At 44.0% G+C, this 72089-nt stretch overlaps 1 protein-coding gene across 1 annotated transcript; it reads left to right on the top strand.

Moving 5' to 3' along the window:
• The first annotated feature begins 31933 nt into the window (after positions 1-31933).
• ARGLU1 (arginine and glutamate rich 1) lies at positions 31934-52795 on the top strand. The gene is made up of 4 exons (XM_073664237.1): positions 31934-32410; positions 46375-46600; positions 50656-50739; positions 51980-52795. The coding sequence occupies exons 1-4, from the start codon at positions 32088-32090 to the stop codon at positions 52142-52144; spliced, it is 798 nt and encodes a 265-aa protein (XP_073520338.1). The 5' UTR covers positions 31934-32087; the 3' UTR covers positions 52145-52795.
• The last annotated feature ends 19294 nt before the right edge of the window (positions 52796-72089 follow it).

The raw sequence follows: 72089 nt of genomic DNA, 5'->3' as shown, positions 1-72089 counted from the left end.
CCTGACAGGAGCCTATACATTCTCCTGCCTCCAATAATATATACCTGACAGGAGCCCATACATTCTGCTGCCTCCAATAATATATACCTGACAGGAGCCCATAGATTCTGCTGCCTCCAATAATATATACCTGACAGGAGCCCATACATTCTCCTGCCTCCAATAATATATACCTGACAGGAGCTCATACATTTTGCTGCCTCCAATAATATATACCTGACAGGAGCCCATAGATTCTGCTGCCTCCAATAATATATACCTGACAGGAGCCCATACATTCTGCTGCCTCCAATAATATATACCTGACAGGAGCCCATAGATTCTGCTGCCTCCAATAATATATACCTGACAGGAGCCCATAGATTCTGCTGCCTCCAATAATAAATACCTGACAGGAGCCCATACATTCTGCTGCCTCCAATAATATATACCTGACAGGAGCCCATAGATTCTGCTGCCTCCAATAATATATACCTGACAGGAGCCCATACATTCTGCTGCCTCCAATAATATATACCTGACAGGAGCCCATAGATTCTGCTGCCTCCAATAATAAATACCTGACAGGAGCCCATAGATTCTGCTGTCTCCAATAATATATACCTGACAGGAGCCCATACATTCTGCTGCCTCCAATAATATATACCTGACAGGAGCCCATAGATTCTGCTGCCTCCAATAATATATACCTGACAGGAGCCCATACATTCTCCTGCCTCCAATAATATATACCTGACAGGACCCCATAGATTCTGCTGCCTCCAATAATATATACCTGACAGGAGCTCATACATTCTGCTGCCTCCAATAATATATACCTGACAGGAGCCCATAGATTCTGCTGCCTCCAATAATATATACCTGACAGGAGCCCATACATTCTGCTGCCTCCAATAATATATACCTGACAGGAGCCCATAGATTCTGCTGCCTCCAATAATATATACCTGATAGGAGCCCATACATTCTGCTGCCTCCAATAATATATACCTGACAGGAGCCCATAGATTCTGCTGCCTCCAATAATATATACCTGAGAGGAGCCCATAGATTCTGCTGCCTCCAATAATATATACCTGACAGGAGCCCATAGATTCTGCTGCCTCCAATAATATATACCTGACAGGAGCCCATACATTCTCCTGCCTCCAATAATATATACCTGACAGGAGCCCATAGATTCTGCTGCCTCCAATAATATATACCTGACAGGAGCCCATATATTCTGCAGCCTCCAATAATACATACCTGACAGGAGCCCATACATTCTCCTGCCTCCAATAATATATACCTGACAGGAGTCCATATATTCTGCAGCCTCCAATAATATATACCTGACAGGAGCCCATACATTCTCCTGCCTCCAATAATATATACCTGACAGGAGCCCATAGATTCTGCTGCCTCCAATAATATATACCTGACAGGAGCCCATATATTCTGCAGCCTCCAATAATATATACCTGAGAGGAGCCCATACATTCTCCATCCTCCAATAATATATACCTGACAGGAGCCCATAGATTCTGCTGCCTCCAATAATATATACCTGACAGGATCCCATACATTCTCCTGCCTCCAATAATATATACCTGACAGGAGCCCATAGATTCTGCTGCCTCCAATAATATATACCTGACAGGAGCCCATAGATTCTGCTGCCTCCAATAATATATACCTGACAGGAGCCCATAGATTCTGCTGCCTCCAATAATATATACCTGACAGGAGCCCATACATGCTGCTGCCTCCAATAATATATACCTGACAGGAGCCCATAGATTCTGCTGCCTCCAATAATATATACCTGACAGGAGCCCATAGATTCTGCTGCCTCCAATAATATATATCTGACAGGAGCCCATACATTCTCCTGCCTCCAATAATATATGCCTGACAGGACCCATAGATTCTCCTGCCTCCAATAATATATACCTGACAGGCGCTCATACATTCTGCTGCCTCCAATAATATATACCTGACAGGAGCCCATACATTCTGCTGCCTCCAATAATATATACCTGACAGGAGCCCATACATTCTGCTGCCTCCAATAATATATACCTCACAGGAGGCCATAGATTCTGCTACCTCCAATAATATATATCTGACAGGAGCCCATAGATTCTGCTGCCTCCAATAATATATACCTGACAGGAGCCCATACATTCTCCTGCCTCCAATAATATATGCCTGACAGGACCCATAGATTCTCCTGCCTCCAATAATATATACCTGACAGGAGCCCATACATTCTGCTGCCTCCAATAATATATACCTGACAGGAGCCCATATATTCTGCTGCCTCCAATAATATATACCTGACAGGAGCCCATACATTCTGCTGCCTCCAATAATATATACCTGACAGGAGCCCATACATTCTGCTGCCTCCAATAATATATACCTGACAGGAGCCCATACATTCTGCTGCCTCCAATACTATATACCTGACAGGAGCCCATACATTCTGCTGCCTCCAATAATATATACCTGACAGGAGTCCATACATTCTGCTGCCTCCAATAATATATACCTGACAGGAGCCCATACATTCTGCTGCCTCCAATAATATATACCTGATAGGAGCCCATAGATTCTGCTGCCTTCAATAATATATACCTGACAGGATCCCATATATTCTCCTGCCTCCAATAATATATACCTGACAGGACCCATACATTCTCCAGCCTCCAATAATATATACCTGAGAGGAGCCCATACATTCTCCAGCCTCCAATAATATATACCTGACAGGAGCCCATACATTCTCCTGCCTCCAATAATATATACCTGACAGGAGCCCATAGATTCTGCTGGCTCCAATAATATATACCTGACAGGAGCCCATAGATTCTGCTGCCTCCAATAATATATACCTGACAGGAGCCCATACATTCTGGTGCCCAACAATAATATATACCTGACAGGACCCCATATATTCTCCTGCCTCCAATAATATATACCTGACAGGATCCCATATATTCTCCTGCCTCCAATAATATATACCTGACAGGACCCATACATTCTGCTGCCTCCAATAATATATACCTGACAGGAGCCCATACATTCTCCTGCCTCCAATAATATATACCTGACAGGAGCCCATACATTCTCCAGTCTCCAATAATATATATCTGACAGGAGCCCATACATTCTGCTGCCTCCAATAATATATACATGACAGGAGCCCATACATTCTCCTGCCTCCAATAATATATACCTGACAGGAGCCCATACATTCTGCTGCCTCCAATAATATATACCTGACAGGAGCCCATACATTCTGCTGCCTCCAATAATATATACCTGACAGGAGCCCATACATTCTGCTGCCTCCAATAATATATACCTGACAGGAGCCCATACATTCTGCTGCCTCCAATAATATATACCTGACAGGAGCCCATAGATTCTGCTGCCTCCAATAATATATACCTGACAGGAGCCCATAGATTCTGCTGCCTCCAATAATATATACCTGACAGGAGCCCACACATTCTGCTGCCTACAATAATATATATCTGACAGGAGCCCATACATTCTGCTGCCTCCAATAATATATACCTGACAGGAGCCCATAGATTCTGCTGCCTCCAATAATATATACCTGACAGGAGCCCATACATTCTCCAGCCTCCAATAATATATACCTGACAGGAGCCCATAGATTCTGCTGCCTCCAATAATATACCTGACAGGAGCCCATACATTCTCCTGCCTCCAATAATATATACCTGACAGGAGCCCATACATTCTGCTGCCTCCAATAATATATACCTGACAGGAGCCCATACATTCTGCTGCCTCCAATAATATATACCTGACAGGAGCCCATACATTCTGCTGCCTCCAATAATATATACCTGAGAGGAGCCCATAAATTCTGCTGCCTCCAATAATATATACCTGACAGGAGCCCATAGATTCTGCTGCCTCCAATAATATATACCTGACAGGAGCCCATAGATTCTGCTGCCTCCAATAATATATACCTGACAGGAGCCCACACATTCTGCTGCCTCCAATAATATATACCTGACAGGAGCCCATAGATTCTGCTGCCTCCAATAATATATACCTGACAGGAGCCCACACATTCTGCTGCCTCCAATAATATATACCTGACAGGAGCCCATAGATTCTGCTGCCTCCAATAATATATACCTGACAGGAGACCATAGATTCTGCTGCCTCCAATAATATATACCTGACAGGAGCCCATACATTCTCCAGCCTCCAATAATATATTCCTGAGAGGAGCCCATACATTCTCCAGCCTCCAATAATATATACCTGACAGGAGCCCATACATTCTCCTGCCTCCAATAATATATACCTGACAGGAGCCCATACATTCTCCTGCCTCCAATAATATATACCTGACAGGAGCCCATACATTCTCCTGCCTCCAATAATATATACCTGACAGGAGCCCATAGATTCTGCTGCCTTCAATAATATATACCTGATAGGAGCCCATAGATTCTGCTGCCTCCAATAATATATACCTGACAGGAGCCCATAGATTCTGCTGCCTCCAATAATATATACCTGATAGGAGCCCATAGATTCTGCTGCCTCCAATAATATATACCTGACAGGATCCCATATATTCTCCTGCCTCCAATAATATATACCTGACAGGACCCATACATTCTCCTGACTCCAATAATATATACCTGAGAGGAGCCCATACATTCTCCAGCCTCCAATAATATATACCTGACAGGAGCCCATACATTCTCCTGCCTCCAATAATATATACCTGACAGGAGCCCATAGATTCTGCTGGCTCCAATAATATATACCTGACAGGAGCCCATAGATTCTGCTGCCTCCAATAATATATACCTGACAGGAGCCTATACATTCTGGTGCCCCCAATAATATATACCTGACAGGACCCCATATATTCTCCTGCCTCCAAAAATATATACCTGACAGGATCCCATATATTCTCCTGCCTCCAATAATATATACCTGACAGGACCCATACATTCTGCTGCCTCCAATAATATATACCTGAGAGGAGCCCATACATTCTCCTGCCTCCAATAATATATACCTGACAGGAGCCCATAGATTCTCCAGTCTCCAATAATATATATCTGACAGGAGACCATACATTCTGCTGCCTCCAATAATATATACCTGACAGGAGCCCATACATTCTCCTGCCTCCAATAATATATACCTGACAGGAGCCCATACATTCTGCTGCCTCCAATAATATATACCTGCCAGGAGCCCATACATTCTGCTGCCTCCAATAATATATACCTGACAGGAGCCCATACATTCTGCTGCCTCCAATAATATATACCTGACAGGAGCCCATACATTCTGCTGCCTCCAATAATATATACCCGACAGGAGCCCATACATTCTGCTGCCTCCAATAATATATACCTGACAGGAGCCCATAGATTCTGCTGCCTCCAATAATATATACCTGACAGGAGCCCACACATTCTGCTGCCTCCAATAATATATACCTGACAGGAGCCAACACATTCTGCTGCCTCCAATAATATATACCTGACAGGAGCCCATACATTCTGCTGCCTCCAATAATATATACCTGACAGGAGTCCATAGATTCTGCTGCCTCCAATAATATATACCTGACAGGAGCCCATAGATTCTGCTGCCTCCAATAATATATACCTGACAGGAGCCCATAGATTCTGCTGCCTCCAATAATATATACCTGACAGGAGCCCATACATTCTGCTGCCTCCAATAATATATACCTGACAGGAGCCCATACATTCTGCTGCCTCCAATAATATATACCTGACAGGAGCCCATAGATTCTGCTGCCTCCAATAATATATACCTGACAGGAGCCCATAGATTCTGCTGCCTCCAATAATATATACCTGACAGGATCCCATATATTCTCCTGCCTCCAATAATATATACCTGACAGGAGCCCATACATTCTGCTGCCTCCAATAATATATACCTGACAGGAGCCTATACATTCTGCTGCCTCCAATAATATATACCTGACAGGAGCCCATACATTCTCCTGCCTCCAATAATATATACCTGACAGGAGCCCATACATTCTCCTGCCTCCAATAATATATACCTGACAGGAGCCCATACATTCTGCTGCCTCCAATAATATATACCTGACAGGAGCCCATACATTCTCCTGCCTCCAATAATATATACCTGACAGGAGCCCATACATTCTCCTGCCTCCAATAATATATACCTGACAGGAGCCTATAGATTCTGCTGCCTCCAATAATATATACCTGAAAGGAGCCCATAGATTCTACTGCCTCCAATAATATATACCTGACAGGAGCCCAAACATTCTGCTGCCTCCAATAATATATACATGACAGGAGCCCATAGATTCTGCTGCCTCCAATAATATATACCTGACAGGAGCCTATACATTCTGCTGCCTCCAATAATATATACCTGACAGGAGCCCACACATTCTGCTGCCTCCAATAATATATACCTGACAGGAGCCCATAGATTCTGCTGCCTCCAATAATATATACCTGACAGGAGCCCATACATTCTCCAGCCTCCAATAATATATACCTGACAGGAGCCCATAGATTCTGCTGCCTCCAATAATATATACCTGACAGGAGCCCATAGATTCTGCTGCCTCCAATAATATATACCTGACAGGAGCCCATAGATTCTGCTGCCTCCAATAATATATACCTGACAGGAGCCCATAGATTCTGCTGCCTCCAATAATATATACCTGACAGGAGCCCATACATTCTCCTGCCTCCAATAATATATACCTGACAGGAGCCTATACATTCTCCTGCCTCCAATAATATATACCTGACAGAAGCCCATACATTCTCCTGCCTCCAATAATATATACCTGACAGGAGCCCATAGATTCTGCTGCCTCCAATAATATATACCTGACAGGAGCCCATACATTCTCCTGCCTCCAATAATATATACCTGACAGGAGCCTATACATTCTCCTGCCTCCAATAATATATACCTGACAGGAGCCCATACATTCTGCTGCCTCCAATAATATATACCTGACAGGAGCCCATAGATTCTCCTGCCTCCAATAATATATACCTGACAGGAGCCCATACATTCTCCTGCCTCCAATAATATATACCTGACAGGAGCCCATACATTCTCCTGCCTCCAATAATATATACCTGACAGGAGCCCATACATTCTGCTGCCTCCAATAATATATACCTGACAGGAGCCCATACATTCTCCTGCCTCCAATAATATATACCTGACAGGAGCCCATACATTCTCCTGCCTCCAATAATATATACCTGACAGGAGCCCATACATTCTCCTGCCTCCAATAATATATACCTGACAGGAGCCCATACATTCTGCTGCCTCCAATAATATATACCTGACAGGAGCCCATACATTCTCCTGACTCCAATAATATATACCTGACAAGAGCCCATAGATTCTGCTGCCTCCAATAATATATACCTGACAAGAGCCCATACATTCTGCTGCCTCCAATAATATATACCTGACAGGAGCCCATAGATTCTGCTGCCTCCAATAATATATACCTGACAGGAGCCCATAGATTCTACTGCCTCCAATAATATATACCTGACAGGAGCCCATACATTCTGCTGCCTCCAATAATATATACCTGACAGGAGCCCATAGATTCTGCTGCCTCCAATAATATATACCTGACAGGAGCCTATACATTCTGCTGCCTCCAAAAATATATACCTGACAGGAGCCCATACATTCTGCTGCCTCCAATAATATATACCTGACGAGCCCATAGATTCTGCTGCCTCCAATAATATATACCTGACAGGAGCCTATACATTCTGCTGCCTCCAATAATATATACCTGACAGGAGCCCACACATTCTGCTGCCTCCAATAATATATACCTGACAGGAGCCCATAGATTCTGCTGCCTCCAATAATATATACCTGACAGGAGCCCATACATTCTGCTGCCTCCAATAATATATACCTGACAGGAGCCCATACATTCTGCTGCCTCCAATAATGTATACCTGACAGGAGCCCATAGATTCTCCTGCCTCCAATAATATATATCTGACAGGAGCCCATAGATTCTGCTGCCTCCAATAATATATACCTGACAGGAGCCCATACATTCTCCTGCCTCCAATAATATATACCTGACAGGAGCCCATACATTCTCCTGCCTCCAATAATATATACCTGACAGGAGCCCATACATTCTCCTGCCTCCAATAATATATACCTGACAGGAGCCCATACATTCTGCTGCCTCCAATAATATATACCTGACAGGAGCCCATACATTCTCCTGCCTCCAATAATATATACCTGACAGGAGCCCATACATTCTCCTGCCTCCAATAATATATACCTGACAGGAGCCCATACATTCTCCTGCCTCCAATAATATATACCTGACAGGAGCCCATACATTCTGCTGCCTCCAATAATATATACCTGACAGGAGCCCATACATTCTCCTGACTCCAATAATATATACCTGACAAGAGCCCATAGATTCTGCTGCCTCCAATAATATATACCTGACAAGAGCCCATACATTCTGCTGCCTCCAATAATATATACCTGACAGGAGCCCATAGATTCTGCTGCCTCCAATAATATATACCTGACAGGAGCCCATAGATTCTACTGCCTCCAATAATATATACCTGACAGGAGCCCATACATTCTGCTGCCTCCAATAATATATACCTGACAGGAGCCCATAGATTCTGCTGCCTCCAATAATATATACCTGACAGGAGCCTATACATTCTGCTGCCTCCAAAAATATATACCTGACAGGAGCCCATACATTCTGCTGCCTCCAATAATATATACCTGACAGGAGCCCATAGATTCTGCTGCCTCCAATAATATATACCTGACAGGAGCCTATACATTCTGCTGCCTCCAATAATATATACCTGACAGGAGCCCACACATTCTGCTGCCTCCAATAATATATACCTGACAGGAGCCCATAGATTCTGCTGCCTCCAATAATATATACCTGACAGGAGCTCATACATTCTGCTGCCTCCAATAATATATACCTGACAGGAGCCCATACATTCTGCTGCCTCCAATAATGTATACCTGACAGGAGCCCATAGATTCTCCTGCCTCCAATAATATATACCTGACAGGAGCCCATAGATTCTGCTGCCTCCAATAATATATACCTGACAGGAGCCCATACATTCTCCTGCCTCCAATAATATATACCTGACAGGAGCCCATACATTCTCCTGACTCCAATAATATATACCTGACAGGAGCCCATACATTCCGCTGCCTCCAATAATATATACCTGACAGGAGCCCATACATTCTGCTGCCTCCAATAATATATACCTGACAGGAGCCCATACATTCTCCTGCCTCCAATAATATATACCTGACAGGAGCCCATAGATTCTCCTGCCTCCAATAATATATACCTGACAGGAGCCCATAGATTCTCCTGCCTCCAATAATATATACCTGACAGGAGCCCATAGATTCTGCTGCCTCCAATAATATATACCTGACAGGAGCCCATACATTCTGCTGCCTCCAATAATATATACCTGACAGGAGCCCATACATTCTGCTGCCTCCAATACTATATACCTGACAGGAGCCCATACATTCTGCTGCCTCCAATAATATATACCTGACAGGAGTCCATACATTCTGCTGCCTCCAATAATATATACCTGACAGGAGCCCATACATTCTGCTGCCTCCAATAATATATACCTGATAGGAGCCCATAGATTCTGCTGCCTTCAATAATATATACCTGACAGGATCCCATATATTCTCCTGCCTCCAATAATATATACCTGACAGGACCCATACATTCTCCAGCCTCCAATAATATATACCTGAGAGGAGCCCATACATTCTCCAGCCTCCAATAATATATACCTGACAGGAGCCCATACATTCTCCTGCCTCCAATAATATATACCTGACAGGAGCCCATAGATTCTGCTGGCTCCAATAATATATACCTGACAGGAGCCCATAGATTCTGCTGCCTCCAATAATATATACCTGACAGGAGCCCATACATTCTGGTGCCCAACAATAATATATACCTGACAGGACCCCATATATTCTCCTGCCTCCAATAATATATACCTGACAGGATCCCATATATTCTCCTGCCTCCAATAATATATACCTGACAGGACCCATACATTCTGCTGCCTCCAATAATATATACCTGACAGGAGCCCATACATTCTCCTGCCTCCAATAATATATACCTGACAGGAGCCCATACATTCTCCAGTCTCCAATAATATATATCTGACAGGAGCCCATACATTCTGCTGCCTCCAATAATATATACATGACAGGAGCCCATACATTCTCCTGCCTCCAATAATATATACCTGACAGGAGCCCATAGATTCTGCTGCCTCCAATAATATATACCTGACAAGAGCCCATACATTCTGCTGCCTCCAATAATATATACCTGACAGGAGCCCATAGATTCTGCTGCCTCCAATAATATATACCTGACAGGAGCCCATAGATTCTACTGCCTCCAATAATATATACCTGACAGGAGCCCATACATTCTGCTGCCTCCAATAATATATACCTGACAGGAGCCCATAGATTCTGCTGCCTCCAATAATATATACCTGACAGGAGCCTATACATTCTGCTGCCTCCAAAAATATATACCTGACAGGAGCCCATAGATTCTGCTGCCTTCAATAATATATACCTGATAGGAGCCCATAGATTCTGCTGCCTCCAATAATATATACCTGACAGGAGCCCATAGATTCTGCTGCCTCCAATAATATATACCTGATAGGAGCCCATAGATTCTGCTGCCTCCAATAATATATACCTGACAGGATCCCATATATTCTCCTGCCTCCAATAATATATACCTGACAGGACCCATACATTCTCCTGACTCCAATAATATATACCTGAGAGGAGCCCATACATTCTCCAGCCTCCAATAATATATACCTGACAGGAGCCCATACATTCTCCTGCCTCCAATAATATATACCTGACAGGAGCCCATAGATTCTGCTGGCTCCAATAATATATACCTGACAGGAGCCCATAGATTCTGCTGCCTCCAATAATATATACCTGACAGGAGCCTATACATTCTGGTGCCCCCAATAATATATACCTGACAGGACCCCATATATTCTCCTGCCTCCAAAAATATATACCTGACAGGATCCCATATATTCTCCTGCCTCCAATAATATATACCTGACAGGACCCATACATTCTGCTGCCTCCAATAATATATACCTGAGAGGAGCCCATACATTCTCCTGCCTCCAATAATATATACCTGACAGGAGCCCATAGATTCTCCAGTCTCCAATAATATATATCTGACAGGAGACCATACATTCTGCTGCCTCCAATAATATATACCTGACAGGAGCCCATACATTCTCCTGCCTCCAATAATATATACCTGACAGGAGCCCATACATTCTGCTGCCTCCAATAATATATACCTGCCAGGAGCCCATACATTCTGCTGCCTCCAATAATATATACCTGACAGGAGCCCATACATTCTGCTGCCTCCAATAATATATACCTGACAGGAGCCCATACATTCTGCTGCCTCCAATAATATATACCCGACAGGAGCCCATACATTCTGCTGCCTCCAATAATATATACCTGACAGGAGCCCATAGATTCTGCTGCCTCCAATAATATATACCTGACAGGAGCCCACACATTCTGCTGCCTCCAATAATATATACCTGACAGGAGCCAACACATTCTGCTGCCTCCAATAATATATACCTGACAGGAGCCCATACATTCTGCTGCCTCCAATAATATATACCTGACAGGAGTCCATAGATTCTGCTGCCTCCAATAATATATACCTGACAGGAGCCCATAGATTCTGCTGCCTCCAATAATATATACCTGACAGGAGCCCATAGATTCTGCTGCCTCCAATAATATATACCTGACAGGAGCCCATACATTCTGCTGCCTCCAATAATATATACCTGACAGGAGCCCATACATTCTGCTGCCTCCAATAATATATACCTGACAGGAGCCCATAGATTCTGCTGCCTCCAATAATATATACCTGACAGGAGCCCATAGATTCTGCTGCCTCCAATAATATATACCTGACAGGATCCCATATATTCTCCTGCCTCCAATAATATATACCTGACAGGAGCCCATACATTCTGCTGCCTCCAATAATATATACCTGACAGGAGCCTATACATTCTGCTGCCTCCAATAATATATACCTGACAGGAGCCCATACATTCTCCTGCCTCCAATAATATATACCTGACAGGAGCCCATACATTCTCCTGCCTCCAATAATATATACCTGACAGGAGCCCATACATTCTGCTGCCTCCAATAATATATACCTGACAGGAGCCCATACATTCTCCTGCCTCCAATAATATATACCTGACAGGAGCCCATACATTCTCCTGCCTCCAATAATATATACCTGACAGGAGCCCATACATTCTGCTGCCTCCAATAATATATACCTGACAGGAGCCCATACATTCTCCTGCCTCCAATAATATATACCTGACAGGAGCCCATACATTCTCCTGCCTCCAATAATATATACCTGACAGGAGCCTATAGATTCTGCTGCCTCCAATAATATATACCTGAAAGGAGCCCATAGATTCTACTGCCTCCAATAATATATACCTGACAGGAGCCCAAACATTCTGCTGCCTCCAATAATATATACATGACAGGAGCCCATAGATTCTGCTGCCTCCAATAATATATACCTGACAGGAGCCTATACATTCTGCTGCCTCCAATAATATATACCTGACAGGAGCCCACACATTCTGCTGCCTCCAATAATATATACCTGACAGGAGCCCATAGATTCTGCTGCCTCCAATAATATATACCTGACAGGAGCCCATACATTCTCCAGCCTCCAATAATATATACCTGACAGGAGCCCATAGATTCTGCTGCCTCCAATAATATATACCTGACAGGAGCCCATAGATTCTGCTGCCTCCAATAATATATACCTGACAGGAGCCCATAGATTCTGCTGCCTCCAATAATATATACCTGACAGGAGCCCATAGATTCTGCTGCCTCCAATAATATATACCTGACAGGAGCCCATACATTCTCCTGCCTCCAATAATATATACCTGACAGGAGCCTATACATTCTCCTGCCTCCAATAATATATACCTGACAGAAGCCCATACATTCTCCTGCCTCCAATAATATATACCTGACAGGAGCCCATAGATTCTGCTGCCTCCAATAATATATACCTGACAGGAGCCCATACATTCTCCTGCCTCCAATAATATATACCTGACAGGAGCCTATACATTCTCCTGCCTCCAATAATATATACCTGACAGGAGCCCATACATTCTGCTGCCTCCAATAATATATACCTGACAGGAGCCCATAGATTCTCCTGCCTCCAATAATATATACCTGACAGGAGCCCATACATTCTCCTGCCTCCAATAATATATACCTGACAGGAGCCCATACATTCTCCTGCCTCCAATAATATATACCTGACAGGAGCCCATACATTCTGCTGCCTCCAATAATATATACCTGACAGGAGCCCATACATTCTCCTGCCTCCAATAATATATACCTGACAGGAGCCCATACATTCTCCTGCCTCCAATAATATATACCTGACAGGAGCCCATACATTCTCCTGCCTCCAATAATATATACCTGACAGGAGCCCATACATTCTGCTGCCTCCAATAATATATACCTGACAGGAGCCCATACATTCTCCTGACTCCAATAATATATACCTGACAAGAGCCCATAGATTCTGCTGCCTCCAATAATATATACCTGACAAGAGCCCATACATTCTGCTGCCTCCAATAATATATACCTGACAGGAGCCCATAGATTCTGCTGCCTCCAATAATATATACCTGACAGGAGCCCATAGATTCTACTGCCTCCAATAATATATACCTGACAGGAGCCCATACATTCTGCTGCCTCCAATAATATATACCTGACAGGAGCCCATAGATTCTGCTGCCTCCAATAATATATACCTGACAGGAGCCTATACATTCTGCTGCCTCCAAAAATATATACCTGACAGGAGCCCATACATTCTGCTGCCTCCAATAATATATACCTGACAGGAGCCCATAGATTCTGCTGCCTCCAATAATATATACCTGACAGGAGCCTATACATTCTGCTGCCTCCAATAATATATACCTGACAGGAGCCCACACATTCTGCTGCCTCCAATAATATATACCTGACAGGAGCCCATAGATTCTGCTGCCTCCAATAATATATACCTGACAGGAGCCCATACATTCTGCTGCCTCCAATAATATATACCTGACAGGAGCCCATACATTCTGCTGCCTCCAATAATGTATACCTGACAGGAGCCCATAGATTCTCCTGCCTCCAATAATATATACCTGACAGGAGCCCATAGATTCTGCTGCCTCCAATAATATATACCTGACAGGAGCCCATACATTCTCCTGCCTCCAATAATATATACCTGACAGGAGCCCATACATTCTCCTGCCTCCAATAATATATACCTGACAGGAGCCCATACATTCTCCTGCCTCCAATAATATATACCTGACAGGAGCCCATACATTCTGCTGCCTCCAATAATATATACCTGACAGGAGCCCATACATTCTCCTGCCTCCAATAATATATACCTGACAGGAGCCCATACATTCTCCTGCCTCCAATAATATATACCTGACAGGAGCCCATACATTCTCCTGCCTCCAATAATATATACCTGACAGGAGCCCATACATTCTGCTGCCTCCAATAATATATACCTGACAGGAGCCCATACATTCTCCTGACTCCAATAATATATACCTGACAAGAGCCCATAGATTCTGCTGCCTCCAATAATATATACCTGACAAGAGCCCATACATTCTGCTGCCTCCAATAATATATACCTGACAGGAGCCCATAGATTCTGCTGCCTCCAATAATATATACCTGACAGGAGCCCATAGATTCTACTGCCTCCAATAATATATACCTGACAGGAGCCCATACATTCTGCTGCCTCCAATAATATATACCTGACAGGAGCCCATAGATTCTGCTGCCTCCAATAATATATACCTGACAGGAGCCTATACATTCTGCTGCCTCCAAAAATATATACCTGACAGGAGCCCATACATTCTGCTGCCTCCAATAATATATACCTGACAGGAGCCCATAGATTCTGCTGCCTCCAATAATATATACCTGACAGGAGCCTATACATTCTGCTGCCTCCAATAATATATACCTGACAGGAGCCCACACATTCTGCTGCCTCCAATAATATATACCTGACAGGAGCCCATAGATTCTGCTGCCTCCAATAATATATACCTGACAGGAGCCCATACATTCTGCTGCCTCCAATAATATATACCTGACAGGAGCCCATACATTCTGCTGCCTCCAATAATGTATACCTGACAGGAGCCCATAGATTCTCCTGCCTCCAATAATATATACCTGACAGGAGCCCATAGATTCTGCTGCCTCCAATAATATATACCTGACAGGAGCCCATACATTCTCCTGCCTCCAATAATATATACCTGACAGGAGCCCATACATTCTCCTGACTCCAATAATATATACCTGACAGGAGCCCATACATTCCGCTGCCTCCAATAATATATACCTGACAGGAGCCCATACATTCTGCTGCCTCCAATAATATATACCTGACAGGAGCCCATACATTCTCCTGCCTCCAATAATATATACCTGACAGGAGCCCATAGATTCTCCTGCCTCCAATAATATATACCTGACAGGAGCCCATAGATTCTCCTGCCTCCAATAATATATACCTGACAGGAGCCCATAGATTCTGCTGCCTCCAATAATATATACCTGACAGGAGCCCATACATTCTGCTGCCTCCAATAATATATACCTGACAGGAGCCCATACATTCTGCTGCCTCCAATACTATATACCTGACAGGAGCCCATACATTCTGCTGCCTCCAATAATATATACCTGACAGGAGTCCATACATTCTGCTGCCTCCAATAATATATACCTGACAGGAGCCCATACATTCTGCTGCCTCCAATAATATATACCTGATAGGAGCCCATAGATTCTGCTGCCTTCAATAATATATACCTGACAGGATCCCATATATTCTCCTGCCTCCAATAATATATACCTGACAGGACCCATACATTCTCCAGCCTCCAATAATATATACCTGAGAGGAGCCCATACATTCTCCAGCCTCCAATAATATATACCTGACAGGAGCCCATACATTCTCCTGCCTCCAATAATATATACCTGACAGGAGCCCATAGATTCTGCTGGCTCCAATAATATATACCTGACAGGAGCCCATAGATTCTGCTGCCTCCAATAATATATACCTGACAGGAGCCCATACATTCTGGTGCCCAACAATAATATATACCTGACAGGACCCCATATATTCTCCTGCCTCCAATAATATATACCTGACAGGATCCCATATATTCTCCTGCCTCCAATAATATATACCTGACAGGACCCATACATTCTGCTGCCTCCAATAATATATACCTGACAGGAGCCCATACATTCTCCTGCCTCCAATAATATATACCTGACAGGAGCCCATACATTCTCCAGTCTCCAATAATATATATCTGACAGGAGCCCATACATTCTGCTGCCTCCAATAATATATACATGACAGGAGCCCATACATTCTCCTGCCTCCAATAATATATACCTGACAGGAGCCCATAGATTCTGCTGCCTCCAATAATATATACCTGACAAGAGCCCATACATTCTGCTGCCTCCAATAATATATACCTGACAGGAGCCCATAGATTCTGCTGCCTCCAATAATATATACCTGACAGGAGCCCATAGATTCTACTGCCTCCAATAATATATACCTGACAGGAGCCCATACATTCTGCTGCCTCCAATAATATATACCTGACAGGAGCCCATAGATTCTGCTGCCTCCAATAATATATACCTGACAGGAGCCTATACATTCTGCTGCCTCCAAAAATATATACCTGACAGGAGCCCATACATTCTGCTGCCTCCAATAATATATACCTGACAGGAGCCCATAGATTCTGCTGCCTCCAATAATATATACCTGACAGGAGCCTATACATTCTGCTGCCTCCAATAATATATACCTGACAGGAGCCCACACATTCTGCTGCCTCCAATAATATATACCTGACAGGAGCCCATAGATTCTGCTGCCTCCAATAATATATACCTGACAGGAGCCCATACATTCTGCTGCCTCCAATAATATATACCTGACAGGAGCCCATACATTCTGCTGCCTCCAATAATGTATACCTGACAGGAGCCCATAGATTCTCCTGCCTCCAATAATATATACCTGACAGGAGCCCATAGATTCTGCTGCCTCCAATAATATATACCTGACAGGAGCCCATACATTCTCCTGCCTCCAATAATATATACCTGACAGGAGCCCATACATTCTCCTGACTCCAATAATATATACCTGACAGGAGCCCATACATTCCGCTGCCTCCAATAATATATACCTGACAGGAGCCCATACATTCTGCTGCCTCCAATAATATATACCTGACAGGAGCCCATACATTCTCCTGCCTCCAATAATATATACCTGACAGGAGCCCATAGATTCTCCTGCCTCCAATAATATATACCTGACAGGAGCCCATAGATTCTCCTGCCTCCAATAATATATACCTGACAGGAGCCCATAGATTCTGCTGCCTCCAATAATATATACCTGACAGGAGCCCATACATTCTGCTGCCTCCAATAATATATACCTGACAGGAGCCCATACATTCTGCTGCCTCCAATACTATATACCTGACAGGAGCCCATACATTCTGCTGCCTCCAATAATATATACCTGACAGGAGTCCATACATTCTGCTGCCTCCAATAATATATACCTGACAGGAGCCCATACATTCTGCTGCCTCCAATAATATATACCTGATAGGAGCCCATAGATTCTGCTGCCTTCAATAATATATACCTGACAGGATCCCATATATTCTCCTGCCTCCAATAATATATACCTGACAGGACCCATACATTCTCCAGCCTCCAATAATATATACCTGAGAGGAGCCCATACATTCTCCAGCCTCCAATAATATATACCTGACAGGAGCCCATACATTCTCCTGCCTCCAATAATATATACCTGACAGGAGCCCATAGATTCTGCTGGCTCCAATAATATATACCTGACAGGAGCCCATAGATTCTGCTGCCTCCAATAATATATACCTGACAGGAGCCCATACATTCTGGTGCCCAACAATAATATATACCTGACAGGACCCCATATATTCTCCTGCCTCCAATAATATATACCTGACAGGATCCCATATATTCTCCTGCCTCCAATAATATATACCTGACAGGACCCATACATTCTGCTGCCTCCAATAATATATACCTGACAGGAGCCCATACATTCTCCTGCCTCCAATAATATATACCTGACAGGAGCCCATACATTCTCCAGTCTCCAATAATATATATCTGACAGGAGCCCATACATTCTGCTGCCTCCAATAATATATACATGACAGGAGCCCATACATTCTCCTGCCTCCAATAATATATACCTGACAGGAGCCCATACATTCTGCTGCCTCCAATAATATATACCTGACAGGAGCCCATACATTCTGCTGCCTCCAATAATATATACCTGACAGGAGCCCATACATTCTGCTGCCTCCAATAATATATACCTGACAGGAGCCCATACATTCTGCTGCCTCCAATAATATATACCTGACAGGAGCCCATAGATTCTGCTGCCTCCAATAATATATACCTGACAGGAGCCCATAGATTCTGCTGCCTCCAATAATATATACCTGACAGGAGCCCACACATTCTGCTGCCTACAATAATATATATCTGACAGGAGCCCATACATTCTGCTGCCTCCAATAATATATACCTGACAGGAGCCCATAGATTCTGCTGCCTCCAATAATATATACCTGACAGGAGCCCATACATTCTCCAGCCTCCAATAATATATACCTGACAGGAGCCCATAGATTCTGCTGCCTCCAATAATATATACCTGACAGGAGCCCATACATTCTCCTGCCTCCAATAATATATACCTGACAGGAGCCCATACATTCTGCTGCCTCCAATAATATATACCTGACAGGAGCCCATACATTCTGCTGCCTCCAATAATATATACCTGACAGGAGCCCATACATTCTGCTGCCTCCAATAATATATACCTGAGAGGAGCCCATAAATTCTGCTGCCTCCAATAATATATACCTGACAGGAGCCCATAGATTCTGCTGCCTCCAATAATATATACCTGACAGGAGCCCATAGATTCTGCTGCCTCCAATAATATATACCTGACAGGAGCCCACACATTCTGCTGCCTCCAATAATATATACCTGACAGGAGCCCATAGATTCTGCTGCCTCCAATAATATATACCTGACAGGAGCCCACACATTCTGCTGCCTCCAATAATATATACCTGACAGGAGCCCATAGATTCTGCTGCCTCCAATAATATATACCTGACAGGAGACCATAGATTCTGCTGCCTCCAATAATATATACCTGACAGGAGCCCATACATTCTCCAGCCTCCAATAATATATTCCTGAGAGGAGCCCATACATTCTCCAGCCTCCAATAATATATACCTGACAGGAGCCCATACATTCTCCTGCCTCCAATAATATATACCTGACAGGAGCCCATACATTCTCCTGCCTCCAATAATATATACCTGACAGGAGCCCATACATTCTCCTGCCTCCAATAATATATACCTGACAGGAGCCCATAGATTCTGCTGCCTTCAATAATATATACCTGATAGGAGCCCATAGATTCTGCTGCCTCCAATAATATATACCTGACAGGAGCCCATAGATTCTGCTGCCTCCAATAATATATACCTGATAGGAGCCCATAGATTCTGCTGCCTCCAATAATATATACCTGACAGGATCCCATATATTCTCCTGCCTCCAATAATATATACCTGACAGGACCCATACATTCTCCTGACTCCAATAATATATACCTGAGAGGAGCCCATACATTCTCCAGCCTCCAATAATATATACCTGACAGGAGCCCATACATTCTCCTGCCTCCAATAATATATACCTGACAGGAGCCCATAGATTCTGCTGGCTCCAATAATATATACCTGACAGGAGCCCATAGATTCTGCTGCCTCCAATAATATATACCTGACAGGAGCCTATACATTCTGGTGCCCCCAATAATATATACCTGACAGGACCCCATATATTCTCCTGCCTCCAAAAATATATACCTGACAGGATCCCATATATTCTCCTGCCTCCAATAATATATACCTGACAGGACCCATACATTCTGCTGCCTCCAATAATATATACCTGAGAGGAGCCCATACATTCTGCTGCCTCCAATACTATATACCTGACAGGAGCCCATACATTCTGCTGCCTCCAATAATATATACCTGACAGGAGTCCATACATTCTGCTGCCTCCAATAATATATACCTGACAGGAGCCCATACATTCTGCTGCCTCCAATAATATATACCTGATAGGAGCCCATAGATTCTGCTGCCTTCAATAATATATACCTGACAGGATCCCATATATTCTCCTGCCTCCAATAATATATACCTGACAGGACCCATACATTCTCCAGCCTCCAATAATATATACCTGAGAGGAGCCCATACATTCTCCAGCCTCCAATAATATATACCTGACAGGAGCCCATACATTCTCCTGCCTCCAATAATATATACCTGACAGGAGCCCATAGATTCTGCTGGCTCCAATAATATATACCTGACAGGAGCCCATAGATTCTGCTGCCTCCAATAATATATACCTGACAGGAGCCCATACATTCTGGTGCCCAACAATAATATATACCTGACAGGACCCCATATATTCTCCTGCCTCCAATAATATATACCTGACAGGATCCCATATATTCTCCTGCCTCCAATAATATATACCTGACAGGACCCATACATTCTGCTGCCTCCAATAATATATACCTGACAGGAGCCCATACATTCTCCTGCCTCCAATAATATATACCTGACAGGAGCCCATACATTCTCCAGTCTCCAATAATATATATCTGACAGGAGCCCATACATTCTGCTGCCTCCAATAATATATACATGACAGGAGCCCATACATTCTCCTGCCTCCAATAATATATACCTGACAGGAGCCCATAGATTCTGCTGCCTCCAATAATATATACCTGACAAGAGCCCATACATTCTGCTGCCTCCAATAATATATACCTGACAGGAGCCCATAGATTCTGCTGCCTCCAATAATATATACCTGACAGGAGCCCATAGATTCTACTGCCTCCAATAATATATACCTGACAGGAGCCCATACATTCTGCTGCCTCCAATAATATATACCTGACAGGAGCCCATAGATTCTGCTGCCTCCAATAATATATACCTGACAGGAGCCTATACATTCTGCTGCCTCCAAAAATATATACCTGACAGGAGCCCATACATTCTGCTGCCTCCAATAATATATACCTGACAGGAGCCCATAGATTCTGCTGCCTCCAATAATATATACCTGACAGGAGCCTATACATTCTGCTGCCTCCAATAATATATACCTGACAGGAGCCCACACATTCTGCTGCCTCCAATAATATATACCTGACAGGAGCCCATAGATTCTGCTGCCTCCAATAATATATACCTGACAGGAGCCCATACATTCTGCTGCCTCCAATAATATATACCTGACAGGAGCCCATACATTCTGCTGCCTCCAATAATGTATACCTGACAGGAGCCCATAGATTCTCCTGCCTCCAATAATATATACCTGACAGGAGCCCATAGATTCTGCTGCCTCCAATAATATATACCTGACAGGAGCCCATACATTCTCCTGCCTCCAATAATATATACCTGACAGGAGCCCATACATTCTCCTGACTCCAATAATATATACCTGACAGGAGCCCATACATTCCGCTGCCTCCAATAATATATACCTGACAGGAGCCCATACATTCTGCTGCCTCCAATAATATATACCTGACAGGAGCCCATACATTCTCCTGCCTCCAATAATATATACCTGACAGGAGCCCATAGATTCTCCTGCCTCCAATAATATATACCTGACAGGAGCCCATAGATTCTCCTGCCTCCAATAATATATACCTGACAGGAGCCCATAGATTCTGCTGCCTCCAATAATATATACCTGACAGGAGCCCATACATTCTGCTGCCTCCAATAATATATACCTGACAGGAGCCCATACATTCTGCTGCCTCCAATACTATATACCTGACAGGAGCCCATACATTCTGCTGCCTCCAATAATATATACCTGACAGGAGTCCATACATTCTGCTGCCTCCAATAATATATACCTGACAGGAGCCCATACATTCTGCTGCCTCCAATAATATATACCTGATAGGAGCCCATAGATTCTGCTGCCTTCAATAATATATACCTGACAGGATCCCATATATTCTCCTGCCTCCAATAATATATACCTGACAGGACCCATACATTCTCCAGCCTCCAATAATATATACCTGAGAGGAGCCCATACATTCTCCAGCCTCCAATAATATATACCTGACAGGAGCCCATACATTCTCCTGCCTCCAATAATATATACCTGACAGGAGCCCATAGATTCTGCTGGCTCCAATAATATATACCTGACAGGAGCCCATAGATTCTGCTGCCTCCAATAATATATACCTGACAGGAGCCCATACATTCTGGTGCCCAACAATAATATATACCTGACAGGACCCCATATATTCTCCTGCCTCCAATAATATATACCTGACAGGATCCCATATATTCTCCTGCCTCCAATAATATATACCTGACAGGACCCATACATTCTGCTGCCTCCAATAATATATACCTGACAGGAGCCCATACATTCTCCTGCCTCCAATAATATATACCTGACAGGAGCCCATACATTCTCCAGTCTCCAATAATATATATCTGACAGGAGCCCATACATTCTGCTGCCTCCAATAATATATACATGACAGGAGCCCATACATTCTCCTGCCTCCAATAATATATACCTGACAGGAGCCCATACATTCTGCTGCCTCCAATAATATATACCTGACAGGAGCCCATACATTCTGCTGCCTCCAATAATATATACCTGACAGGAGCCCATACATTCTGCTGCCTCCAATAATATATACCTGACAGGAGCCCATACATTCTGCTGCCTCCAATAATATATACCTGACAGGAGCCCATAGATTCTGCTGCCTCCAATAATATATACCTGACAGGAGCCCATAGATTCTGCTGCCTCCAATAATATATACCTGACAGGAGCCCACACATTCTGCTGCCTACAATAATATATATCTGACAGGAGCCCATACATTCTGCTGCCTCCAATAATATATACCTGACAGGAGCCCATAGATTCTGCTGCCTCCAATAATATATACCTGACAGGAGCCCATACATTCTCCAGCCTCCAATAATATATACCTGACAGGAGCCCATAGATTCTGCTGCCTCCAATAATATATACCTGACAGGAGCCCATACATTCTCCTGCCTCCAATAATATATACCTGACAGGAGCCCATACATTCTGCTGCCTCCAATAATATATACCTGACAGGAGCCCATACATTCTGCTGCCTCCAATAATATATACCTGACAGGAGCCCATACATTCTGCTGCCTCCAATAATATATACCTGAGAGGAGCCCATAAATTCTGCTGCCTCCAATAATATATACCTGACAGGAGCCCATAGATTCTGCTGCCTCCAATAATATATACCTGACAGGAGCCCATAGATTCTGCTGCCTCCAATAATATATACCTGACAGGAGCCCACACATTCTGCTGCCTCCAATAATATATACCTGACAGGAGCCCATAGATTCTGCTGCCTCCAATAATATATACCTGACAGGAGCCCACACATTCTGCTGCCTCCAATAATATATACCTGACAGGAGCCCATAGATTCTGCTGCCTCCAATAATATATACCTGACAGGAGACCATAGATTCTGCTGCCTCCAATAATATATACCTGACAGGAGCCCATACATTCTCCAGCCTCCAATAATATATTCCTGAGAGGAGCCCATACATTCTCCAGCCTCCAATAATATATACCTGACAGGAGCCCATACATTCTCCTGCCTCCAATAATATATACCTGACAGGAGCCCATACATTCTCCTGCCTCCAATAATATATACCTGACAGGAGCCCATACATTCTCCTGCCTCCAATAATATATACCTGACAGGAGCCCATAGATTCTGCTGCCTTCAATAATATATACCTGATAGGAGCCCATAGATTCTGCTGCCTCCAATAATATATACCTGACAGGAGCCCATAGATTCTGCTGCCTCCAATAATATATACCTGATAGGAGCCCATAGATTCTGCTGCCTCCAATAATATATACCTGACAGGATCCCATATATTCTCCTGCCTCCAATAATATATACCTGACAGGACCCATACATTCTCCTGACTCCAATAATATATACCTGAGAGGAGCCCATACATTCTCCAGCCTCCAATAATATATACCTGACAGGAGCCCATACATTCTCCTGCCTCCAATAATATATACCTGACAGGAGCCCATAGATTCTGCTGGCTCCAATAATATATACCTGACAGGAGCCCATAGATTCTGCTGCCTCCAATAATATATACCTGACAGGAGCCTATACATTCTGGTGCCCCCAATAATATATACCTGACAGGACCCCATATATTCTCCTGCCTCCAAAAATATATACCTGACAGGATCCCATATATTCTCCTGCCTCCAATAATATATACCTGACAGGACCCATACATTCTGCTGCCTCCAATAATATATACCTGAGAGGAGCCCATACATTCTCCTGCCTCCAATAATATATACCTGACAGGAGCCCATAGATTCTCCAGTCTCCAATAATATATATCTGACAGGAGACCATACATTCTGATGCCTCCAATAATATATACCTGACAGGAGCCCATACATTCTCCTGCCTCCAATAATATATACCTGACAGGAGCCCATACATTCTGCTGCCTCCAATAATATATACCTGCCAGGAGCCCATACATTCTGCTGCCTCCAATAATATATACCTGACAGGAGCCCATACATTCTGCTGCCTCCAATAATATATACCTGACAGGAGCCCATACATTCTGCTGCCTCCAATAATATATACCCGACAGGAGCCCATACATTCTGCTGCCTCCAATAATATATACCTGACAGGAGCCCATAGATTCTGCTGCCTCCAATAATATATACCTGACAGGAGCCCACACATTCTGCTGCCTCCAATAATATATACCTGACAGGAGCCAACACATTCTGCTGCCTCCAATAATATATACCTGACAGGAGCCCATACATTCTGCTGCCTCCAATAATATATACCTGACAGGAGTCCATAGATTCTGCTGCCTCCAATAATATATACCTGACAGGAGCCCATAGATTCTGCTGCCTCCAATAATATATACCTGACAGGAGCCCATAGATTCTGCTGCCTCCAATAATATATACCTGACAGGAGCCCATACATTCTGCTGCCTCCAATAATATATACCTGACAGGAGCCCATACATTCTCCTGCCTCCAATAATATATACCTGACAGGAGCCTATAGATTCTGCTGCCTCCAATAATATATACCTGAAAGGAGCCCATAGATTCTACTGCCTCCAATAATATATACCTGACAGGAGCCCAAACATTCTGCTGCCTCCAATAATATATACATGACAGGAGCCCATAGATTCTGCTGCCTCCAATAATATATACCTGACAGGAGCCTATACATTCTGCTGCCTCCAATAATATATACCTGACAGGAGCCCACACATTCTGCTGCCTCCAATAATATATACCTGACAGGAGCCCATAGATTCTGCTGCCTCCAATAATATATACCTGACAGGAGCCCATACATTCTCCAGCCTCCAATAATATATACCTGACAGGAGCCCATAGATTCTGCTGCCTCCAATAATATATACCTGACAGGAGCCCATAGATTCTGCTGCCTCCAATAATATATACCTGACAGGAGCCCATAGATTCTGCTGCCTCCAATAATATATACCTGACAGGAGCCCATAGATTCTGCTGCCTCCAATAATATATACCTGACAGGAGCCCATACATTCTCCTGCCTCCAATAATATATACCTGACAGGAGCCTATACATTCTCCTGCCTCCAATAATATATACCTGACAGGAGCCCATACATTCTCCTGCCTCCAATAATATATACCTGACAGGAGCCCATAGATTCTGCTGCCTCCAATAATATATACCTGACAGGAGCCCATACATTCTCCTGCCTCCAATAATATATACCTGACAGGAGCCTATACATTCTCCTGCCTCCAATAATATATACCTGACAGGAGCCCATACATTCTGCTGCCTCCAATAATATATACCTGACAGGAGCCCATAGATTCTCCTGCCTCCAATAATATATACCTGACAGGAGCCCATACATTCTCCTGCCTCCAATAATATATACCTGACAGGAGCCCATACATTCTCCTGCCTCCAATAATATATACCTGACAGGAGCCCATACATTCTGCTGCCTCCAATAATATATACCTGACAGGAGCCCATACATTCTCCTGCCTCCAATAATATATACCTGACAGGAGCCCATACATTCTCCTGCCTCCAATAATATATACCTGACAGGAGCCCATACATTCTCCTGCCTCCAATAATATATACCTGACAGGAGCCCATACATTCTGCTGCCTCCAATAATATATACCTGACAGGAGCCCATACATTCTCCTGACTCCAATAATATATACCTGACAAGAGCCCATAGATTCTGCTGGCTCCAATAATATATACCTGACAGGAGCCCATAGATTCTGCTGCCTCCAATAATATATACCTGACAGGAGCCTATACATTCTGGTGCCCCCAATAATATATACCTGACAGGACCCCATATATTCTCCTGCCTCCAAAAATATATACCTGACAGGATCCCATATATTCTCCTGCCTCCAATAATATATACCTGACAGGACCCATACATTCTGCTGCCTCCAATAATATATACCTGAGAGGAGCCCATACATTCTCCTGCCTCCAATAATATATACCTGACAGGAGCCCATAGATTCTCCAGTCTCCAATAATATATATCTGACAGGAGACCATACATTCTGATGCCTCCAATAATATATACCTGACAGGAGCCCATACATTCTCCTGCCTCCAATAATATATACCTGACAGGAGCCCATACATTCTGCTGCCTCCAATAATATATACCTGCCAGGAGCCCATACATTCTGCTGCCTCCAATAATATATACCTGACAGGAGCCCATACATTCTGCTGCCTCCAATAATATATACCTGACAGGAGCCCATACATTCTGCTGCCTCCAATAATATATACCCGACAGGAGCCCATACATTCTGCTGCCTCCAATAATATATACCTGACAGGAGCCCATAGATTCTGCTGCCTCCAATAATATATACCTGACAGGAGCCCACACATTCTGCTGCCTCCAATAATATATACCTGACAGGAGCCAACACATTCTGCTGCCTCCAATAATATATACCTGACAGGAGCCCATACATTCTGCTGCCTCCAATAATATATACCTGACAGGAGTCCATAGATTCTGCTGCCTCCAATAATATATACCTGACAGGAGCCCATAGATTCTGCTGCCTCCAATAATATATACCTGACAGGAGCCCATAGATTCTGCTGCCTCCAATAATATATACCTGACAGGAGCCCATACATTCTGCTGCCTCCAATAATATATACCTGACAGGAGCCCATACATTCTCCTGCCTCCAATAATATATACCTGACAGGAGCCTATAGATTCTGCTGCCTCCAATAATATATACCTGAAAGGAGCCCATAGATTCTACTGCCTCCAATAATATATACCTGACAGGAGCCCAAACATTCTGCTGCCTCCAATAATATATACATGACAGGAGCCCATAGATTCTGCTGCCTCCAATAATATATACCTGACAGGAGCCTATACATTCTGCTGCCTCCAATAATATATACCTGACAGGAGCCCACACATTCTGCTGCCTCCAATAATATATACCTGACAGGAGCCCATAGATTCTGCTGCCTCCAATAATATATACCTGACAGGAGCCCATACATTCTCCAGCCTCCAATAATATATACCTGACAGGAGCCCATAGATTCTGCTGCCTCCAATAATATATACCTGACAGGAGCCCATAGATTCTGCTGCCTCCAATAATATATACCTGACAGGAGCCCATAGATTCTGCTGCCTCCAATAATATATACCTGACAGGAGCCCATAGATTCTGCTGCCTCCAATAATATATACCTGACAGGAGCCCATACATTCTCCTGCCTCCAATAATATATACCTGACAGGAGCCTATACATTCTCCTGCCTCCAATAATATATACCTGACAGGAGCCCATACATTCTCCTGCCTCCAATAATATATACCTGACAGGAGCCCATAGATTCTGCTGCCTCCAATAATATATACCTGACAGGAGCCCATACATTCTCCTGCCTCCAATAATATATACCTGACAGGAGCCTATACATTCTCCTGCCTCCAATAATATATACCTGACAGGAGCCCATACATTCTGCTGCCTCCAATAATATATACCTGACAGGAGCCCATAGATTCTCCTGCCTCCAATAATATATACCTGACAGGAGCCCATACATTCTCCTGCCTCCAATAATATATACCTGACAGGAGCCCATACATTCTCCTGCCTCCAATAATATATACCTGACAGGAGCCCATACATTCTGCTGCCTCCAATAATATATACCTGACAGGAGCCCATACATTCTCCTGCCTCCAATAATATATACCTGACAGGAGCCCATACATTCTCCTGCCTCCAATAATATATACCTGACAGGAGCCCATACATTCTCCTGCCTCCAATAATATATACCTGACAGGAGCCCATACATTCTGCTGCCTCCAATAATATATACCTGACAGGAGCCCATACATTCTCCTGACTCCAATAATATATACCTGACAAGAGCCCATAGATTCTGCTGCCTCCAATAATATATACCTGACAAGAGCCCATACATTCTGCTGCCTCCAATAATATATACCTGACAGGAGCCCATAGATTCTGCTGCCTCCAATAATATATACCTGACAGGAGCCCATAGATTCTACTGCCTCCAATAATATATACCTGACAGGAGCCCATACATTCTGCTGCCTCCAATAATATATACCTGACAGGAGCCCATAGATTCTGCTGCCTCCAATAATATATACCTGACAGGAGCCTATACAATCTGCTGCCTCCAAAAATATATACCTGACAGGAGCCCATACATTCTGCTGCCTCCAATAATATATACCTGACAGGAGCCCATAGATTCTGCTGCCTCCAATAATATATACCTGACAGGAGCCTATACATTCTGCTGCCTCCAATAATATATACCTGACAGGAGCCCACACATTCTGCTGCCTCCAATAATATATACCTGACAGGAGCCCATAGATTCTGCTGCCTCCAATAATATATACCTGACAGGAGCCCATACATTCTGCTGCCTCCAATAATATATACCTGACAGGAGCCCATACATTCTGCTGCCTCCAATAATGTATACCTGACAGGAGCCCATAGATTCTCCTGCCTCCAATAATATATACCTGACAGGAGCCCATAGATTCTGCTGCCTCCAATAATATATACCTGACAGGAGCCCATACATTCTCCTGCCTCCAATAATATATACCTGACAGGAGCCCATACATTCTCCTGCCTCCAATAATATATACCTGACAGGAGCCCATACATTCTCCTGCCTCCAATAATATATACCTGACAGGAGCCCATACATTCTGCTGCCTCCAATAATATATACCTGACAGGAGCCCATACATTCTCCTGCCTCCAATAATATATACCTGACAGGAGCCCATACATTCTCCTGCCTCCAATAATATATACCTGACAGGAGCCCATACATTCTCCTGCCTCCAATAATATATACCTGACAGGAGCCCATACATTCTGCTGCCTCCAATAATATATACCTGACAGGAGCCCATACATTCTCCTGACTCCAATAATATATACCTGACAAGAGCCCATAGATTCTGCTGCCTCCAATAATATATACCTGACAAGAGCCCATACATTCTGCTGCCTCCAATAATATATACCTGACAGGAGCCCATAGATTCTGCTGCCTCCAATAATATATACCTGACAGGAGCCCATAGATTCTACTGCCTCCAATAATATATACCTGACAGGAGCCCATACATTCTGCTGCCTCCAATAATATATACCTGACAGGAGCCCATAGATTCTGCTGCCTCCAATAATATATACCTGACAGGAGCCTATACATTCTGCTGCCTCCAAAAATATATACCTGACAGGAGCCCATACATTCTGCTGCCTCCAATAATATATACCTGACAGGAGCCCATAGATTCTGCTGCCTCCAATAATATATACCTGACAGGAGCCTATACATTCTGCTGCCTCCAATAATATATACCTGACAGGAGCCCACACATTCTGCTGCCTCCAATAATATATACCTGACAGGAGCCCATAGATTCTGCTGCCTCCAATAATATATACCTGACAGGAGCCCATAGATTCTGCTGCCTCCAATAATATATACCTGACAGGAGCCTATACATTCTGCTGCCTCCAATAATATATACCTGACAGGAGCCCACACATTCTGCTGCCTCCAATAATATATACCTGACAGGAGCCCATAGATTCTGCTGCCTCCAATAATATATACCTGACAGGAGCCCATAGATTCTCCTGCCTCCAATAATATATACCTGACAGGAGCCCATACATTCTGCTGCCTCCAATAATATATACCTGACAGGAGCCCATACATTCTGCTGCCTCCAATAATGTATACCTGACAGGAGCCCATAGATTCTCCTGCCTCCAATAATATATACCTGACAGGAGCCCATAGATTCTGCTGCCTCCAATAATATATACCTGACAGGAGCCCATACATTCTGCTGCCTCCAATAATATATACCTGACAGGAGCCCATACATTCTCCTGCCTCCAATAATATATACCTGACAGGAGCCCATACATTCTCCTGACTCCAATAATATATACCTGACAGGAGCCCATACATTCCGCTGCCTCCAATAATATATACCTGACAGGAGCCCATAGATTCTGCTGCCTCCAATAATATATACCTGACAGGAGCCCATACATTCTCCTGCCTCCAATAATATATACCTGACAGGAGCCCACACATTCTGCTGCCTCCAATAATATATACCTGACAGGAGCCCATAGATTCTCCTGCCTCCAATAATATATACCTGACAGGAGCCCATAGATTCTGCTGCCTCCAATAATATATACCTGACAGGAGCCCATACATTCTGCTGCCTCCAATAATATATACCTGACAGGAGCCCATACATTCTGCTATCTTCCAGAATGTATGGGCTCCTTCCAGGTCCTGATTGAAGCCTATACATTCTAGCTGGCTCATTAGTGAAGACGCTAGAATGTATGGGCTGCAGTCAGGACCTGGAAGGAGCCCATACATTCTAGGCTCAACGATAGGTGCACGGCCCGCCGGGAGACGGTCTAGACAGCGCCTCCCGTCTAAGCTCAGCCCGCACGTCGTACGAGCACTAGCAGTAGCAGCTTCCTCTTCCGGTCCACTGCTCAGCCTTCCATAGAGCTGTATTCAGCGCAAGCCCCCCTCCCCTTCCGGTAGGTCATGTGACCGCCTAGGAGCCCATACGTTGTAGCCCGTACAGTGGCGCAGGGTTGGAGTTGCCGCCATCTTGTCCTCGGCCATTTCTGTGTCCAGGCCTCTGGTTGCATAACCGTTCAGCTGCCGGTGCGCGGAGATATGGGGCGGTCACGTAGTCGAAGCTCATCCCGCTCTAAGCATGCCAAGAGCGGCAAGCACAACAAGAAGCGTAGCCGCTCCCGGGAGAAGGAGCGAGTGGGGAAGCGCTCCAAGTCCCGGGAGGGCAAGAGAAACCGGAGGCGGGAGTCCAGGTCCCGGTCCCGCTCCAACACTGCGGCTCGCAGAGAGCGGGAGAGACCGGCGTCTCCGCCTGACCGCATCGATATCTTCGGGCGCACGGTGAGCAAGAGGAGCAGCCTGGACGAGAAGCAGAAGCGGGAGGAGGAGGAGAAGAAGATGGAGTACGAGCGGCAGCGGCGGATGTGAGTGCAGCGGGGACACTGGGCGTACTGCCCTGCCGACCAGGCCTCACCCATGTATGCCTCCGCCAACCGGGCCTCACTGCACTGATACATACCATCCTACCAGGCCCCACCATGTATGCTCTCCAGCATAAGCCCCACTGACCGGGCCTCACTGCCCTGATGCATACCATCCTACCAGGCCCCACCATGTTTGCTCTCCAACATAAGCCCCACTGACCGGGCCTCACTGCCCTGATGCATACCATCCTACCAGGCCCCACCATGTATGCTCTCCAGCATAAGCCCCCATTGACCGGGCCTCACTGCCCTGATACATACCATCCTACCAGGCCCCACCAATGTATGCTCTCCAACATAAGCCCCACTGACCGGGCCTCACTGCCCTGACACATACCATCCTACCAGGCCCCACTGACATATGGTCACCGACATGAAACCTCCACTGACCGGGCCTTACTGCCCTGACACATCCCATCCTACCAGGCCCCACCAATGTATGCTCTTCAACCTAAGACCCCCCTGATCGGGCCTCACTGCCCTGACACATACCATCCTACCAGGCCCTACTGACATATGGTCACCGACATAAGCCCCCACTGACCAAGCCTCACTGCCCTGACACATACCATCCTACGAGGCCCCACCAATGTATGCTCTTCAACCTAAGACCCCCCTGATCGGACCTCACAGCCCTGACACATACCATCCTACCAGGCCCCACCAATGTATTCTCTCCAACATAAGCCCTCACTGCCCTGACACATACCATCCTACCAGGCCCCACCAATGTATGCTCTCCAGCATAAGCCCCCATTGACCGGGCCTCACTGCCCTGACACATACCATCCTACCAGGCCCCACCAATGTATTCTCTCCAACATAAGCCCTCACTGCCCTGACACATACCATCCTACCAGGCCCCACCAATGTATGCTCTCCAGCATATGCCCCCATTGACCAGGCCTCACTGCCCTGACACATACCATCCTACCAGGCCCCACCAATGTATGCTCTCCAGTATAAGCTCCCATTGACCAGGCCTCACTGCCCTGTCACATACCATCCTACCAGGCCCCACCAATGTATGCTCTTCAACCTAAGACCCCCCTGATCGGACCTCACTGCCCTGACACATACCATCCTACCAGGCCCCACCAATGTATGCTCTCCAGCATAAGCCCCCATTGACCGGGCCTCACTGCCCTGACACATACCATCCTACCAGGCCCCACCAATGTATTCTCTCCAACATAAGCCCTCACTGCCCTGACACATACCATCCTACCAGGCCCCACCAATGTATGCTCTCCAGCATATGCCCCCATTGACCAGGCCTCACTGCCCTGACACATACCATCCTACCAGGCCCCACCAATGTATGCTCTCCAGTATAAGCTCCCATTGACCAGGCCTCACTGCCCTGACACATACCATCCTACCAGGCCCCACCAATGTATGCTCTCCAGTATAAGCCCTCATTGACTGGGCCTCACTGCCCTGACACATACCATCCTACTAGGCCCCACTGACGTATGGTCACTGGCATAAGCCCCCACTGACCGGGCCTCATTGCCCTGATACATACCATCCTACGAGGCCCCACCAATGTATGCTCTCCAGTATAAGCCCCCATTGACCGGGCCTCACTGCCCTGATACATACCATCCTACCAGGCCCCACCATGTATGCTCTCCAACATAAGCCCCACTGACCGGGCCTCACTGCCCTGATACATACCATCCTACCAGGCCCCACCATGTATGCTCTCCAACATAAGCCCCACTGACCGGGCCTCACTGCCCTGATACATACCATCCTACCAGGCCCCACCATGTATGCTCTCCAACATAAGCCCCACTGACCGGGCCTCACTGCCCTGATACATACCATCCTACCAGGCCCCACCATGTATGCTCTCCGACATAAGCCCCACTGACCGGGCCTCACTGCCCTGATACATACCATCCTACCAGGCCCCACCATGTATGCTCTCCAGCATAAGCCCCACTGACCGGGCCTCACTGCCCTGATACATACCATCCTACCAGGCCCCACTATGTATGCTCTCCAACATAAGCCCCACTGACCGGGCCTCACTGCCCTGATACATACCATCCTACCAGGCCCCACCATGTATGCTCTCCAACATAAGCCCCACTGACCGGGCCTCACTGCCCTGATACATACCATCCTACCAGGCCCCACCATGTATGCTCTCCAACATAAGCCCCACTGACCGGGCCTCACTGCCCTGATACATACCATCCTACCAGGCCCCACCATGTATGCTCTCCAACATAAGCCCCACTGACCGGGCCTCACTGCCCTGATACATACCATCCTACCAGGCCCCACCATGTATGCTCTCCAACATAAGCCCCACTGACCGGGCCTCACTGCCCTGATACATACCATCCTACCAGGCCCCACCATGTATGCTCTCCAGCATAAACCCCCATTGACCGGGCCTCACTGCCCTGATGCATACCATCCTACCAGGCCCCACCATGTATGCTCTCCAGCATAAGCCCCCATTGACCGGGCCTCACTGCCTTGATGCATACCATCCTACCAGGCCCCACCATGTATGCTCTCCAACATAAGCCCCACTGACCGGGCCTCACTGCCCTGACACATACCATCCTACCAGGCCCCACTGACATATGGTCACTGACATGAAACCTCCACTGACCGGGCCTTACTGCCCTGACACATACCATCCTACCAGGCCCCACCAATGTATGCTCTCCAACATAAGCCCCACTGACCGGGCCTCACTGCCCTGACACATACCATCCTACCAGGCCCCACTGACATATGGTCACCGACATGAAACCTCCACTGACCGGGCCTTACTGCCCTGACACATACCATCCTACCAGGCCCCACCAATGTATGCTCTCCAACATAACCCCCTACTGACCGGGCCTCACTGCCCTGACACATACCATCCTACCAGGCCCTACTGACATATGGTCACCGACATAAGCCCCCACTGACCAAGCCTCACTGCCCTGACACATACCATCCTACGAGGCCCCACCAATGTATGCTCTTCAACCAAGACCCCCCTGATCTGGCCTCACTGCCCTGACACATACCATCCTACCAGGCCCCACCAATGTATTCTCTCCAGCATAAGCCCCCATTGACTGGGCCTCACTGCCCTGACACATACCATCCTACCAGGCCCCACCAATGTATTCTCTCCAACATAAGCCCTCACTGCCCTGACACATACCATCCTACCAGGCCCCACCAATGTATGCTCTCCAGCATATGCCCCCATTGTCCAGGCCTCACTGCCCTGACACATACCATCCTACCAGGCCCCACCAATGTATGCTCTCCAGTATAAGCCCCCATTGACCAGGCCTCACTGCCCTGACACATACCATCCTACCAGGCCCCACCAATGTATGCTCTCCAGTATAAGCCCTCATTGACTGGGCCTCACTGCCCTGACACATACCATCCTACTAGGCCCCACTGACGTATGGTCACTGGCATAAGCCCCCACTGACCGGGCCTCATTGCCCTGACACATACCATCCTACCAGGCCCCACCAATGTATGCTCTCCAGCATAAGCCCCCATTGACCGGGCCTCACTGCCCTGATACATACCATCCTACCAGCCCCACCAATGTATGCTCTCCAACATAAGCCCCACTGACCGGGCCTCACTGCCCTGACACATACCATCCTACCAGGCCCCACTGACATATGGTCGCCGACATAAGCCCCCACTGACCGGGCCTCACTGCCCTGATACATACCATCCTACCAGGCCCCACCAATGTATGCTCTCCAGCATAAGCCCCCACTGATCTGCTATATACCAACCCACCAGGAATCACCACTCCGACATATACCTTTGCCAACTGAGCCTTACTGCCCTGATATATACCAGCTCACCAGGCTTAAAGAGCACCTGTCAGCCGGATTGTGCTTAGTAAACTACATACACTGTCAGGTGGGCACCGTTACACTGAGTAAAATGATACCTTTGATGATGAAATCCGTCGAGTGGTTCTTTTATAATCTTTACTTTCATTTCTGACATAATGATATGCATGTTCGCTCATGTATTCCTATCTCTGCCTTGTGACTGGTCATTGTGCTTTCAGTGACCTGCCTACTATTTTACGTACTGACTTTGTAATTTGTGTCACATTGAAATTTACATTCCCAAAATGGGCAGCACATGCGGAGTAGTATCTCTCATTTGCTTAGATGCTACTGCATATGTGCGGCGCCATATTGCTACGACCAAATTCTTTTTTTCAAAAGCAAAATGGCGTCCGCGGAGTTGCATCTCGGCAAATGAGAGATGCTACTCCGCATGCGCTGCCCATTTTGGGAATGTCAATTTCAATGTGACACAAATTACAAAGTCAGTACGTAAAATAGTAGGCAGGTCACTGAAAGCACAATGACCAGTCACAAGGCAGAGATAGGAATACATAATGATATGCATGTGCTCTCATTATGTCAGAAATGAAAGTAAAGATTATAAAAGAACCACTGGACGGATTTAATCATCAAAGGTATCATTTTACTCAGTACTGGAGTCTGTAAGCCAAACCTCCGACTCCTCAATTTCCATGACACCGACTCCAACTCCTTCATACATGGCTCATGTTTAAGTGATAAATTTACTGTAGCACAGATTCATCTCAGCTAAAAGTCTAGACCCTTAGATCAGGAATAGGACAGACATTTATAGGACATTTCATAACTTTCCCAAATTCTTATGAAAAAAGTATTGAACTACTGTACCCAGTTTATTATATATTTTAGGAGTTGGTCCATTTTATACCGACTCCGATTCCAACTCCACCAAAATGGCCCAGACTCCACAGCCCTGATTTTACTCAATATAACGGCGCCCACCTGACAGTGTATGTGGTTTACTAACCATAATCCTGCTGACAGGTGCGCTTTAACCGCGTCGCGCACTTCCCTGATATTTACTAACACACTAGGCCTCACAATTATGACATGCTCACCAACACAAGCCCCCATTGACCGTCCCTTACTGCCCTGATAAATACCAACTGACCAGGCCTCACCACTCCAAAAGGTATGCCAACGCCAATTGGGCTTCACCTACTGGCCTTACTACCTTAATATATAGCAAGTAACCGGTCCTCGCCTATTGCCCCAGTACCTGTTGAGTAGGCCTCATCTGTTATGTTGGCAGGGCTGTGGAGTCGGTAAGCCAAACCTCCGACTCCTCAATTTCCATATCTCCGACTCCCTCATACATGGCTCATGTTTAAGTGATAGATTTACTGTAGCACAGATTAATCTCAGCTAGAAGTCTAGACCCTTAGATCAGGAATAGGACAGACATTTATAGGACATTTTATTTCTTTCCCAAATACTTATGAAAAAAATATTCCCCACAAACTGCTTTGAACTACTGTACCCAATTTATTATATATTTTAGGAGGCGGTCTATTTTATACCGATTCCACCAAAATGGGCTACGACTCCGACTCCACAGCCCTGCATGTTGGCAAATCTCATACCAGTGTATCCACTATAGGCCTGAGTCAGTAATTCTACATACAATATCTGTGTGAAATCCATCACCATATGTTCTAGTGATCATCAGATCCTATATATAATGGGCCTCATGTATGTAATCTACTGCAGGCAACCAATCCAATCTCTGCTTTCATTTTCTGCCTTGCTGTATAGAGATCTATGCTGTAATGTGATTTGTTCTGGGCAGTGAGGCCCAGTAATGTACACTTGTATCTAATGCTCCGATTACATCATGGTACAGTTCGATATACATTATAGTACCATGTGGATGCCAAAGGGGCACTTGTCATCCACCTTGTTCAGCACATACACGGCAGTATTGATAAATGATGGATGAGCAGTGTTACTAGTCAAACCTCATTGTTTTCAGGCTGGCAGCACTTTAGGGGGCATCCTCACAATTCTTTAAAGTCTTCCACAGATTTCATCTTCTCGACAGGTGGATGGTAGCTTCGCTGTGCATGGTGAAAGCCAAAGGGCTCCCACCAGTCCTAGCATGCAGACTGATTTTTTTTTTCTTCCATGTCAAAACATTGAATACCTCATCTTTACCCCCCTCGTAGGTCACTGGGCTCTTCCAGGCGTTCCAGTGCATAACTACAGTCAGCACTGTAAGCACGCCCTGTCACTTTGACTGACAGCCGGCTCTGCAGTGCATCAGTGAGAAGTTGGGGCCATAGTGCCAGTTAAACTAGAGTAAATCCAGTTTAAAGGGGTTGTTTGGAGCCGATAAAATAAGGTTATACTCGTCTCCTGTGTCGGTGCCATTCCAGCGGTGTCGGCATTCGCGTTCCCAGGGCTCTCGTTCATTTATGACACATGAGCCTGGTGCCCAATCAGCGTTGGCGTTGCTGTCTTTACCTCCGACAAATCTAACATCAAGAGGAAGTGAGAGAGCAGTCACAGCCCTGACTCCCACTTGATGTTCGATTTTACATAGATGGAGACAGCAACGCCAGTGCTGATTGGGTGCCAGGCTCACGTGTCATAGCAACTGCATGGGAACATGAGTGCCGGCAAGGGAGGTGCGTATCGGGGCCAAACATGGTGGACAACTTCTTTAACGCATCTTTAAATCTCACAGTACACGAATTACAATAACTTGCCCGACTGAAAGTTTCCTGCCTCCTAGGCATCAGGAGACTTGCTGGACTACAGGCCATGTGTCACAGACCTATAAAAATGGCCAAACTGAGAGAATATCCACACGAAGGATCTTAGGAAGTGAATCTTAGGCTGTGTGCCCACTATATGTTTTTTAAGCGTTTCCGCAGCGGCAATTCCGCCACAGAAACGCTTAAAAACGCTTGATAGAAGGTCTGCCATGTTCCCCAATGATGTGCTGTGCACATGCTGCGGAAATTTCTGCTGCGGATTATCATTGCATAAATCCACAGCACTACTAATTATTTTGCGTAATCGCGGCGTTTTCGCCGCCATTGACTTGCATTGAATCGCTTAATATCCGCACGACTACATGTGCACATGCTTATATTAAGCGATTCAATGTGCGGATGGTACCCGGGTCTGGAGAAGAGGACACTCTCCTCCAGACCTGGGTACCATGGTACCTGTAAAAAAAAAATAAATAAATAAAAAATACATTATACTCACCTTCTGATGGCCCCTGGGTCTTCTCTCCGGTGCATCCTGGCTCCCTGGCAGCTCGCGATGGTCTGAAAGGACCTTACATGATGTCATTTAGTCATGTGACTGGTCACGCGACCGCTGACGTCGGCGGACGCGTGACCTGTCACATGACTAAATGATGTCATGGAAGGTCCTTTTACACCACCGCGAGACATCGGGGGCCATCGGAAGGTGAGTATGTGGTTTTTGTTGTGTTTTTTTACCATTTTTATTCTTTTTTTTAACTAACTTGGTCACACTATATAAAATCCATGCCGGTTGCATGGATTTATATAGTGTGACCAAGTTGACAAGCACTTTCCAAGTGATGCTAAAATCGCTTGGAAAGCGCTTGACAACCCGCATGCGAAATCGCATGATCAAAACGCTTCACAAATGCTTGTCCCTGGCTGAAAAAGCGCATGTAAAAAACGCATGTACAATCCGCATGTACAATCCACATGTACAATCCACATGCGTTTTTTCTGCCAGGGAGATGCAGAAACGCTCAGGAAAAATCCGGAGCATTTCTGCATCGTAGGCACATAGCCTAAGGCTTGGGGCTACACAGCGACTTTGGTCGTGACACAGGTTGAGCAGCTGAAGATAGCTGTCGCTTTTACATCAGTGCAATTCAAATGAATAGGGTCGCATTGTACTTCTTTTGCGACTAGCTTGTACCCCCACTCCATGATCATTTACTGTGTGACTAGCAGCCAAAAATGCAGTGTAACCTTAACCAAGCCATGATACTGGTCAAGCAGTGTAAACACATGATTTTTTTTTTAAAGCTGATCTGTCACCAGTTTTCACATTATAAACTGTACTCATTATTAGTTATCTGAGATCTGATGAGGCTGAGGTACTTACTTTGGAAATCGCTGTTAGAATACTTGTATAATCCTGGTGTTATGTTGAACATTTTAAAGAGTCCAGCTAGATCTGAACTCATAAAATGTTCCTTTTATTATTATGAAGTCTGGAGAAAAATACTGCGTCTTGGGAAGTTGGGGAAGTCCAGATAGAATACAAAGTGGATCCAACATGATGTGGAGTAAATGGGGATTTTATCGTTGGAAGTAGAAAGTCCAAGCAAAGGGGTTTAAAGCCGGACCGGAATCTTCATTCGGTGTAATGAAATGTAGTTAATTGTAATTAATTGAAAATTAACCAAGACAAAAGTACTATAAGAAGTCTAAGGTAAAACCCAGAGGCTACACTAACATCAGACATTAAGCATAAAGATATGACAAAATGGCAACAAGGCAGCGGAAAGTACATCTTGTTGATGGAGGAAAGTCTGGACGCAGCATATTAAGAGGAGATGGCCGAGAATGAACGGGGGCTGGTCATGTCATAGGAACAGCACTGCTTGTCACTGGGGATGACTGAGGGGAAGCCCTACTATTGGAAGAAGAGCCTCCCTCAGCCACAGCCTCTTGTTTTATATTTTGCATGTTGTAATATTTCTATGTACTCTGGTTTTTAGTTTAGACTGTTAACCCCTTCACAACATCCGCCTTACATGGTGCAAGCCAGAAGCAGGTGTATGGAGGGGTATCAACGTAGTGATCCCGCCCCATACTCTGCAGGTGATGGCTGTGTTACAGCCTGGACCTGCCTCTAACAATTGCGGGTGGTGCAGAGCTCCACCCATGATTGTTAACCTGTTAAATGCCACTGTCAAACTCCAGCAGCATTTTAACACTCACCAGCCTGGGGGCACATCATTTAAGCTCCCTTTGCCGTGATTGCGAGGTCGCCAATAGGTTGCTATGACATCAGGGGGTCTGTTGAAGACCTCCATGGTTGTCATTACAGAGGGGTTTTTTAATCTTTGCCTGTGGCCGGGCTTCAAAGGAGACCCGATTTTTATTACATACAGCCATGCAATAGCATGGCTGTATATAGCACAAGCTTTCAGACGATCGCAGCTTCAAGTCCCATAAGGAAACTTAAGAACAGTGAACAGTAAGAACTCCCTCATACATGGCTCATGTTTAAGTAATAAATTTACTGTAGCACAGATTAATCTCAGCTAAAAGTCTAGACCCTTAGATCAGGAATAGGGCAGACACTTATAGGACATTTCATAACTTTCCCAAATTCTTATGAAAAAATATTCCACACAAACTGCATTGAACTACCGTACCCAACTTATTATATATTTTAGGAGTCGATCCATTTTATACCGACTCCACCAAAATGGGCTCTGACTGCGACTCCAACTCCACAGCCCTGGTTCTGTACCTTTACATTGATGGCCTATCATTAGGAAGAAGCATTCAGCTGCGGAGCTGCACAGCTCTAGAAACTGTGTAGAGGCCGGTACTGCACATCTGCCTCCAATTGTTTGGAATAGGGGGAGGATTTGCCCTGCTGCCGCCACTATACAGTGCTGTTCTGCAACTAAGCTCTTGTGTCCTCCGCTGCTACTGGCAACAGCTAATTGGCAGGGGTGCTGGGGTCACACACCCAATTATCAAATATTAATAACCTATATTGAGGACAGGCTGTCAATATGCAAGTCCTGGACAGCCCCTTTTTAGTTGCAAGACTGAGCTAACATCATAAACACTCCTGCATGACTGATGCAGCCAAGTGTCATAGCTTTCCTTGCCCATCAAAATTCTTACAAGTTACTCTTCAAACTCTGTCAGAAAGATTAACCCTTGGTAAGCCAATCAGACAGTTGAATAAAGCGATACTTCGATATCCGCAGTCCATTGTCTTCAAGAGAGATCCACATTTTTCCAAAAGTCTGTGTCTTGGGGTGTGTACTTCTCCCTGTATGATGTTGACAAATCATAAACGGGCTGCAACATACAGTAGAAAGAACATGCCCCCGCAATAGCTTATAGCAGATTTCTCAGTGTGAGAACCTTAATGTGTAATGAGTCTGTGCTAACTGATCTCCCTGGTTAGTGATTGCTAATACTTGTTCAGTTGGGGGAGGGACAGTTCAGCAGCTCTGATGGCAATATGTGAGGATAGCTGATACGTGTTTATAATGAGACTAAGCTCAGCTCAGTTGTACTGCTCCTTTCCCCACACTGGCTGCAGTAATGAATGCGGAAGGGCTTGTTATCACACTCAGCTCTGTTCTTTCAGCTTTTTGTAGTCACTCACAGCTCTGCAGTGAGACCAATGAAGAAAGCAGGACTGTCTGTTATTACATGTCTCACTGTGAAACCTGCTCTAACTTTCTGTAAGGGCATGTTTTTCCTCTGTATGTTGCTGCTTGCTTATGATTGGACAACCTCATACAAGAGACGTACTCAAACCCAAATGCATCCTATCGGACTGCAGATATCATGGTATCATTTTGCTCAACTCTACATGACCTGCATGCCCATGTAGACTGCTTAGGAGGGTTGAGCCTTTAACACATTCCTTTTAAAATGTTAAATGTTTTATTAATGGTCCAAGGGTGCTGCATAAACTTTTAAAATAAAAATTTATAAATAATAAAAATCTTTTCCTTCTGTATTGGTGCTGCTCCAATGCTTTCGTCCCTCTCACCGACTGGGCTTCTGGCATACAATGTTACCCTCTTTAGTTAATCAATGGCCGCTCCTCCGCACTCAGCATTCACAATAAAATCCAAGCGGAAGAATGCTGGACGTAGATGTGAAGGCTACAGCCAAACATCGGTTCTGATTGGCTTCACTGATCAGGTAACATTGTTTAAAGGGTTTGTCCACTACTTGAACAACATGTTCTCTCACCATATTAACCCATGTATAATAACAGCCTGTACAAGCCTACGGTGCCAGGGTCGTACAAGCTACTTAAGGAGCCTCTTCACTCTCAATTCCCTTATACTAAACTTACATCCGGAAGATGTGAGAACTGCAGCTGCTCTATCACTCCATCCGGATGCCAGTTTAGTCCAAAGAAAGTGAGATTGACGTGGCCGCTGATTGGCTGCAGGGCTTTTGTGACATCCTGCGCCAATGTTGCTGGAACGAATTGGAGGCGAGTACAGGCTGTTATTTTATGTTGGAATATGTTACTTGAGAAGGGATTGTCCAAAAAGTCCAGACTAGCTGGGGGAGGGGGGGAGACAGGTCTGAGAATGGAGGAGTGATGCCAATATGGCTGCTAAATATAATATACTTTTGTACACTTACTACACTTATTACTAGTATTACTATACAGAGTACCGTAATACTTCAGGTATCTTGGGTTCATCTTTTTGCTCTAAATATTTATGGATACACGAATTATCAAGATAGTCTCCCCTTCTTCATATATCCCTTATTGTCAGTGTACAATACTCAGCACCCTGTAGTCTGTTTAATCTAGTATTGAGGGGTCCAGAGCTGTGGATTCTCTCATAATGACTAGGGCATATTGGGAAGAGGATGTGATTTGAGTCCTTTTTGTCATCAGTGTTACAGATATTAAAACCTTGTGCTCTCGTAGAGCTTGATTTACTAAACTGTTCAAGTTTTAGACAATATAAACTTAGACTAGATTGTCCTAAAGAGAATTTATCCCCAGGTTTTTACTACCCCATCTGAGAGCAGCTTGAGGTTGGGACAGAGACCCTGATTCCAGTGATCTATCACTTAGTTTACTGGTTGCTTCAGTTTTGATACAATCATTTTCTCTGATTGGCAATTATTTGGCACTGTGCATTGCATGGAAGTTGATAATCAGTGGTGGGCGTGCGGGTACACAGCAGCAGGTCTAGGGGCCACTGCAACTTGTCTGCTCTTACATTACATAGCAAAACCCGCTAACAGATTCCCTTTAAAATGCACCAAATGTATCAGTGACTGGCGCGTCTTCAGGTTGCCTGCTCCGTTTACACCAGTTATTAGCTTACGTTGGTAAATTTGATGCAAGGGATCACATTTTAGACCATGCACCTTTTGATAGGCCACACCCCCTTGCCACACATGTTGAAAAACTTGTAAACCTTAACAAATGTAAGATTGTTTTTGGTGCAAATTTTGCCATAATTCTGTCAGCTTAGTAAATCAGCCCAATTGAATATGTGCTCCAGAAGAAACAGCAGGAGAAATGTGTTTACAATGTGTGTGTGTATATGTATATATACACACAGTACAGACCAAAAGTTTGGACACACCTTCTCATTTAAAGATTTTTCTGTATTTTCATGACTATGAAAATTGTACATTCACACTGAAGGCATCAAAACTATGAATTAACACATGTGGAATTATATACTTAACAAAAAAGTGTGAAACAACTGAAAATATGTCTTATATTCTAGGTTCTTCAAAGTAGCCACCTTTTGCTTTGATGACTGCTTTGCACACTCTTGGCATTCTCTTGATGAGCTTCAAGAGGTAGTCACCGGAAATGGTCTTCCAACAATCTTGAAAGAGTTCCCAGAGATGCTTAGCACTTGTTGGCCCTTTTGCCTTCACTCTGCGGTCCAGCTCACCCCAAACCATCTCGATTGGGTTCAGGTCTGGTGACTGTGGAGGCCAGGTCATCTGGCGTAGCACCCCATCACTCTCCTCCTTGGTCAGATAGCCCTTACACAGCCTGGAGGTGTGTTTGGGGTCATTGTCCTGTTGAAAAATAAATGATGTTCCAACTAAACGCAAACTGGATGGATTTGCAAGATGCTGTGGTAGCCATGCTGGTTCAGTATGCCTTCAATTTTGAATAAATCCCCAACAGTGTCACCAGCAAAGAACCCCCACACCATCACACCTCCTCCTCCACGCTTCACGGTGGGAACCAGGCATGTAGAGTTCATCCGTTCACCTTTTCTGCGTTGTACAAAGACACGGTGGTTGGAACCAAAGATCTCAAATTTGGACTCATCAGACCAAAGCACAGATTTCCACTGGTCTAATGTCTATTCCTTGTGTTCTTTAGCCCAAACAAGTCTCTTCTGCTTGTTGGCTGTCCTTACAGTGGTTTCCTAGCAGCTATTTTACCATGAAGGCCTGCTGCACAAAGTCTCCTCTTAACAGTTGTAGAGATGTGTCTGCTGCTAGAACTCTGTGTGGCATTGACCTGGTCTCTAATCTGAGCTGCTGTTAACCTGCGATTTGAGGCTGGTGACTCTGGTAAACTTAACCTCAGAAGCAGAGGTGACTCTTGATCTTCCTTTCCTGGGGCGGTCTTCATGTGTGCAAATTTCTTTGTAGCGTTTGATGGTTTTTGCAACTGCACTTGGGGACACTTTCAAAGTTTGCCCAATTTTTCGGACTGACTGACCTTCATTTCTTAAAGTAATGATGGCCACTCATTTTTCTTTACTTAGCTGCTTTTTTCTTGCCATAATACAAATTCTAACAGTCTATTCAGTAGGACTATCAGCTGTGTATCCACCTGACTTCTGCACAACACAACTGATGGTCCCAACCCCATTGATAAGGCAAGAAATCCCACTTATTAAACCTGACAGGGCACACCTGTGAAGTGAAAACCATTTCCGGTGACTACCTCTTGAAGCTCATCAAGAGAATATCAAGAGTGTGCAAAGCAGTCATCAAAGCAAAAGGTGGCTACTTTGAAGAACCAAGAATATAAGACATATTTTCAGTTGTTTCACACTTTTTTGTTAAGTATATAATTCCACATGTGTTAATTCATAGTTTTGATGCCTTCAGTGTGAATGTACAATTTTCATAGTCATGAAAATACCGAAAAATCTTTAAATGAGAAGGTGTGTCCAAACTTTTGGTCTGTACTGTATATATATTTAAGACTACAAGGTGGGAATGATGATTATATACATTCAGTATGGGATTATTAAAATAACATTGCTTTTAACTGTTAATCCAGTAGGCAGCAAGAAATTGAAGAAAAACTTATAGAGGAGGAAACAGCCCGACGGGTGGAAGAGTTGGTCGCCAAGCGTGTGGAGGAAGAGTTAGAGAAAAGAAAAGATGAAATTGAACGTGAGGTTCTTCGACGGGTCGAGGAAGCTAAACGCATCATGGAAAAGCAGTTGCTCGAAGAACTCGAGCGACAGAGGCAGGCCGAGCTTGCTGCACAAAAAGCCAGAGAGGTAACGCTCGGTCGTTTGGAAAGTAGTGACAGTCCATGGCAAAACTTTCTCACTTTCTTTTTATTTTCTTGTAGTACATAGTTGTTGTTTCTGCATTCTTGGTCCATTACTTGGATGTCTCGGAGCATCTAAACTGTTGTTTTTACCTTTTGGCATGGAGAGGACTGCAGTATGTTAACTATTTGCTTTGGTTCCTCAAAGGTGCCATTCGGGTTTTTTGAAAGTTGTTGGCGATGCACGTGAAACTTTTGCCATGGCTGTAGTCTTTTATACATTTAATCCTACTCCAAGTTTCAATTAAAAAAACAAACTAGCTATTGACAGCTAAGGTGCCGTTGAGCGGGTCAAAAACTAAAAAGGGCTGATATTTGCCCAGTGATGTACATGTTCTCTCCTGCATCAAGGGTGGTGGTGTTTTCATTTACTTAAGCACTAACCTTTTTACTGAGCTTAATACCCACAAAATAACGATTGTTTTCTCCCTGTCTGTCCAGATCATCACTAACACACTTTGAGCAACTAGTCATACCATCCTTTCCTCCTCATAGACTTCCTTGAAGGAATCAAGCTGCCTTCATATAAGTTTCAATCTGTCACTTTTCAACAGGTGGACCAGCAGTAGACAATGTATATGAGGCAGTAATGGGCTACTGAATGCTATTGTTTTCTGTACATCGGAGCCTGGTTTCAGAAATGTAAACTTCTCATACTGGTTCACTTCACAGTGCAAAAACCCATGTATAGATAGATATGTTTGTTTAATTTAATTTTTTCACCATTTAGACGCATGATTAAAGGGGTTATCCAAGCCCAAAATGTTAATTCCAATAAGCCTCTATTTGCTATCTAGATTTTCCCTGTCTAAGATCTTACCTTCTTACGAGCTTTGTTTCCAATCACTATATCTGGCCACTTTGGTTTCCATCTCCCATGCCCAGTTATGGTGGTCCAGCCTTTGCTAGCTTTCCCTACATGCCCCGTTCTGGCGGTCCAGCCTCTGCTAGCTTTCCCTACATGCCCAGTTCTGGCGGTCCAGCCTCTGCTAGCTTTCCCTACATGCCCCGTTCTGGCGGTCCAGCCTTTGCTAGCTTTCCCTACATGCCCAGTTCTGGCGGTCCAGCCTCTGCTAGCTTTCCCTACATGCTCAGTTCGTGGTCCAGCCTCTGCTAGCTTTCCCTACATGCCCAGTTCTGGCGGTCCAGCCTCTGCTAGCTTTCCCTACATGCCCCGTTCTGGCGGTCCAGCCTTTGCTAGCTTTCCCTACATGCCCCGTTCTGGCGGTCCAGCCTTTGCTAGCTTTCCCTACATGCCCCGTTCTGGCGGTCCAGCCTTTGCTAGCTTTCCCTACATGCCCCGTTCTGGCGGTCCAGCCTCTGCTAGCTTTCCCTACATGCCCTGTTCTGGCGGTCCAGCCTCTGCTAGCTTTCCCTACATGCCCTGTTCTGGCGGTCCAGCCTCTGCTAGCTTTCCCTACAAGCCCTGTTCTGGCGGTCCAGCCTCTGCTAGCTTTCCCTACATGTCCAGTTCTGGCGGTCCAGCCTCTGCTAGCTTTCCCTACATGTCCAGTTCTGGCGGTCCAGCCTCTGCTAGCTTTCCCTACATGCCCTGTTCTGGCGGTCCAGCCTCTGCTAGCTTTCCCTACATGTCCAGTTCTGGCGGTCCAGCCTCTGCTAGCTTTCCCTACATGCCCAGTTCTGGCGGTCCAGCCTCTGCTAGCTTTCCCTACATGCCCAGTTCTGGCGGTCCAGCCTTTGCTATCCCGATCATTGTTTCAAATCTTGCCCATTCTTACCAGCGCCTAGCAGCCTTTACAATGAATAAACATCCTATCTAACAGAGGTGCTGATTGGTTCCAGGAGCGGCATGTCGTTGCCATTATTAAGATCTGCTGAATGGCAAGTGAATAGCAAAAGTGCGTAATTATTTCATGGATAAGGCTGAATCTAATTCGTTTTGGAAAACCCCTTTAAATGCGACTTGTAATGGAAGATGTATATCTATATATTTTTTCTTACATGAAAGCTTCTTGGCATACTTTAAAGGGAAGGTAGCAAAAACCTGCTGAGAGATTATCTGAGAACAGCATAATGTAGGGCCAGAGACCCTGATTCCACAGATGTGGCATTATATCTGTTGCAGAGCTACCAGTTCTCTGAATGTGGACCTCTGTAACTCCGCCCACACCAATGATTGACAGCTTCCTGTGCATGTATGGAGTACACACGGCTTCCAATCAGTAGTGGGATTATATACAGCTCATGACAATGGAGGACTACCTGGCAGCAGGTTTACTAGTCCTCTAATGATCTCCTATTGATAAAACCGTGATTTTTTTTCAAAACTACAAGTAGCCCAGTAAGTGACACATCGCTAGAATTGGCGTCTGTCTCTACATTATGCTGCTCTCAGATTACGTGGCAAAAACCTGCTGACACATTTCCTTTAAGGTGAAAGCCTTGATGCCTTCTTTGTAAAGCTTAGAAAGACGTTGGACAGTGTGAAGGAAGGCCAATATGTTCTTGCTGTACTTTAATCAATACTACTTCTGCTTCATAAGTCATTGGTGACATGACATCTCTGATCTATTGTATATAGCCAGCTCTAGGGTGTCCTAAAGGGCTGTGAGCATTGCCAAGCCTTTACATCCAGCCCTAACATATTTCGGTGGGCCTTACTATAAGGTGAAATTAGCAGTTTGCCCATTATCTCTCTGCACCGCTGTCTGAGGGGCATTGTTATGGCCCTGTTGTCCCTATACACATGGACTGCTGTCAGATTTGGCCCTAGTTGAGCGCAGAACACAAAGGCAGGCAAATTTTGACTTGGGCCATCTTTCTCACTTATGGTCATTATGGTCATTTTAGTCAGTCCCAAGCCATGCTACCGTACATGGGAGTGAAAGTTGGAATGATGAACATCATCTCCCAGTAGATCCCCTGTGTATTAAGGACAGGACATGTCCTAACTACGACTTCTCTGCAGCCCTAAAAACAATAGGCAGTAGCCTGTTACTTGTCCTAATTTTCTATAACATGTTTTTTTTCTTATTTGGTACGCTTTTAGTATTTTTAATTTTGCTGACTATTTCCGTTTTGCGTACTGTTCTCAAGTCTGTGTGCATTTACACACGATGTCTCCTATCCACACGTTTAATATGTAACTAATTTAAAGGTGCATTTCTGCTGTGGAAATGGAAATATTAGCTGTTTTCTTTATCTGTTGCATTCATGAAAATGTGCAGCCATATTCACGATGGAAGTCTATGCATTAACCGTAAAAGAAGCCACTAAACAATTAATTTTTTTTTTGTTATTGCGCATAAGATGGATTGCACCTTTAAACTGGCACCGCTCTGCATTTGACACTTTCCCCAGATCCTCGGCAGCGGATTGTATTTGACTAACTATAAACTGTATGTTTGTTCTGAATTGTTTGCCTTAGGAATGATGAATTACATATTTTTGTTCCCTCTTACAATAAACATCTGCATTCCTCAGCTCAGCCTTCCTTGTATGTTTCTTAAAATTGGTTGAGCTGCTGATGGCAGGTGTTGCCAAGCTAACAGTACAAATCATTTTAAAGAGGAAGCTGGCGCGTATGGCAGCTGAGGAGCACACTCTGCAGGACACTGGACAAGACAGTAAATATTCAACTTTTAATGCTGATTAAAGGAGTATAGGTAAAGAATCCGTAGGTATACGTTATTGGTGAGAACCACTATTCCCTTTATCTTTATATTTCCGTTTTCCTTTATAATTTCATGTACATTACCCAGTTTTGTAGTTGTCCTTGTTGATATGTCTGACTATAATAAAGATACCATTTAATTGCTAGGGCAGGTTAGGGAGGGTTTATTTGATTGTCTGGATTGGGAGGGTTGAGCTGAACCTAGTGCTAGAAAATGTGTGTAGTGACTGCACTGTTTGATGTTGTAATGGAAAACCATGGCGGCTCTAGCGCTGCCCCTTAAGTCCCGATGGAGATGAGGCAAGTTAGAATAAGACGTGCGCTTGATTCCTGCAACATTCTAACATTTTACTGTATCCTCCATATAGGAAGAAGAAAGGGCAAAACGTGAGGAACTGGAGCGAATACTTGAAGAGAATAACCGTAAAATTGCTGACGCACAAGCTAAACTGGTAAGTTATGCCCTGAGAAATGAGTGCCACTTAAAGGGGTTGTCTACTACTGGACAATCCCTGCTTAATCTGTTCAGTAAAAGTCTGGCCTTTTATCACTTTTCCAAATTGTGCTGGTATATTTTTTTTAAAGGGTTAAAACCAAGTTGATCCTGTATACATAATATAAGGGATTACTTGGGACCTCCAGGAATCCCAAGATCCTGAGAATGGCTCTAAAGCCCTGTCCTGAATGGAGTCGTGGTGCGCATGCTCGACCTCCACTCATTGTGCCGAACCCTGTCCTGAATGGAGGGGTGGTGCGCATCCTCGACCTCCACTCATTGTGCTGAACCCTTTCCTGAATGGAGTGGTGGTGCGCATCCTCGACCTCCACTCATTGTGCTGAACCCTGTCCTGAATGGAGTCGTGGTGCGCATGCTCGACCTCCACTCATTGTGCCGAACCCTTTCCTGAATGGAGTGGTGGTGCGCATCCTCGACCTCCACTCATTGTGCTGAACCCTGTCCTGAATGGAGTCGTGGTGCGCATGCTCGACCTCCACTCATTGTGCCGAACCCTGTCCTGAATGGAGTGGTGGTGCGCATCCTCGACCTCCACTCATTGTGCTGAACCCTTTCCTGAATGGAGTGGTGGTGCGCATCCTCGACCTCCACTCATTGTGCTGAACCCTGTCCTGAATGGAGTCGTGGTGCGCATGCTCGACCTCCACTCATTGTGCCGAACCCTTTCCTGAATGGAGTGGTGGTGCGCATCCTCGACATCCACTCATTGTGCTGAACTCTGTCCTGAATGGAGTGGTGGTGCGCATCCTCGACCTCCACTCATTGTGCTGAACTCTGTCCTGAATGGAGTGGTGGTGCGCATCCTCGACATCCACTCATTGTGCCGAGCCCTTTCCTGAATGGAGTGGTGGTGCGCATCCTCGACATCCACTCATTGTGCTGAACTCTGTCCTGAATGGAGTGGTGGTGCGCATCCTCGACCTCCACTCATTGTGCTGAACCCTGTCCTGAATGGAGTGGTGGTGCGTATCCTCGACCTCCACTCATTGTGCTGAACTCTGTCCTGAATGGAGTGGTGGTGCGCATCCTCGACCTCCACTCATTGTGCTGAACTCTGTCCTGAATGGAGTGGTGGTGCGCATCCTCGACCTCCACTCATTGTGCCGAAAATAGCTGAGATCCACTCTGCAGATCCATAGGTTATTAATGAGGTTTTTTTTCTTTTCTAACTCTAGGCTGAGGAGCAATTGAAAATTGTTGAAGAGCAAAGGAAAATACATGAGGAAAGGATGAAACTCGAACAAGAGAGACAGCGGCAACAAAAGGAAGAGCAAAAAATTATACTGGGCAAGGGAAAGTCAAGGCCGAAATTATCTTTCTCATTAAAAAGCACAGAATGATCTTAGCATATGAACGTTGTCCTAACCAAACTAAGACTATGTATGGTAGCTTCATGTTGAAGTGTCTTTTTTTTTTTTTTTTTTTTTTTTTAAAGTCTGGAATATCAAATATCATTTCTCAAAGGGGCTGTGCTCTCAATTCCATATTGTATGTCTCATTTTTTTTTATACATAGGGATAACAATCTGATTTTCGTTAAATCCTTATCAGATTATTAGTTTTTACATAATGTTTCATGATTTTTCTGACCATGTAGAGATGGACTAGGTTCCCTTAAACCGCTTTCCATGATGATCTGGTAAGGATTTAACCCCCCCACCCCCACCCTCCCAATGCTATATTTTTCACAGAAAAAAGGTTGTCAGGTCCGGTCTCTTACCAAGCATTGACTGTTCGCATCTGTAAATTGCCACAGTATTGTTGGTACTTTGTACTGTATTGTAAAACCAGTGTCCCCATGACGCTGTTCCACTTGCACTCGATGTCCCGGTACAGGTAAGGATACAGATGGTAAACGGATTCCTCTTAGTTTACCTAGTTCAGTATTGTCAGTACACCATTGTTTTTAACTACATTGATGCAACCCCATCGGCTTTTCCACAGTGTAAATACATCAGTTTGCTGAATAAAGTCTTAACTGCCTCATGTAAATCATGTATGTTGTGACTGTTTAAAGGGGATTTTAGTTGGTTGCTCTGAAATCTTTGGCCGCTGTATACTTGTAGTGAGGCTTGAGATTTTCTTCTGTTTATGCTGACTGAGTACCATATTACAGATGCCGTATCATGTTTTAACAGCTGGTTGACTTAACTGCCTCCGATAAATGCCTGAATACCTAACACTTTCTAATTATAACATAAAAATGCATGCGGTAGCAATCAAGGAAATTCATCATCTTCAATAGAAACCGTATTTCTCATCCTAACAAATGTTGAAGAGCAGACATTGGAGAAGCTATAAAGCGACAAGGCCCCTGAATGCAAATGCTCAACAATTAGTTTTTTTTCTTCCTCACGATACTGCAATACATGCTTCTTTCTTTTCCTTTTTTTTTTTTTTTTTTTTAATTTGGAAAACCTCTGGATTGTGATAAGTTTTGCAGAAAGGATTTACTTTTCGTGTTCTTTCCCTGGAAACCTGCAAAGTACATGGGCATTCAATTACAATAAAGGACAAACCCTACACCCTTTTTTTGTGAGGAAAGAGTCTTTCTTTTAGATAATATTACAGCAAAAAAATTTCCTTTAATGTACAATCTTCTACTACTCCATTTGTGTTTGCTGTATGCCGAATTATGTTTTGTTATACTCTAGGATGTAATATTCTACACGGTAGCTCAGTGGTTAGCATTATAGCCTTGCAGTGCTGGGGTCCTGGGTTTAAATCCCGCCATGGGCAACGTCTGTAAGGAGTTTGTATGTTCTCCTCGTGTTCGTGTGGGTTTTCCCAGGGGTCCCTGGTTTTCTCCCACACTCCAATGACAAACTGATAGGGAATTTGGCTTCTGAGCACCAATGGGGACAGAGGTCTATAAAGCGCTGTGAAATATGATGGTGCTGTAGAAGTTAAATAAATACACTTATAGGGCACCGGTTTATGAAGGCAAAAGATTGCCATTTGCTACATTTATTTACATCTCTAAAATACCAATACTAATGACCTACCAGCTGCAATTCTGATATTGATAAAGGCACTTGGTACCTCCACTAATCAGCTGTTTGCAACTCCCACTATGGGAGAATGTACAGTGTGCGGAATCGGTACCAAATAATTCAATTCATTGTAGTGGCTGTTCTTGTGTACTGCAGATCAGCTCCTATTAAAGATAATGAGAGCCGGAATGCAGTACCGAATATCTGTCACTATAATCACTGTAAGGAGCTGTGGTGTTCTAGCCCTAAGCTCAAATAGCAGCCAAATGTACAAGCAGCTGATCAGTGGGGTGTTGGGTGTCTGCCCCCCACTAATCTGATAGAAATTAAGAATCGTAAGGACAGGCCATTAATATATAACCCCATTTCTCATTGAGCCCCAGGGAAATAAATGAGTTGACAAGCTGGGGGCTCGATCATACATCTGCCTTGCCTTTACATTTATAAAGTCTTGCTTTTGCATAGATTTAAAGGGGTATTCTCAAGTCTGAAAGTCTTTCCCTTTCCGAGGGATATAGGATCACTAAGAGGTTCTGGCTGCTGGGGCTCCCAGCAACCCCTAGCTTTGAAGAGCTGTGTGAATGGAGCAGAGGCTGATCAATTGCACTGCCGCACCATTCATTCTAATGGGAGTACCAAAGACCAGCTGAGCACAGCGCTCTGCAAACTTCAGTGCTCCCACTAAGAGTGACTGGAGCAGTGATTGACCACGGCTTCATTCACACAGATCTCCAAAGCACATCGGTTCTCTGATTCCCAGCGACCGGAAAGCTATCTCTTATCCCATGGAGGTTGTCATTGCTTGTGTCAGGGGAATTAAAGCAGTTTGCAATGTTTTCTACAGTTGTTTGCATTTAGCCAGGCTTCCTCCATAGACAGGACTTGCAGAAAGATCTATCCCTAATTTTTTAAGGCGCTGAGGCCCCAATTGTCTTTATCTTTCTTTGAGTAAAAACTGTAGTAATGTTGATTTTTATCTTTGCGCCTTATTCATTATTTAGCTTATGCCATTTTTAAGTTAACTTTATTTAGTTCAGTCTCTTGTTTTTCTCGATAATGTGAGCCTGGTTTCCCTTTTATATAGATTTTTGTAGCTTAATTTATCATTTGTGACTTTGAAATGTCGTCACAATTTTTGTGCAGATGTACTCCAGCACCATAATAAAATACGTCTCATTTTAATTTTTTTTGCAGTTCAAAAATAACACGTGACAGTTTAAACGATCATGTGACTTTTTGCTCTTTAAAAAAAAAAAAAAAAGTAAAAAAAACAAAGAGCATCTTTGATTCTGTCCAAAATTTATTCAACACACAGTTGCCATTGTTAAGCAAATGACAACTATCAAAGTCACTTAAAAAATGAAAATGATGAATGCAAGTCTAGAATGTCAAAAGGTTCTAACTTCTTATTGACCACCTTTTAAAGATGGACATTAATGGTCTTTATAATATAAGAAGGTTGTACATACAACATGTGATTGCTTGAAAAAACTAACTTTGTACTGATTATTTATAAATATTTTGGTGGATTTTATTTTTAAAAAAAAAAGCGCAAAAGGGCAAAACTTTGCCCATATGTATGTACATTATATGGTGTAAAAGAATAAACTTTTAAATTTTTACTATGGTCTACAAAGTAATATCAGTCCATATCCAATTTTTGAAACCGCTCTTCATAGCAGTCGCTTTTCTAATAGTTTCATTACCTTGGCTGCTTCTATGAGCGTATCTCTGTGTGCATCACGTAATCCTTTGTTAATTTGCAGGCACTACTTCCTGTCTTAAAGAGGTTGTTGACTAATTTTTCATTGATGAGCAATCCTTAGGATAGGTTATCAATGTCTGATCGGTCTGGGTCAGACACCCCCGCCTATTTGCTGTTGGTCGGCCAGTAGTACTCACTTGCGAAGCAGAGCTGACAGTCTTCTGGTAGTGGCTGAGGCTGGGTACTGCACATCCGCCTCCTATTCAAATCAATAGGAGACAGGTGTGTAGTACCCTGCATCGGCCACTAGGTCATCAATATCTAATCGGTCTGGGTCCATCAGCCGGCACCCCAGCCGATCAGCTGTTATTGGTGGCCGGAAATACTTGCCGAGCTGGACGTCTTCTGGTAGTGGCCGCCGCAGGGTACTACACATCTGTCTCCTATTGCTTTGAATAGGAGACGGATGTGCAGTACCAAGCTTCGGCCACTACCAGAAACCTCAGCTCCGCTTCGCAAGTAAGTACTACCGGCCGACTGATAACAGCTGATAAGCGGAGGTGTTGGGTGTCTGACCCCGACCGATTAGACATTAATAACCTATCCTAAGGATAGGTAATCAATGAAAGAGTAGGAGACAACCACTTTAAATGCAATCCACCTCTCATCTGAGAACAGGATTGAGATGAATTGAGAAGAGCGCATCACTCTGTCTTCACTATCATTTAAAGGCAGCTAGCACCCATCAGGAGCGATTGTTTGCACTGATCCCGTCTATTTGGAGCATTGGCATGTGCTCATAATTAGAAAGCAAACTGCAGCACTCGTCATATGAAGGGGCTGGCGCTGATTCTCCAAAGCAACGGTAGGGTCAGTGCAGGAAACTGTAAAGTCTGCCAACTGAGCTTGCCGGAGCTTGGTGCAGTCTGACACTGTCAATGGTTTGGAGCGCAAGCATTGGACCCTTCCATTGACGTGCTTTGTATTAATAGATTTGTGTGCTCAGATACCCTGACAATCATTTAAAGGCAGCTCTGCTCAGGAGCACTGACATGTTCCATAACAGAGGTTGTAGTGCCTGCATATCAACAAAGAATTATCTGACCCACACAGAGATGTGCTCATAGAAGCGTGGGTGGTAAAAGCATATTAGAAAATGTTTTTGGGGGGAAAAAATTACTAAAATAGGTAATCAAGACAAATATATAAAGAATTGGAACCTCTGGAATAAATTTCTAAATTCTAACTTTTTACATACCTTGTTCCATGATCATACTTGACCTGCCTGTGACTATAGGAGGTGAAATATGTATTTAATTTGTAAGATTTTCTCACTTGTGATTGTGGTCACTACTGATACATTAAGATGGAGATCAAACTACCCTTTTTTCCTTTCTCCATGTCCTTTGATATATTCATAAGTAGTCATTGAAGATATGCAACAATGTTAACAATATAACCCGAGATTTGTAACCTTCATGTGTTGTTCCTTTTTATTGTTTCATATAATAAAGAATTAAAAAAAAGCATATTAGAAAAGCGATTGTTATGAAGAGTTGTGACATACGAAAGGAGGTCAAATAATAGAAAACCCATTTAATGCTCGTTGTCTAGGTGACCTGCCACTGCTGCAGTCTTGGTATTGTGGGTGAGCATGCTCAGTGCTTAAAAATAAATAATGTTTTAAGTAGAATAAGTAGAACTTGTAAGCATTGATCTTAAACTGGATGGGACACAAGGTCTGACCAGCTTAAGTGTCCCTGTGCTTTTCTGGAGCTGCTGTAGGACTGGAGAGTATACACTTTAGACCAGCAATGCAACTGAGCCAAACTATCAGCATTCAAGAGGCTGAGGTTGTGTTCTCCCAAAGATGAAACTTTAGAACAACTGTTCAAATGTAAAATATATTAATGCATTTTAAATCCTATACTAGTCTGAAAAAAAAAAAAAAAAGCCAGCATTTTTGGTGTCATCTGGTCAAACAAATCTAGAGGGATACAAAAGTAAAAAACCTTTTTAGTTTTTTTAAATAAAAAAAATGCATGAAATTCTTCAGTTATTCCCTGAATGCATGCAGGAGCAAAGGGTTAATGGGACAATTAACTAAAATTAAATCTTGTCACTGATGTTTATCAGCCATCAGAATTTTCTGCATATTCCTAAAAGTAATTTGCAGTTCTATTCCATCTTTGGCTAATGCCAAGTTTGCTTACTCCATAGGTAAAGCCTAATGTCGGCAGGGTACAACATTAAGTCTTCCACTTGAGCCTGTTGTTTTAAAGATAATCTGTCAGTAGGATCAACCCTCCTAAGGGAAGAGTCAGATGGCTGTATAACTTTGACAATGATCGCAACACACTGCTCGGACAGGCCATCGGATCTCCTGATCCGCGCATGACCCCATGTATTTGTAGTGGAATCTTTAAAGGGACTGTCAGCACAGAATGACTGTTCAAACCAAGTACAGGTGCTCAGTGCTTAACGGCGGGGCCAATTATTTAAATACACCTGCTTGGTTTCCATCGATCTCCACCCTTCTCTGTTCCTTTAAAGGTAGAGCTGTCAATCAAAGACTAGAGGGGTGGAGATAAAGGGAAAACAAGTAGGTGTGAAGTTGTATTTAAATAATTGGCCCCGCCGTGCAGCACTGAGCGGTGGTACCTAATTTGAACAGTCATCCTGTTGTTCTCTGCCTACATTAGGCTCTACCCATCTGACTCTTGCCAAGCAGTTTATATTGACATGCAAGTCATAGGAAGCTAAATAAAATGATACCTTGATGTCTTATTCCAGAGAAATCCATGTTTTTATATGTAAATGAGCTGTTCAGGCTATGGGCCGGACACTGATCTGCATGAAAATCTGCCTCCAGAGCTTATTTTCAATGAAAGGGGGCATTATCACTGTGAGACATGTAATGACTGACAGCCTGCTCTCCTAATCTGCATGTCTCGCACTGGTAACGCCCCCTTTCATGTAAAATATGCTGTGGAGGCAGCTTCTCGGGGAGATCTTTTCTCTGGCCTATAGATCTTAATAGCTCATTTGTATATAAGAAAAACATGGATATCTCTGGAATAAGACATCAGATTGCAGATATCAGGGTATCACTATATTCAGCTTCCTATGACCTACATGCCCATATTGATGTCTTAGGATGGTTGATCCTACTAGAAGATTCCCTTTAAACTGGACATGCATATGAGATTGGCCAAAGGTTCATGTATTTTCAACTACTAGAGAGGAGAAAGCCATTGCAGGATTCTTCTGGCAGCAACTTGCTTCCTATGAAAACGAAAGGATCTGACTTTGAAATTGCCCAATTCTTTTCTACCCTGACATAATCGGTTGGGCGAGATTCGTGAAGCCTCCATACACATCAGGTGGTCAGTGGGTTTGGCCAACTTTCATCTAATGTTCATGGTGTCCGTTACAGGCACACTCAGAACAGTGAGTAGGAGGGGGGCATATCTGAGGTCCTGAGACACAGGGAAACAATTCCTAATATTTTACTTAACTCTAATATTAATTTAAAGCAAAGTATGGTGAGAAAAAGGCTATGTTCACAAGCAGATTTTTCACGCTGCAGATTTTTCAACTGGCTTTGCAAGTAAAAATCTGAGGCGGATTACACCTGCAGCAAAGTAGATGAGATTTTAATTCTACTGAAAATAAATTTCACATCCCTTGTAAGTTTCTGTGGATTCGTGAGTCAGAGAAATCTGCAGCAGAAATTGATGCAAAATCCGCATCAGATTTTTTTTTCTGCCTTAATAATGATATATGTCAATGTACAAGATAATCTTTGTTCTTGAATTAAAAAGCACTGCTTCTAAAATGGACTAAGTCGAGCTGATTTTTTGGACTGTTGTATAAAAGAAAGTCTAGAAGAGAGCAGGCATTACATGTATGTGCGGTTATATGTTTGTGTCCTTTGGAATAAAGCAGAGCTGCTGTAAGAGTTTGATTCCTTTGTTTTGCATAATACAATATATGGGGCTGCTGGGAACATTTTCTCGGAAAGCAAGAATTACTGGCGCAAGCTCTGACTGCAGGGAAATTTTGTTTGATACATTTTAGCATTTAAATTACTAAAAGAGCCAGGCCCCTTGTTCTACGCATTGGTGCCATTCCCAGCGATTGAGCCACCACCTTGCAATATACCATAAATTACTGTTGTGAGAAAACTCCTGTTGTGATCATTGTTTCCTGGTAGAGTTGTTTTTGCTGTGTTCAGTCATTTAAAACCTACTGGAATGTTTTTGTAAACTTTTTTTTTTTTTTTTTAACTTTTAAGGTAATTTTGAGTGATCAAAAAACAATGTACATTTTTTTTTTACAACAAAACTATAAAAGCTGATAGCAACTGATCCATTTTATTTTTGTTTTCCTATTGTTTAACAAAAAGAAAATACCAATGACCACCTAAATTAATAGCATGATGTGACGCTGAGTCACTTTCCACTGACAAGCCGTGAGTCTTGATAGTCAAGGAGTCCGAGGTCAATATCCAGGAGGGTACGTCATAAACAGAGGCAAGAGACAAAGGCATAGTCAGGTAATGTGGTCCGAGGTCAAAATACCAGTAAGATAGCATATCAGAACAAAGGGTTAAACAGACGGATGGTCAGAACAAGGACCAAGGTCAGGCAACAAAAGATCAACAAGCAAAACACTAGGCACAGAAAAAACCAACCACACTTAGCTGAAGCTACATCTGGCAGAGGTCTAAGACTAACAGCTCAGGTAAGTAGCTGGGCAATCACATGGAGACAGCCCAGCACCTCCCAGCCTCAGATTGGATGGCCAAGCAGCAAATCAAAACACTGACAGCTTTAGCACGCCCCTGCACCAGACTGGACACTGAGCTGTCAATCAAAACACTGACAGCTTTAGCACGCCCCTGCACCAGACTGGACTCTGAGCTGTCAATCAAAGCACTAACAGCTTTAGCACGCCCCTGTACTAGATTGGACAGTAACTACATCACAGAAACACTGAGGGGTAGAATCGTGACACATGGTTCCTGGATGGGATGTACTGTAGCCATATTGTGTTTCATGAAAGAGAACCTGACAGCTAATTCATGGTGCCCGATCGACAAGCAGCATGTATCTGATGCTGGCTGCATGATTTCAGTCATATGTACAGTACCTCATCAAGAGAATGCCAAGAGTGTGCAAAGCAAAAGGTGGCTACTTTGAAGAACCTAGAATATAAGACATATTTTCAGTTGTTTCACACTTTTTTGTCAAGTATATAATTCCACATGTGTTAATTCATAGTTTTGATGCCTTCAGTGTGAATGTACAATTTTCATAGTCATGAAAATACAGAAAAATCTTTAAATGAGAAGGTGTGTCCAAACTTTTGGTCTGTACTGTATATATCTCTGAAACGCTGCGGTGTTTCAAGGAAGATCATCAATGGAAACACCAAGCAGTCCAGTAACTAATACATCCCAGGAATCAGGATTTCTTGCCCTATGTTATGCTGCTCTCGTATTCTATAGAAAGAACCTGCTGACAGATTCCCTTTTACAGTACCATGCTCCACTGATTCCTAAAGTAAAATGGTAAAAACTAGGCTTTTTTTTTACATATATCTAAAGATAATTGATAAAAGTTATTTTAAACATAATTTAGAAAAATATAAAAAAAAACTTTAGTCTCCATTAACTTCCCTGCAAATTCCTAACTGTAGCATATATAATCTGTGCCAATTTACCCGGTTATTCTTTTTCATTTGACTTCTAATAATATATCTTCAGTAATACTTTTAAAACCCGTCCTTAGGGAACACTTAACATGGCAAGACTTTATTACTTCCCTGCTGCCTCGAACAAAGTAGAATTATTAAGCAGCTACTGCTGAATTTCCGAATCCTCATATTAGTAGCCGCGTTTGCTGTGTATTTCCTCTATCATAGGCTTATGTTAGTTTAGCCACCACAGAAACTGTATAGAAGTGGTAGTTCAACAAATATCTTTCCTTCAAAATGAGAAAAAGGGCATCTTGGGGATCAAGCTATTGGTAAACTTCTAAAGCAGTATGAAACCTTAAGTACTTAATGTGAATAAACTACATGTCCAAATGTTTAATTGGAAATGTGAATTGACTCACCTCCATTATGTAATGGAACTACAACCTACAGAGAGCAGTAACATGAAAACAACAGGGATGGCTAGATCTCTTTGCATTGGCACCTGTCAAGGAATGGGATATATTAGGCAGCAGATGGATGGTCAGATCTTGAAGTTGAAAAACTGGCAACTATAACCTTTAGCTAAATTTTGATGTCTAAATAGCTGGCTCAGAGAATTTCCAAAATGGCAGGTTTTATGAGTTATTTCCAGTTGTAGTGGATAATATGTACCAAAAGTGGTTAAGAAAACAACTGGTGAACTGGCGACAGTACTGGGCTTCTAATGCTCGTTGATGTGCTTGGGCAGGGAAGAACAGCCACTCCGATCCTGTACCACAGAGAGTTATTACAGCACAGATTGCAGAAAGGTTTAGTGCTGGCTGTGATATAAAGGTCAAAAATCCGCTGGCTCAATATAATTAATGTCTCATACCTTAATAAAGCCGTATTGCAGTTATTCCCTTTAACTGCTAATAGTCCATAATATAGAAAAAATGGCACACAAAATTATCTTCATAATGTTTATATTAGAAAACCCGTTGTATTTCTAAACACTTTCAAATAGAATTCATTACAATCACTACTGTGAACAACATATCCACACTGCACTCAAGTGGCTTGAGAAAAGGGGAGATCTACCGAAACGTCGCCGCAGGTGGTCAGCGTCTCTGCCCTCCTGTTCATCTCGCCGTAGCGCATGGACAGCCCGCACCGAGGATCTAACTGCTGCTTGGAAGCTTGGATAAGCCCGCAGTGCAGACTGGATACGTTGTTCACATTGGTAATTATAATGAATTCAATTTGAAAGTGTTTGTAAATACATAGGATTTTTCTAATATAATGCTATGAAGAAGATCATTTTGTGAGGCTTTTTTCTATATTATGTGATATAAAAGTGTCAGAAAACAGTATATTAGTTTGCTGTGCATGGCATTGAATGGCTTCCGAATAAGAAGTATCACTTCGAAACGCGTCAACCAGGATTTTGAAATATTTCCTTTGGCACTTTCTCCTCGGATGATACATTTATCCTCGGATGATACATTTATCCATTTTTAATGATGTGGATTTTCCTTTGAATCATGTTTTTACTGATGGAATACTAATGGAATAAAGTTTGCATTTCCCTGAAGTGCTGGATCAACTCCCTTCTTTTTGTGGACTGTCTTTCCTTGAATTTGGATGGGTGAGCCGATCACATCTTTTTTTTGTTTTTGAATGGCCATAGGCTGGTAAGCGTGCCCATTCTGAGTCCTACCAGAGAAGGCGCCTACAGTCAGTAGGTGGCCTGGTCTGATGTAACATGATTTCTATAATGTGCATGGGTAGTTGTGAATCTGCGTGCGTGTTGCTTACGTAAGAATAAAAGATGCACAGAAGTATACTTTGAGAAGCAGGCAAGCCAGCAGTCAGAGTGATACCCTTGGCTACAAAGCCTTGAGTCCTGGCATTTACAGTATGTGGTTGTCTGACATGTACCACCTCCCTAAACATTGTTGTAGACAAAATACACCCTTAAATAGTAACAGTATTCCATAATGGTAATGGCCACTATCAGCACATTTATGTGCCATACTGCAAAAACTGTAGGAACATGATAAGAGTTGTGTCATCACAAAATAACTGTTCAAATCAAGCATATGCGTTAAATGCACCCTTGACATGGCCAAACAGTTCTGTGCACTCTCCTACCTCCTTGGTCTTCATCTATCTATGGCTCCTATAATGCCAAGATTGTACCGAGTGCATGTACTTGGTTTCAACAGTTAATTTGTGCTGACAGAGTACAATTAAGGTGTTTCTAATTCCCCACATCTAAAGCTGACAAGCATATGTGGGATGTACAGTAAAAAGTCTGATTCGTGCAGGTCTCATCTCTCAACTTGGCCTTTGTACAGTTGTGGTCAAAAGTTCGGAGACTGACACAAATTTTGATTTTCACCAAGTATACTGCTTACCGTATTTTTCGGACTATAAGACACACTGGACCATAAGACGCACCTAGGTTTTATAGCAGGAAAATAGGGGAAAAAAATTTAAGCAAAAAATGTAGTCATGATGCCCTGTTATGGGGGAGGGGGTCTGCTGCTGACATCCTGGTATGCATGGCACCCCTTTATCCCCCATACTGGTATGCATGGCACCCCTTTATCCCCCATCTTGGTATTCATGACACCCCTTTATCCCCCATCCTGGTATGCATGGCACCCCTTTATCCCCCATCCTGGTATGCATGGCACCCCCTGAGCCCCCATCCTGGTATGCATGGCACCCCTTGAGCCCCCATCCTGGTATGCATGGCACCCATTGAGCCCCCATTGTGGTATGCATGGCCCCCTCTGAGCCCCCATCCTGGTATGCATGGCACCCCTTGAGCCCCCATCCTGGTATGTATGGCACCCCTTGAGCCCCCATCCTGGTATGCATGGCACCCCTTGAGCCCCCATCCTGGTATGCAGGCACCCTCTGAGCCCCCATCCTGGTATGCATGGCACCCCTTGAGCCCCTATCCTGGTAGGCATGGCACCCGTTGAGCCCCCATCCTGGTATGTATGCCACCCCTTGAGCCCCCATCCTGGTATGCATGGCTCTCCTTGAGCCCCCATCCTGGTATGCATGGCACCCCTTGAGCACCCATACTGGTATGCATGGCACCCTCTGAGCCCCCATCCTGGTATGCATGGCACCCTCTGAGCCCCCATCCTGGTATGCATGGCACCCTCTGAGCCACCATCCTGGTATGCATGGCACCCTCTGAGCCCCCATCCTGGTATGCATGGCACCCCTTCAGCCCCCATCCTGGTATGCATGGCACCCTCTGAGCCCCCATCCTGGTATGCATGGCACCCCTTCAGCCCCCATCCTGGTATGCATGGCACCCTCTGAGCCCTCGTCACGCTGCCTACAAAAAAAAAATAAACAATCATACCTCCTCTCTCCTGCAGCGCTGTCCCGCTCTGCTGCCGACACTCTCACTGTGTGAGCCGCGCATGGCAGGGCACGCATGGCGTCCCTGCCATGCGCCCTCACACAGTGTGAGACGCTGTGCTGGAATAGTCACTGCTCCCCACGCCGGGACTCTGTGCATGGGAAGCAGTGACCATTCAGTCTGTTCAATAGCCGACACACTGTACCGCAGCGCGGCTCCTGCTGCCACTCTGCGGTCAATGTGCCTGCTATTAAAGACCATGGATATTCACTACAACCCATGGGAGTGGGTTGTAGCGAATATTCATAAGTTTTAATAGCGGGCACACAGACCCCAGAGCGGCAGCAGGAGTCACGCTGCAGTACCGTGTGCCGGCTATTAAGAAAAATGAATATTCATTGCTCTCCACGCCCATGGGCGTGGGGAGCAGGGAATATTCATTTTCTTTAGTAGCGGGCACAGTGTAGGCTGCAGCAGGCGGCCTCCTTTGCCACGCTGATCCCCGGCTGCTGCTCCCCCACACCCTCCACCACGCACAGACAGGTATATAGTATTCGGACTATAAGACACACCCCCCACTTTCCTCCAAAATTTTGGAGGAAAAAAATGCGTCTTATAGTCCGAAAAATACAGTAAGTGGTTTTAGAGCTTTTAGTCAGATGTTTCTTTGGTTATTGATATACAATTATAAACTTTTCATAAGTTTTTACACTTTAATTGACAAATACATGAAGTCTATACAAAGACTCAATATTTACTGTGTTGACCCTTATATTTCAAGACTTCTGCAATTTTCCCTGACATGCTGAATATCAGCTTCTGGGTCAATTCCTTACTGATGACAACCAATTCTTGCCTAATCAGTGCTTGGAGCGTATCACAATTTCTGTGTTTCTGTTTGTCCACCCTCTTTGTAAGGATTGACCACGGGTTCTCAATGAAATTGAGGACTTTGCTGGCCATGGACCCAAAATGTCAATGTTTTGTTCACTGAGCCACTCAGTTATCATTTTTTTCCTCGTGACATGGTTCCATCATGCTGGAAAAAGCATTCTTTATCAACAAATTGCTCCTGGATAGTTTGAAGAAGTTGCTCTTGGAGGTTCTTTAGATACCATTTTTTATTCATGGCAGTGTTCTTAGGCAAAATTGTGAATGAGCCCAGTACTTTGGATGAAGAGTAACCCTACACATGAATGGTCTCAGGATGCTTTACTACACCGCGTGCAGAATTATTAGGCAAATGTGTATTTTGATCACTTTGATACTTTTTATACATGTTGTCCTACTCCAAGCTGCATAGGCTTGAGAGCCAACTACCAATTAAGTAAATCTGGTGATGTGCATCTCTGTAATGAGGAGAGGTGTTGACTAATGACATCAACAACCTATATAAGGTGTGCTTAATTATTAGGCAACTTCCTTTCCTTTGGCAAAATGGGTCAGAAGTGAGATTTGACGGGCTCTGAAAAGTTCAAAATTGTGAGATGTCTTGCAGAGGGATGCAGCAGTCTTGAAATTTCCAAACTTTTGAAGCGTGATCACCGAACAATCAAGCGTTTCATGGCAAATAGCCAACAGGGTCGCAAGAAGCGTGTTGGCCAAAAAAGGTGCAAAATAACTGTCCATGAATTGAGGAAAATCAAGCGTGAAGCTGCCAAGATGCCATTCGCCACCAGTTTTGCCATATTTCACAGCTGCAACGTTACTGGAGTATCAAAAAGCACAAGGTGTGCGATACTCAGGGACATGGCCAAGGTAAGGAAGTCTGAAAAACGACCACCTTTGAACAAGAAAAATAAGATAAAACGTCAAGAATGGGTCAAGAAATATCTTAAGACTGATTTTTCAAAGGTTTTATGGACTGATGAAATGAGCGTGTCTCTTGATGGGCCAGATGGATGGGCCAGAGGCTGGATCAATAAAGGGCAGAGAGCTCCACTCCGACTCAGACGCCAGCAAGGTGGAGGTGGGGTACTGGTATGGGCTGGTATCATCAAAGATGAACTTGTGGGACCTTTTCGGGTTGAGGATGGAGTGAAGCTCAACTCCCAGACCTACTGCCAGTTTATGGAAGACAACTTCTTCAAGTAGTGGTACAAGAAGAAGTCGGTATCGTTCAAGAAAAAGAATGATTTTCATGCAGGACAATGCTCCATCACATGCATCCAACTACTCCACGGCGTGGCTGGCCAGTAAAGGTCTAAAAGGAAAAAATGACATGGCCACCTTGTTCACCTGATCTGAACCCCATAGAGAACCTGTGGTCCATCATAAAATGTGAGATCTACAGGGAGGGAAAACAGTACACCTCTCGGAATAGTGTCTGGGAGGCTGTGGTGACTGCTGCACGCAATGTTGATCGAAAACAGATCAAGCAACTGACAGAATCTATGGATGGAAGGCTGTTGATTGTCATCACAAAGAAAGGTGGCTATATTGATCACTAATTTTTTGGGTTTTTGTTTTTGCATGCCAGAAATGTTTATTTCTACATTTTGTGCAATGATATTGGTTTATCTGGTGAAAATAAACAAGTGAGATGGGTTTATATTTGGTTTTTATTAAGTTGCCTAATAATTCTGCACAGTAATAGTTACCTCCACAAACAGATATCCTCCTAAGATAGCCAAATCTAAAAAAAAAAACACTATAACTTCCAAAAATATTAAGCTTGGATATTTATGAGTCTTTTCGGTTGATTGAGAACATAGTTGTTGATCAATAATAAAAATAATCCTCTAAAATACAACTTGCCTAATAATTCTGCACACAGTGTATTGCTATGACAGAGGACTCACGGTAGTGCTCACCTTTTCTTCTCTAGGCAATTATTCTTCCAGATGCAACCTAAAGAGATGAACTGGAATATAAGTTGGTATGCATGCAGTGTGTAGGCGCATGTTCACACTGGCCACTAAACAGACAAAACCTAAGATAAAAACAAAATAAGCAAATATCCTGCAGTCACCTCTTTAGGTTTTTGTTTCTGGTTTTATGCGCTTTGTGCAAATAAGTGTGCGGTCTCCCTTTTCTGTGAGCTGGACATTCCATTCATATAGTTCCCTATAGCCGGGTCTCAGTCCTTCTCGGTCCTTATTCACATCTACGTCACTTGACATATGATAAGGTTTTAACACTAGAGGTTAGGACCCGAATAGGGTCACCCTAACGTGGTGGGATGGCTTTTACGTTTTTTTTATATCTGCTTATTTTGTTTTATATTAGGTTTTGTCATTCACAAATATGTATAAGAACTCTGCCATGAAAAAAAAATGGTATGTACTTATCATCCAAGAGCAACTTCTCCCAACTATCCAGGACCAATCTGATGATGAACAATGCTTTTTCCAACATGATGGTTCAATATGTCATAAGGCAAAAGTGATAACTAGGTGGCTCAGTGAACAAAAAATTTAAATTTTGTGTCCATTGCTCAAAACTTCCCAATTCTCAATCCCATTGAGAACCTGTGGTCAATCCTCAAAAAGCGGGTGGACGAACATTACACAGAAATTGTAATAAACTCCAAGCACTGATTAGGCAAGAAAGGGTCTTGAAAAATAAGGGTCAACACTGTAATTATTGAGTCTTTGCATAAACCTGATGTATTTGTCAATAAATATTTAAACCCTCATGAACTGCTTCTAATTGTACTTCAATAACCATAGAAACATCTGCCTAAAAGATCTAAAAACACTGAAGCACCAAACTTTCTGAACACCAAAATGTGTGTCAGTCTGAAAACTTTTGGCCACGACTGTACACTTGTCCAATTATTCCTTTAGTTTGTCTGTTTCTTTTGGAACAGACAAATGGAACAGATAAACAAGATTAACATCTGGTGCATTCTTGCTTCCAAAAGAAGCCAATTGATTTATACGGAGTCTGTATAGTTTCCGTTTTGTTTTTTGTTTTTTTAGAATGAAAGAAAAAGTTCTGCAGAAAACAGCAAGCGGTTGCAGTGTGTGAACACAGCCTAAGGCAGGGGTGGGCAATTAATTTTCCCAGGGGGCCACATGAGAGACTGTGACAGTTGTGAAGGGCTAAGTCAACATGCTGAACTTAATTTTGCTCATCATTATTATTATATATTAAATGGGTTGGCCATCTTTAATTTAACAGTTGTGTCAGAGAAATTTCCTATCATATAGATATGACAGGTACTTCTGCCTTTGCTAGTCCCCCTTTCCTCACTGTCTGCATGGTTTCAGACTCGGGTCCATAAAATGCCATTATACGGACAGGAGAGCTGTGAGGAAAGCTGCACTAATACGTGCAGCAGAAGAACCTGTCATACTAATATAATAGTGAATGTACAAATAATCATGCCCCCAGCACATCCATTTTTATTGCCTAAAGTGGTATTCTCAAGTTTAAAAGTTATCGCCTATCCCCTATTAGTTTCTGATAGCTGTGAGTCCGACCTCTGTGGAACCCACCAATCTGAAGAGACCCCGCTGAATGGAGTGGATGTCGATCATACACATTACCCCTCAATTCATTCTTAATGGGAGCGCTGGAGATTGCCAAGTGCAGTGCTCAGCTGAACTTTGTCGCTCTTATTAGAATGAATGTAGAGGCAGTGCACATGATTGACCTTGCTCCATTCAGCTGGGCTCTTCAGATCCCCAGTTTTCGGGACTGGTGGGGGCTATGGTGGTTGGAACCCCTGTATTCGGAAAGTTATCCTCTATCCTTTGGATAGGAACACCCTTTTAATTTAGGTATGTTGATTAGTTACTACTGCTAATGCATGTTACTTTAGTGCTTATTGTAATCTTATCATGTAATCCAAACCATATAATTTACTGCTTGTTTATAAAGTTTATAAATCACATTGCTCCTGTTATTTAGCCTTAAGTATATAAGTATTGATGTACCTTGATCAGCAGCTTCCCCACACACACAGTATAATACTTACACAGCCCCCTAGAAATAGTATAATGTCCCCACAGGCCTCACACACAGTCAGTATGATTCCCGTACATCCCCCATACAGTATTATGTCCCTCCACGCACACTATGATGTCCCCACAGCCCCACTGGCTGTATCTTGGCCCCATATGGTATAATATCCCCACTGTCCATCACACACAGTATTATGCCTCAATGGACAGTCTGATGGCTCCACAGTCCCACATACACACAGTATGATGCCGCCACAGCCACTCTACATCACATGATGGCCACACAGACCTCCACAAAGTATTATGCACCACAGCTCCTCCACACAGTAGGATGCTTCCCACAGCACCCACACACAGTATCATGCCCTTACAGCTTCCTCACACACACAGTATCACTGTATGATTCCCCCACAGCTTCCCCACACACACAGTATGAGTGCCCCCATTGCCTCACCTCACACACAGAATTTTGGCCCCCACAGCCTCCCCTCACGCAAATATGAAGCCCTCAACAGCTTCTGATCATGCACAATACGATGGCTCCCTTAACCCCCCACAAAAGGATAACAACAGCACCCCACAGTTCCCCCCCACAAGTACCAACTGTCAATAAAAAACAAAAACTACTCAACTAGCGCTGTTTCCCTGATGTGATGCTTCGTTGTGTACAGCATGTGGACTGAGGCTCCATGCAGCAGGTGAGGCTAAGACTCAGATGCGCAGACTAAATGGTGGTAGAGGAAACAAACAGCACCATCTTTCACCATTGTATTCAATGAGGAGGGTGCAGATACAGTAAGGATCCAGACCTCAGTGGAGGGGGTGATGAAGTAGGGGGTTGGTGTCATTCAGCACAAGACACCCCCAACTCACTGGCGGTGCATGCCTATTTCCAGCTCTGCAGCTGTCATGGTCCACTGGCCAGACAGGAACATCCCAGGGGCTGGATGGGGCTTGCTGGTGCTATTTACCCAGGCACTTCTACATCCTAGAGAAGTAAACTACAGACTGAATGCAGATCTGTGGTACTAATTTGTTGAAGTGTTGGATCGCTTTTAGAAAAACACTGTACACTGTATTAAAAAAATATATATATACAGTTTTAAGTGTCTGAAACTGTTTTTTTTTTTTCAAGAAACAGGCAGATATTGATTGACAGCGCTCGGTAGCCTGCAGACATGAACTAATCATTGATCAGAATCACACCCTAACATAAGTAGAGTTAACTCTGAGGATATATGAATGGTGAAACCGTTCAGTGATGACAAAGATAATGATCAGAGAGATGGCTGCAGGACTGGAATCTATCTTGAATGCATATCATTGATCAGGGCAGAGTGATAAGGTGAATGGCTTAGCAAAATTAAAAACAAGATTGTGTCTGCTTAGGCTATGTTTACATGTCCAGTAATCTTCCATTAGAACGGATCCAGCAGCAATTCATAGAAACATAGAAAGGTAGGCCTCCAAGGTCATCTGGTCCAAGCCCCTGCTCAATGCGGGATTCACAAAATCATTCGTTGGCAAAAAAGTTGTGCAGACACAACTTTTTGTCAGTTTTAAAAAAAACTGATTTCAGCTGGATCCATTTTTAACATTGAAGTCTACAACGGATCCATTAATTAGCCATCCATTATCTACCATTTTAAACTGATCTAGTAAGCAAAAAAACGGATCCTTTTCAAATGAAAGAAAAAAGGATGGTTAATTAACGATCCATTGTCTATAGACTTCAATGTTAAAAAAAATGGATCCAGCTGAAATCTGCAGTCTGCCAGGCCATTTATACAGTGGATCACCTGTGCTGCCCCAGCGCAGACTGCGCAGCGTGTCTTACCCAGTCCGGGCCCCCCCACTTTGCTTCTGCTCACCGGGCCCCATACACCAGTAATGGCAGTAATGCCCTGATGGCGGCCCTGTCTGCCAGGATGGCTGTTCCACTAGCATTCCCTTACAGCAGCACAACATACGGGGATGTTCTCTGTCCTATTAGCTGATGGACAGGTGGAAATTTGAAGTGAACACTATAGAAGGTGACATTCTCTTCGTGTATTTTTTTGGTTATTGAGCTCAGTATGACAGTTGGTGACAAACATATTTCTTTAGTTTTGCAGGTCCTTACTGCTCTCTAAATGACATGAATGGCACAGAATTATCCGTCTATCTCAACCATTATTGCACCCAGTTTAGCAGCCTGATAGCAGGTCCAGGCTTCTCTGACTACTCTGACATTTACATGTGTTTTTACATGGGCTGGGCAGCCTTTTAGCATGTGAATGTATTGTTTTACTATGATTTTAGATTCACCCAAACGCCTGCTCAAAGTTAAAGAGGTTGTTCACTACTTTTACATTAAAGCCCTATCCATAGGATAGGTCATCAATGTCTGATCGGCCAGGTGCCGACACCCGGCACCCCCATCGGTGACGGCCACCGACCGGAAGTACTTACTTGTGGAGCTTGGCCGTCTACTTGTAGTGGCAGCCGCAGGGTACTACACATCCCCCTCCTATTGAATTGAATTGACGGCCAAGCTCCACAAGTAAGTACTTCCGGCCGCCGCCACCATTAACAGCTGATCAGCGGGGGTGTCGGGTGTCAGACC

Source organism: Phyllobates terribilis, unplaced genomic scaffold (assembly GCF_046119375.1).
Source record: "Phyllobates terribilis strain yellow unplaced genomic scaffold, ASM4611937v1 Scaffold_2__4_contigs__length_985480577, whole genome shotgun sequence".
NCBI classification, from domain to species: domain Eukaryota; kingdom Metazoa; phylum Chordata; class Amphibia; order Anura; family Dendrobatidae; genus Phyllobates; species Phyllobates terribilis.
This window is presented reverse-complemented; position numbering and strand designations above follow the sequence as displayed.

Excerpts from the sequence above, each read along its gene's own strand:
- ARGLU1 (XM_073664237.1), top strand. The coding sequence starts at position 32,088 with ATGGGGCGGTCACGTAGTCGAAGCTCATCCCGCTCTAAGCATGCCAAG. Across the intron at positions 32,411-46,374 it reads TACGAGCGGCAGCGGCGGAT|TAGGCAGCAAGAAATTGAAG; the intron begins GTGAGTGCAGCG and ends CTGTTAATCCAG. Across the intron at positions 46,601-50,655 it reads CTGCACAAAAAGCCAGAGAG|GAAGAAGAAAGGGCAAAACG; the intron begins GTAACGCTCGGT and ends TCCTCCATATAG.